At 35.1% G+C, this 71,141-nt stretch overlaps 2 protein-coding genes, 1 long non-coding RNA gene and 1 other non-coding gene across 7 annotated transcripts in view; 2 read left to right on the top strand and 2 right to left on the bottom strand.

The window, feature by feature from the left end:
- The first annotated feature begins 5,770 nt into the window (after positions 1–5,770).
- On the top strand, positions 5,771–5,859 carry Trnaf-gaa (transfer RNA phenylalanine (anticodon GAA)). The gene is given in 2 exon segments: positions 5,771–5,807; positions 5,825–5,859. It is a non-coding gene; the product is annotated as a tRNA-Phe (tRNA).
- A 9,043-nt stretch (positions 5,860–14,902) lies between these two features.
- Positions 14,903–49,769, bottom strand: LOC127861853 (uncharacterized). Of its 4 annotated transcripts, none has more exons than XM_052400568.1 (3): positions 48,474–49,769; positions 19,257–19,283; positions 14,903–16,707 (listed from the first exon to the last, which is right to left on the bottom strand). In XM_052400568.1, the coding sequence occupies exons 1-3, from the start codon at positions 49,406–49,408 to the stop codon at positions 16,074–16,076; spliced, it is 1,596 nt and encodes a 531-aa protein (XP_052256528.1). In that variant the 5' UTR covers positions 49,409–49,769; the 3' UTR covers positions 14,903–16,073. The 4 variants fall into 4 exon arrangements, with proteins under 4 accessions (XP_052256528.1, XP_052256526.1, XP_052256529.1 ...); XM_052400566.1 differs by lacking the exon at positions 48,474–49,769 and adding an exon at positions 25,295–26,940; XM_052400569.1 differs by lacking the exon at positions 19,257–19,283 and having other exon boundaries at positions 48,474–49,767.
- A 1,943-nt stretch (positions 49,770–51,712) lies between these two features.
- LOC127861861 (uncharacterized) lies at positions 51,713–53,929 on the bottom strand. Its single transcript, XR_008040325.1, has 3 exons — positions 53,053–53,929; positions 52,406–52,458; positions 51,713–51,913 (listed from the first exon to the last, which is right to left on the bottom strand). It is a non-coding gene; the product is annotated as an uncharacterized LOC127861861 (long non-coding RNA).
- Positions 53,930–62,930: 9,001 nt separating this feature from the next.
- Positions 62,931–71,141, top strand: part of LOC127861851 (uncharacterized) — a 19,513-nt gene continuing 11,302 nt past the window's right edge. The window contains exon 1 of the mRNA XM_052400556.1: positions 62,931–63,045. Coding sequence (XP_052256516.1) covers positions 63,044–63,045 — 2 coding nt within the window. The 5' untranslated portion in view covers positions 62,931–63,043. The remainder of the gene's footprint in view (positions 63,046–71,141) is intronic.

Here is a 71,141-nt window from a genome sequence, read left to right as displayed (position 1 = left end):
TACTCAAGGTAGCGACTGTCACGTCACCCACCGTACTCAAGGTCACGACTATCACGTCACACACCGTACTCAATGTAGCGACTATCACGTCACACACCGTACTCAAGGTAGCGACTGTCACGTCAACCACCGTACTCAAGGTAGAGACAGTCAAGTCAGCCACCATACTAAAGGAAGCGACTGTCACGTCACACACCGTACTCAAGGTAGCGACTGTCACGTCACCCATCGTACTCAATGTAGCGACTGTCACGTCACACACCGTACTCAAGGTAGCGACTGTCACGTCAACCACCGTACTCAAGGTAGAGACAGTCAAGTCAGCCACCATACTAAAGGAAGCGACTGTCACGTCACACACCGTACTCAAGGTAGCGACTGTCACGTCACCCATCGTACTCAATGTAGCGACTGTCACGTCACCCAACGTACTCAAGATAGCGTATGTCACGTCACTCACCGTACTCAAGGTAGCGTCTGTCACGTCACACGCCGTACTCAAGGTAGCGACTGTCACGTCACACACCGTACTCAAGGAAGCGACTATCACGTCACACACCGTACTCAAGGTAGCGACAGTCACGTCATACACCGTACTCAAGGTAGCGACTGTCACGTCACACACCGTACTCAATGTAGCGTCTGTCACGTCACCCACCGTACTCAAGGTAGCGACTGTCACGTCACCCACCGTACTAAAGGTAGCGACTGTCACGTCACCCAACGTACTCAAGGTAGCGACTGTCAAGTAAGCCACCTTACAAAAGGTACCGACTGTCACGTCACCCACCGTACTCAAGGTAGTGACTGTCACGTCACTCACCGTACTCAAGGTAACGACTGTCACGTCACCCACCGTACTCAAGGTAGCGACTGTCACGTCACACACCGTACTCAAGGTAGCGACTGTCACGTCACCCACCGTACTCAATGTAGCGACTGTCACGTCACACACCGTACTCATGGTAGCGACTATCACGTCACAAACCGAACTCAGGGTAGCGACAGTCACGTCAACCACCGTACTCAAGGTAGAGACTGTCACGTCAACCACCGTACACAAGGTAGCGACTATCACGTCACACACCGTACTCAAGGTAGACTGTCACGTCACACACCGTACTCAAGGTAGCGACTGTCACGTCACCCACCGTACTCAATGTAGCGACTGTCACGTCACCCACCGTACTCAAGGTAGCGACTGTCACGTCACCCACCGTACTCAAGGTCACGACTATCACGTCACACACCGTACTCAATGTAGCGACTATCACGTCACACACCGTACTCAAGGTAGCGACTGTCACGTCACCCACCGTACTCAAGGTAGAGACAGTCAAGTCAGCCACCATACTAAAGGAAGCGACTGTTACGTCACACACCGTACTCAAGGTAGCGACTGTCACGTCACCCATCGTACTCAATGTAGCGACTGTCACGTCACCCAACGTACTCAAGATAGCGTCTGTCACGTCACACACCGTACTCAAGGTAGCGACTGTCACGTCACCCACCGTACTAAAGGTAGCGTCTGTCACGTCACACACCGTACTCAATGTAGCGACTGTTACGTCACTCACCATTCTCAAGGTAACGACTGTCACGTCTCACACCGTACTCAAGGTAGCGACTGTCACGTCACCCACCGTACTCAATGTAGCGACTGTCACGTCACACACCGTACTCATGGTAGCGACTATCACGTCACAAACCGAACTCAGGGTAGCGACAGTCACGTCACCCACCGTACTCAAGGTAGAGACTGTCACGTCACCCACCGTACACAAGGTAGCGACTATCACGTCACACAGCGTACTCAAGGTAGAGACTGTCACGTCACACACCGTACTCAAGGTAGCGACTGTCACGTCACCCACCGTACTCAATGTAGCGACTGTCACGTCACACACCGTACTCAAGGTAGCGACTCTCACGTCACACACCGTACTCAATGTAGCGACTGTCACGTCACACACCGTACTCAATGTAGCGACTGTCACGTCACATACCGTACTCAATGTAGCGACTGTCACGTCACACACCGTACTCAAGGTAGCGACTATCACGTCACACACCGTACTCAATGTAGCGACTATCACGTCACACACCGTACTCAAGATAGCGACTGTCACGTCACCCACCGTACTCAAGGTAGAGACTGTCAAGTCAGCCACCGTACTAAAGGTAGCGACTGTCTCGTCACACACCGTACTAAAGGTAGCGACTGTCACGTCACCCACAGTCGGTGTGGCTATGATATTAATTAGTGAAACCATCATTTTGAATGATAAATAATCATATTATAACGAAAAATTAACTTTTCTGGAAAAAAAATATTCACTATCAAATATATATATAACAAGGTATCCAGTTCGAAATCTTCCGAAAACGGGGTGCATCGTTTTGAACAGCAATTACTTCATCAATTTTGCAGCGATTTTCACGATATTGGTCTTATTGAACGCAGAAATGAATTTCCTTTCTGGAAAAGTATATGCCTTGAAATATTTTTACAAATGCTGGGTCAACTATTCAGAAATAACGCGATACACAACTCGCATGACCCAATTGACACTGAATCTTTTATTCGTGTTTTGAACAGATGTATAAAATTGTCTTCATACCCAACACCTTGAGCAAGCCAAACATAACCAAATCAATAACTAAATAGTAATTCTCTGATATAACTAGCCCATGTCCTTCTACCTACATCATCTAACTCTTTTAACATTTTATAACACTGTTTAGGATATCTAGAATTTTCCATACGGGTGATTTTCAACCAGAACTTAATGCAATTTGGGATATATGTTATACATAAAGGAAGTCTACTATAATCTCCTAAAGCTAAGATATCAGGTGTGTTTTGTGGTAAATTACAATATTGTTTACAAAATCTTATTTGTACTTTTTTAATTTTATCTACATATGAATAGCCCCATATTTCGGATCCGTAACAAAGTATAGGTTTAATCATGGCATCAAAAACTTTAAAAATATCTACAGAACTTAAATGACCAAATTTACGTTGATATCGAAATATACAAGCAATTGATTTTATACTTTGCAATGCTAACATTTCTTGAGTTTTTGACCAGAGAAGTTTTGGCGTAAAATAAACACCAAGATATTTATAAAATGAGACAATATCAATATTTTCTCCACAATATGTCCATTTTTCAGTTTGTATAACAACACCGCCATTTCTAAATACGAGAATTTTTGTTTTATCAAGATTAATTTGCATATTAACTGATTTACAGAATTGTTCAATATAATTAATTTGCCTTTGCAGACGTATGATGGTATGAGAAACTGGAAACATCGTCAGCAAACATTAAAGCAATTTACTCATTTATATCATCAGAAACATATATACCATGATCACATTTTGAGTGCATGTATGTAACTAAGTCATTTATGAACATGGAAAAAAATATGGGACTGGCCATACAGCCCTGCCTCGTTCCAATATAACAAGGGAAAAATTCCGTCAATCTGTTATTAACCTTAACACGTGATTTTAACTTGCTATACATCGATTAAAGAATAACCAAAAATTTACCATTAACATTTTTTCTACAAATAGCATTCCACAAATTTTGATGTTGTATGCTATCGAATTCTTTTGCAAAATCTACAAAAATACAATAAAAACGACCTTTTTTCTTGGATAAATATTTTTGACAGAGCGCCATTAATGTAAAAATGTTATCTGATGTTGTATATTGTTTTCTAAACCCTGCCTGTGACTCATCTATAACACTAAAAGTATCACACCATATGGTCAATCTATTACTTAATATATGACAAAATATTTTACATTTAGTGTTTATAAGTGAGTTACCACGGTAATTATTAGGGTCGTTAATGGATCCTTTTTTGTGTAGTGGAGTAATTATACTCTCGCTCCAATGTTCTTTACCTGAAAGGTTAGCTCAGATGTCAATAGGAGCACTATCTCCCACACTATAAGATATTGTCAACGGTAGCAATATTTGTTTGAATCATGCCATTTTGTGAGGCATAAAAATTAAGCTAAATTCTTGTATTTTTTTCAATAAAATAGATATCAAGAATATGAGATAATAAAGTTTGGACATGTTGAAATGATACTCAAATATTATTTACCACCTTTAAATTTAAATGTAATGCATGACTTAGACAGTGAAAGAAAAACACCTGTGTGCCTAATTTCGATCAGGTGCCTAAGTTCGATCAGTTTTTTTATGACGTATTTTCGAATACCAGCACTTACATCACGCGCCAGCCTTCCTGCGAAAACTCATAACAAGTCGTAATTCCGTCAACCTCTCGTAAAAATGCGGTTTAAACAGGTCTTATGATTAACAAAGCTTAAATTATGGCAATTATCGATACCTCATTTTCCATGCATTTATCGCACTTATATTCTTTAAATCACCATTAAATTCATAAAACATCCATCAAAATACTGTTTTCTAAATTGCCAGGGACGCTGCAGTATTCAGGGGAGGTAAGACAATTCTCCGTAAATAAGCGCTTTGTTTACCTGGGGCTCATAAGGGGGCACTCATAAATTAGATCGACGCATTACATTTTAAGATAATAGACGTCCAATTAAGACGTTTATTGTTCAATTCAAGCTCTTTACTTCAGCGCAATTGCCACAAAAAACTGGCTTTTAGAAGGGGTGCGACATTCCTTTGTCCACATTGTGTTTAGGAAAAATATCGCATTATAATGTAAATATGTGGGGTAATAGATAATTTTTAACCGTTTACGACCGTTTTGTTTGTTTATATTTCATTATTTTGGCAGATTTGGATACAGTTTTGAATACTCTGTCTAAATACCATAGCAAGTTTTTAGTAATCGTTGTTGATGTCGAGCATGCGTAGAGACAAAGTTTAACGTGATCGAACTTAGGCACACAGAGCATATATCTAGCATGTCTAGTACAGTCGATCGGGTATTTCCGGATCTCGGGTAATTCCGAATCAACTCTATGATTTAATTAAAATATTAGTCTAAAAGATATTTCCATATCAATATAACTGTGATTTTTTGAAAATGTGATCAATTTCAAGCAATAACACAGTTTTGCTTCTTATTTCAACGGTGTTTTCATTGAAAATTACAATTTGGTAAGTATCACAGTCGTGTCATTTTACCGTCGCACCGTCTATCTATAACACGCGTCAACAATTAAAAGACGATTTAGAAGCACATTTCCTTGATAAATACTTGTACATTTGGTATGAATTTGTTTATTGGCGTCGCTCTGGAGTGCGGCGACTAGTATGTAATGCATTTTTTTCGCTTATGGAAGAAGAAGTTATTTTACGGATCAATGTATATATTTTTGTTTTAAGAATATCTTGCATAGTGGTGATTTTTTTGTAAATTAGTGTAAATAAGTACTGCATTTGTGCCTATTACATTTATTACAACATTTATTGCCAATAATGCAAAGCTAATTGTTTTAATTAATAACTGATCCACAACTGATCACAGGGGAAAGATCACAGGGACTGGGCAAATAAGCGAAACTTTCTGGTTTTGTTTAAAAACAAAACATAATTAAAATATATTTATTTTGTGTTTTTTCTAATTTGCTTATTTAGTGGAGAATCAATGTAGTACGATATTTGACGACCTATTGCGCAAGCAAGTTTATTGGAAGGCCTAGTGGTACGAAAACTTACTACAATGTATTAGTTTATTTATAGACATATATTAACGATCGCTATACACAACTTCACCTAATAGCAGTACATAAATGATGTTAGCCGGAATAGCTCAGTTGGGAGAGCGTTAGACTGAAGTTGCTTACGCAACAACCATCTAAAGGCCCCGGTTCAATCCCGGGTTCCGGCACGAACGGAACAGTTCGGCGGCTGACAATTTTTTTCAGTCAGATTAATAAATATAGTAAAGCTTTATTTTATGTAGACATTTTAAAATCCATTTTACTACAATTGGACATTTTTATTAAAATTAATAGATGCCGCGTGGTGACAAAGTTAATTAAATTTTTTTACATCACTTAAATATCTTATAAAAAATACACGTATTTTTATATTAACAAATAAATGCAAACAAAACATCTATTATCCATGTATTTTTATGGTTGTCTACCATAGGCCCTAAGTACTATCCCTACCACATATAGAGCGCGAAGCGCGACACGTATTATTGATTGTAACAATGAGTTGTGATAAAGGAAGCAGCCGCTTATCAAGGAGGAGCTGTGTCCCAGCAACCCGTTTCTCTAGAGTCAAGCACTCCTCTGAGTTTTTTTTTAAGAACCACATATAGAGCGCGAAGCGCGACACGTATTACTATCCAGGTGGTATGGGCCCTTTAGCATTATCCGACCATAACGTCCATAGTTATCTTCTTTAGAATTTGAGAAATTTTGAAATCGTTGTTTGAAGTCCAAAATTTTCATCCGATTGTTACCAAACTTGCACAGGTTTTTTATCAATGAGGATCCAACCCAAACTCTATATGAGCAGTATCGGACCATAGTTCCAGAATTATGTCTCTTTGAATTTAAAAATAAAAGTGAAAAACTGTTTGGTTAGGTGACTATGTCAACATTTTTCGTCCGATTCTTTCCAAACTTACAGTGTCTTCATATCAATGAGCATTTTTACCTCATTTAAAATAAGAAACATCGGGACAATAAATCCAGATTTTTTTTCTATTAAATTTGACAAAATAAACAATTTCCACTTGTTTAAAAGATTTCACAACTTTCGTCTGAATCTTTCCAAACTTGTTAAGTGTTTTTATATCAGTATTACTCGAACCCTATTGAAAATGGTGAATATCGGAGCAATTAATCTATTATGATCTTTTACTGAAATTCAAATTATTGTGAAATGCAGCTTCTTTATGCAATTTACATTTTTCATTCATTTTTTTTTCAAACTTGTACAGTGTTTTCATATCAATGAGTACCCTACCCCTATTGTAAATGAGCAGCGTAAGAATAATTTCAGAATCATCTCCCCTTGAAGTTGAGAAAAATATGAAATTACGCTTACAAGATGAAGCAGATTTTTTAAAACCTACACAGTTCTGTTCCATTAATGAAAACTGTACACGGATGCCAATAAAAAAAGGAAACCAATGTAAATAAAATGAACTATGAAATATTTGGGGGTTACAACACAAAATCATAGATAATGGTTATTTGGGGGTTATAACACAACATCATAAATAATGGTTATTTGGGGTTTATAATACAAAATTATAGATAATGGTTATACCAGTATCTTTTTCTATTTTGTTTAAAATAATCGGCCAATATATTAATATTTACAGTAGAAAAAAAATCGTTCCATGTAACTTCATTGAGTGTCTTTTACACTAAAATTCCTGACGCCCTTTGATGCTTTGCATCAAAACTTATCTTGTTTATTATTATTTTTAAATTTCTGCGAGTGATTTTAGTATATGTTTATGATTTATGGAAATAAAAGCATGGAAATTGCACCTCGTGTTCACGTCAGTTGCGGATCAGCTGATTGGGGAAAATCTCAAAACAGTATATTATTGTTTAAATACTGTGCTTGTATTATTGTAAAGCTCTTGCTACCACAAAAGTTTTTGTATATATATATATATATATATATATATATATATATATATATATATATATATATATATATATATATATATATATATATATATATATATGAAATGAAAAGTGCCTAGTTTCTCATAAATTTGATATAATGTTTCATTGGAATTATTTAATTATAATACTATTTTGTGACTTATTTGTCGAGAAATACATAGAATAAGATTGAATTTTGTTTATTCTGTCTGTCTTTCTGCCCTAAAACTTTAACCTTGCTCATAAAATGAAACTGTATGGGCCTGGTTCTCCAAACTTTACATGTTCTTGCATCTGATTGAGATCTATTATGCATACCAGTTATGAGGCTTTAGGTCTAAGTCACAAGGTCAAGGCTAACACATACAGTATAAAGCATTTGTTGAATGCATGTTTGTATGTTTATGTGTTTAGTAATAAGTTATAACATTTAAATGTATAATAGCGAAGTAATAAAAAACCAGCGGAGGGCTAAAAACTGTACTATAGAAAAAATATATGGATTAATTAATAATGGTAAGATGTTACTAGTGCTACAAGGGGAATGGTAATATTTTAAATATTTATCCTATTTTTAATGTGTATTTATGCTGTGATTTTGCATTTCAGATAATTGTCAAGTTTGACTGATGGGTTCTAAAAAGCATGGGTGCTCTGCAAAGTCATTGGCAAAGAGGCTGAAGCGGGTACTTTTATATATTTTTACATTATTGTGATCCTGTTATTGTTAAATGTTGTCATAATATGTTATTTACCAAAAATTTAACTTGATATCTAGTATTGTCTTCCATTTCTTTACCATTATTATCCCAGAGGTACTGGTGTATGTTGTGTGTTTTTTTGGATACTTTAATTACATTATTTTTACATTATTGTGATCCTATTATTGTTACATGTTATCATACTATGTTATTTACCAAAAAAGTAACTTGATATCTAGTATTGTTTTCCATTTCTTTAGCAAATTTATTCCAGAGGCGCTGGTTTATGTTATACTTTTTATGGATGCTTTTATATATTTTTACATTATTGTGATCCTATTATTAGCAAATGCGTTCCAGAGGTACTTGTTCAGTTGTCATTTTTATGCCCCCGGATCGAATGATCGGGGCATATTGTTTTTGGCCAGTCTGTCATTCTGTCCCAAAACTTTAACCTTAGTTAAAGTTTTTTGATAACTTTTGCAATATTTAAGATAGAAACTTGATACTTGGCATGCATGTGTATCTCATGGAGCTGCACATTTTGAGTGGTGAAAGGTCAAGGTCATCGTTCAAGGTCAAAGGTCAAAAAAGCTAATCCAAGGAAGTAATAAGCTTTAAAGGGAGATAATTATCTGTACCTGCCAAATGATAAAAAATCAAAGCGGCACAATAGGGGGCATTGTGTTCCTGACAAACACATCTCTTGTTATAAATACATTTATATAAAGATCTGTATTTGTTAGGTCCTTAGTTATAAAAATATTTTCTAGTCATACAAAAAATGTTCTAGTCATAAGCATATATGTCATATTTTCATACAGTTTGTACATTATTGTGATTCTATTGTTGTTAAATGTTATCATATTATGTTATTTCCCAAGAAGGTATCTTGAGTTTATCAATAAATTGCTTGTATTTAGTATTTGTGTTTGTTTTATATAACCAATAATACAGAGGACTCCATTTCAAATCAAAACATAAATACTTTCCAACAGCTTTATTCTCCTGGGTACAGACACACACCCTATAATGTTTTTAAATTGTCAGACAGTTATTAAACTGAAACAAACGAACCTATCTGATGTTTTATTTAATACATGCATCATTTGTTTTGACAGTCAAAAATAATTGTTGACAGTCAAAATAAGTTTTGAGATGATCCCTGACCTACATCTTCCAAATAGTCCGAGTGATCCGAAATCACCGCACTCGATTCAGAACTAGCCGACTTTATACAAGTGAATAAGTTCAAATTGGCATCAGAAATGTATTGGTAGGTATTAATAAATTAATATGGCCTGAAAGATGAAATATTTTGCCTCAACAATCAATGTATTTTGAAAGCAATTACTTTCTTTTAAAAATATTAACAGTTTAACACCATTATTTACGCTAGTGATCCGGAACTACCCGGCCGACTGTAATATGAAATGATTATGAAATCGAGTGTTTGACTGTGCAGGTTGTTGTTTGAAAAAGTTTGGTACCTGAGTACATGCCGAACCAATCGTGTGTTTGTTCCTCAATGGCAATCGTCCAATAAATAATAGCACTTACTTGTTTTGTCATCATTTTTAATAAAACATGTGAGTAGCGGTTGGTGTTGACACTTGCTATGTACACACAAAACGGTGACGTCATTCGTTACTTGGATAAATTTTGTGATGACGTCATCGAACGGGGAAGTCCCTGAATGAAGACAAATGTTTTACACGAAGAATGCTGATGCTTTATTCGAAATATAGTAACAATAAAAAGAGAGAAGAATTTTAAAATATTTAAAAGCCGTAAATTTGAATATTTTTTTCTATTTTATCATTATGATCAATCAGGAGACGCTGGTTATTTACTTCGAAAATTTCCAGTTTCGGATATTCCGGATATCAGGTTCGGTGCGCGCAGATACCAAACTTTTCAAAACAACAAATCTACAGTCCAATACACGTCATAATGTAATGCGAGATCTCGAGCCGCCTACGGCAGCTCAGCGAGCTCGCTATCAAGATAAGCCGATCTTTCGAATGCTGGTTTTAATTCTTAATATAAAATCATTGAACTAGATGATGTGATACTTATATTCCAGTTAGTGATATACTGGTCTCGTAATCTGTTTTTAAGTAACGGGATAAATTAATTAGAGTTCCCAGAGTCGGGGCAAACATCGTTAAAACCGGTTTGGAAATGTATCACTTGTGTCGGACACTGATTGAGAAAAACGCTCTAGGCCACGATGTCGCACAGGTTATTTGACGCGTTTATGACAAAACACAGGGTCGAGTGTGTACACAGTTATCTCGATACCGATTTTTCCTGCTTGATGGCCCGATTTGCACGCGTTTTGCACTCTCCGGAAAACTTGTAGAGGCAAACTTTTGTTTATGTCGTCGGATAAAATAATCGCCATGTGTCCTTGTCAATTTTAAGAAATGTTAATGGAGCATCAACATACTAACACAATATCGCGTAAAGAGAAAAATAATGCATTTAATGTCATCCGTACTTTCGTTTGACAACGTTTGATAATTTCCTTCAACGATATCTATTCATACGACAAACGAACACTAAACCCGATCTTAATAAAAAAGACGATTCCGCTCGATAATATATCGTATATATTTTTTATAAACAACTGGTAACAAGATGACCTGTTAATTCTTTTCAGCTCAATTGTCTTTGATATTTGTAAATTGTTTCGTGGTGTTATTAAACAAATTAGCAGAAAACGTTAATCAATCCACACTTATATTATGTCACTATTATTTATTGTGCTGTAACATTGTATTATGTTTATGCAATACAATTTTGGACTTCGACTTGGTTTGATAACACAGTTTGTTGACGGGATTTAGTAATCATCTCTTTACCAAAGCAATTAGCGGATTAGACGAATTAGTTCAACAAGGTGATCGATCGCATTTAATCGGGTGCCGTTTGTACGGGTATACAATTAAATCGGGTGCCGTTTGTCCGGGTATACAATTAAATCGGGTGCCGATTGTCCGGGTCGACACATTTACAGGGTGCCGACTGTCCGCGTATGCAAAAAACACTGGGTGCCGATTGTCCAGGTACCGTTTGTCCGGATACCTATTTTTGTGAGTATGTATGGTATTTGTACTTGTATTGTTATTTCACTTTCAAATACGCTGTTTTAATCTTAAAGAATGTCTGTATGCTAACATTGGAAATATATTGACGTCGTGGTTGCACAGGGGTGCATAATCAATCGTTATATGAAGACGTATAATCATTAGAAATCTGTTGAATTAACGCCGAACGGGTTATGCCACCTCAAACACAAACATCATGTTAGTCAATGTATGCGACCTAATATTGACAAACTAATATCCAGAAACCTAATGAGATTTCATAGAATGTAAGTTTATAAAAAAAAAAGCTTTTGTAATCACGATTGAAATTAATTAAAGCGAACAAATTATGGCAACGGTGATTGATATAAAGATAATAACAGGTGACTGACCGATTGGTGTGGTATTTATCAGACGAGGCCGGATTAAAAGAACCGCGCAGGCTGATTCGGAGCTACGTTGACCGCATAGAAGACCAATTTTTCATAATAATAAGTCTAAAGATGGTTAGTGATAAATCAGCTGTGAATTCACAGACGCCTTTGTGGGTATTAATTAAATGTGCGTTAAGAAAAAGTTAATTGTAGAGCCAGAAATTTATTAAATCAGCCGTAAATAAATAGACGCCTTCGTGGATAATAATTAAATAATTAACAGTACATAGTTAATAATTAGTTAACTAAGAAAAAGTTAATAGTGCACCCAGAAATTTATTTAAAATGTGTCATCTTATATCTATACGAAATATGAACTTGTACATAATGATCTCATCAAGGAAAACACATTTACATATTAGCGAATGCATACAAAATGGAACAGAAAAGATCATATACGAACGTATAAATCTCACATACTAAAAGCAACACATAAATCCATTACTCAGACATTAGTTAGAGTCGAAGTATACCATACTACAGCAGAAAGATGGCCCCAACTGTACTTCATGAATCTTCGAAAGGTGATGATCTTCGGAATCCGTATAGAAGCAACTCAAGGTTCTTTCAAAACCCCGTTGGAGAGATGACAAGACGGCACGCGGTCGAAAACGTTGCTTTTTATAATAGATTGGGCGCTGGAAACAACGTCGCCTCACTCTAGATTCTTCGTTATTCATGCCGACAACGGTTAAGGTAATTAACAACACGGACGTGTGCTACATGTATTAAACTTATAATGCTAGTTTGTTTTCAATGCGTTTCAGTAACGAAGAGTAAGTAAGTTAGGATTGCTATATGTGATATTTACGCTTTTGAAACAAAAATTCCACCGGTGATCCGAATTACAACCTTAATATAGATAATTATTATTAATCCATTAACCTGTTTTAGACAACGTGCTGGAGAATGGCTTATGTCTATTCATTACTGAACACAATGTTTTTTGCTTTTTACAGGAAATAATAAGAACAGATACGATATCGGATATTTTTCTGTGGCTTTTCATGACATATTAGCACGACACCGAAGAATTCTCCAGAGAAAATACCCACATGCTATGTCATTAGTATTAATTGAAAAACAAAAACAATCATGAATTAATGTAAGACTTAATATTATGGTTTAGATGCCTCGCGTTGTCACGTATACAGCGGTTTTGTACGTGTGAAAAAGGCTTACAAGCGAAGCGACGTGGAGACAGCTTGTGGACGAGCTGGCAGCGGTACGAGCAAAACTAATTCGATACCCTGCGGGGTGTTGGCGTTACCGGAAGTGGTTCATGGAAGAACAATTCAAGGCGCTACCTGGCATAATGGTTGTAGCAATTATTTCAACATAAAATGCAAATGATTAGATCACAATGATGCTGACGTGGACACAAAACCTCTACTACTATTTTTACTGCCGCTGAAGGAAATATAAGGCGTTCTCGTGGGGATAACATTTGGCGACTGTAAAGAACGAACAACAGCCGACTACTGCCGCTGCTCCCTCATGGATAACTTGCTTGCTCTATATGAGTCGCGTTCTGAAAAAACTGGACATAATATATGTGCGTAAAGTGTCGTCCCAGATTAGCCTGTGCAGTCCGCACAGGCTAATCAGGGACGACACTTTCCGCGCTATGACATTGTTCATTTAAATACAGTCTGTTCTTAGCAAAAATCCAATTTAGGCGGAAAGTGTAGTCCCTGATTAGCCTGTGCGCACTGCACAGGCTAATCTGGGACGACACTTTCCGCACAATCATTATGCCCAGTTTTCTCAGAACTTGCTCTATATTGTCAGCTGGGTCGCGAAGACTTCCCGTTCTAGACAGCATGTGGCATTTTATTGTTTTAACTTAGTGGTAAATGATTTCATTTAACCGGTAACAGTAAATGCATGACGGTTTTGTGCATTTGTTTGTACCAGAAAAAAAGAAAGCATGAATGAACTTATATTTAAATTGAAAACGAAATATTTTCCAGTACTTAAATGTGTGAACAAAATCATAAATGAATGTCAGCACAATAAAGGACATCACCAAACATTAACACAATAACTTCATTGGTATTAACTGCAATATCATTTAAAGTTTGAATTTATGATTATCGATATAACAAACATAAAATATATCCTTAATTAGTTCGGTAACAAATCAGTATGACAAGAAGTCACAATTACCGGTACAGCTCTATGATTCTCACTTCAGCGTCACATAGGCACACGAAAATGTAAATCATTATAGATTACAGTTGGAAAAGTCGGACGTTTTATACATATATCGAATAGGAAACAAATGTTCATGACGGAAAATGCAAAAAAAAAAATATAAAAAAAATAAAAATATCGTCAATAATGTTGGTTTTCTCACGGCAATTAATGAGATGTAATACATTCGAAAACTTATCATTCGATTGGCGATTATATGAAATAGTTTAATATGGAAAATATATAGGTGTAATAAAATGATTTTATTAATATGTATGAATTTATAATAAATAAATAAAAAATATATGCGTTTTATGAAAATAGTCTTTATATATGAAAACCCGAATCTTGTACGTCCACATGTTTCGTTATAAACGCCATATGTACCCAGTTAATAGCTGGCCATACATATATACGAAGTGAATCATCGACTTCAATGGAAACCCCCTCATTATATCACGAGGTTTTTTATCGATGACAAAATACCAATTGCTGAACAATCTGACACAGGACAAGAGCCGCTAGCCACAGCACATACAACGCTGCACATTTCATTTCAAAGACTGCGGACTGCACAGGCTAATCTGGGACGACACTTTACGCACATGCATTATGCCCAGTTTTCTCAGAACGCGACTCATATGGATCAATGTCTGGGTAATACGCATCCATTAGGACTGGTTGACATTATCATCCGCTCTAGGATAGGTGGATTTGTGTTCAACCAAATAGAGCTCTCTTTCGCTCAAGTGCAGCATTTGATATATACTTTTTAAGTTGTAAGTCAAATGTGTTTTTAATGAATATGAAGTCAGAAATTAATTTTAAAAAAACAGTACTGAAATAATAAGGAAATAAAAGGTCATAAAGTCATTGAAATAATACTGTATTCCAACTTACACATACACGAAACAAGTGAAAAAACAAAACAATTTTTATGTAACCTAATCACTTAAGCTACGATTAAACTATAAACATTTAACTAATAAATATGGTACAATAGTGTAATCCTATAATTGTTTTCTGGAAATCGGTGATACAAACAAATTGACCCAAATCCGCTGAGTTATGTATTGTGATTCAAATAAACGTGACATCAAATCTGTTGTCATATTGTGAATATTCAAAAACCGCAAGTGCATATAACAGTAAAAGATTGTTTGCATCGAATTACTAGTTGACTTCATAATAAGTTGTATTGAATGTTCAATTTTATTAATTAATTAAGGTGTTATACCGTAATTATTGCAGGAAAAATTAAAACATCAATTTATGTGCATAATTTTTCAGGTTTATCTTTTAAACCGTAGTGCTAAGGTTACTAAATGTCAATAAAGAAAATAACATATACAAGTCTAAGGCATATACTAATAACTTAATATCCTGATTTGCAGATGCAACGATGTTTGAAAACAATCAGTCTTTTTGATAAGAAATTCGTTTAAATATAGTTTGACATTTAATTTGTTATTTAATTTATCCAGTCAATTAATAAGTTAGGGCCATTAAACGCTCTAACTTCAAAGGACATGATTCAAAATGAAACAGCAATCACAGATGAAATTATTTTCTTGCTGTGTTCACGCTAAATATTATATGTAGTACAGCCATATATTATATCTATTACAACCACGGGTAAATCAAACAAGTTTGCAAAGGCATAAATTATCTTATCCACCGGTTGGCAAGCAATTCATCTTCTTGTGAGTTTAAATTTTAACAATTTTATCAAACTACATGTGATGTCACTTGAAGTGACTTATTAACATATTCTTACTGGTGATACTGCAAACACAGTATTTTCATCAATTTAAATATCACTTTCGAAGAAAGATGGCAATATATCGTCAAAACTGGGGTAAATACTACTTTATTGATGTATAACTGTACTTAATAACTTTTTAATTGTAAAAATTAAATTAGATTTGTTATAACTAGAACACATTCTCGTTCATGAATAAATGGCAACAAAACAGTGAGGCTTTCGTTCCAGACATATAAAACCTATGGCGACATGGGCATAATATAACCATTGTAATCCTCAGCACACGGGCATGTCAACAATGCCCTGTCGGAAACACGTGGATGCTAGCCAGTGTTTCAGTTCGGCCTCGCGAGATTTCTTCTCCGAACTCGGGCATATGAACGAAGGCAATACGGGTTCAGTCTGGATAAGTGAATGTTTTAAACATTCTTCATTTTGTTTAATATCACCATTTTGAATTATCTGGGAATGATTCGTTACTAGGTTTTCTTTAACCATGTCTGGACCTTCTTTAGCATTTAAATCTTGCAGTGATTTTTCAAACGCATTTTTCATTTCCTGCTTTGAGTCGGCCGCAAGAGCAGTTTGTTTATTACTATCAGCGGCATTCTTCGAAGATGTCTTTAAATTGGCAGCTGCTTTAGGGTCCGCTTTGACAACATTTGCAGCTGCCTTTGGGTCCGCTTTGACAACATTTGCAGTCTGGGTTTTTTGTTGACCCTGTGCGCTGACATTCTTGACAGTTGCGTTATTTTCAGTTTGTAACACATCTTCCTGAATCTCCAACTCGTCTCGTTCTGATTGGTCACTGGATACCGTGGCGTCATCGACCCAGCAGTGCGGACCTTTCAGGATCAATTTCACTTTAACTGGTTCCGGTTCCGGTTCTGGTTCAACTTGTTTGCCTCGTCTGTAAATGACATAATAATTATCATCATGGCATAATTAGTATATAATTATACAATTAATTAAAATACATGTATAACAAAACGTACAGATGTATAGTATTGTACTAAAATACGTGTAATGAAGGAACAAGACAGTCGATACACAAAAACAAATATTTATGAAATAAAGTTCGAACATACTATGATAGATGAACAAGAAGTATCATACAATACACATGGTAAATTAACAGGAAATAACAGGATTAGCACTGTACGTAGCATTTAAATCGTTCGAATGTAAAGGTTAATGTGGACAATCGAACATTAACCAATGCTTTGTCCGCAGCAAATAATAAAGCACAATTGGTATGTTACATGCGTCGAAACTTAAAAAAAAGTTATTTGTAGTCCAAAAACAATCTTTTAAATTATTTTTTTTTACAAATTAGTAGCTTATTCTTATAAACAAATATGTCCAACTAAAAAACACCAGTGTGTATAGAGTTCCAGTTAATTCATAGATCTCTAAACTTTAAAAGGCCATACTAAGTCTTTAATGCATGTGCGTGAATTGTCGTCCCAGATCAGCCTGTGCAGTCCGCACGAGCTTATTAGGGACGAACTTTCCGCTTAGCTGATTTTCTTGAAATTAAAAATTCAATAAAGGCGGAAAGTGTCGTTCAAAGAAAGTCTCTTGTTAGCAAAAATCAAGTTTAGGTGGAATGTGTCGTCCCTGATTAGCCTGTGCGAACTGCACAGGCTATTCTGGTACGATACTTTACGCACATGCATTAAACTCCCTTTTCTCAGGGCGCGGCTCATTTAAACAAATAAGATTTCTCTGCGTACAAATAAACATCAATTGTTCAAAGTTGTATTCTGGATTTAAAATTAGTGTGTATATATGGCAAACCAATACACAAATGTAATTTTAAAAAGTTTATACACAACCATTTAAATGATAACTTTAACAGATTGTCACAAAGTTCTAAGCGTTTTTTTTTCTAGGTGTAGTTTTATGCGAAAAAATTGCAAGCAGGCGAGAACTGTATTTAAAGACGAAACTATACTATATAGGGCGGCTAAAATGAACTAAGTTAGTATTTTTAAAACTGAGTAAAATCGATCTGGTTCCTCTCTCTGAATATGCAAACATCATGCACATTGTTGAAGCGACTACTTGAAATAGAGTCAACAATTGATTTGGATATCGAATTCAGATAGCTGAGTTCGAGTGGAAATAAATATCTAACTGAAATGGCTTCTGGGCAGATAAAAAAAAACGCAATTGAATAATGAAAGAAATAATCCTCGTTCTGGGAAAACCGGGTTTAATGCATTTCGTTAAGTGTCGTCCCTGATAAGCCTTTGCGGACTTCATGGGCTAACCTTGGACGACACTTTATACACACGCGTTAGACCCCGTTTTCCCACAGCAACAAATAACTTCAATTCGGTTACGGATATTCAAACTTTGCAACGACTTTAAAAAACAATATTGAGTTGCTTAGGTGAGTTAGTTCAGTTTAAAGCGTCTTTGCATAAAATAATAAATACATAAATACATTCTAAATCGCCGTAAATTCGTAACACAATGCCCAGTGGTTAAATATAGATCAGATGTGTAAGCGTAGACGTCTTCGTAAAAAATAATATAGTAGAATATATGTAAGATATTTTAATAACGCTACAGAAACCCAAAAATAATTTTAAGGAGGAAATTCGTGTAATATCCGCTAGTTTTTTTTAACCCATTTATGCATAGCGTCTAGAAAAAAGGCCTCGGCAAACAGCGTAGACCCAGATGAGACGCCGCATCATGCGGAATTTCTGTAAAAAATATTCTAAATATAAAAATTAATATATAGACATCCCTAATTTTGGTAATAAATTGAGCCAATTGTGAAGGATGGAGAGTCCACTAGGCATAAATGGGTTAAAATAACTATTGTACGTAAAAGGAAGACCATTAGTAACAACGGAACGTCACAGCTTCTATAAAATACCACACTAAGGTCGTACTGGTGTATTATGTGACAGAGTTCCCAGTTAGCGGGATCACATTATAAATACCAAAAAAATATAACTGAGGGGTAAAATGTGAGTGAATGAGAAATTTATAAATATTCTAAAAAGGAAGAAACCACTCGTGAAAGTCTGATTAAATAGTTCATAAAAGGCCACTATAATTGAGCCGCGTTCCCGGAGAACTAGGCTTAAAGCATATACGTAAAGTGTCGTCCCAGATTAGCCTGTGCAGTCCGCACAAGCTTATCAGGGACGACACTTTCCACTTAGCTGGATTTTCGCTAACAGGATACTTACTTTAAATTAAAAATCAAATAAAGACGGAAAGTGTCGTCCTTGATTAGACCGTAAGGATTGCACCATCTTGCTAATATAGAACGACACTTTATCCGCACATTCATTATGTCCAGTTTTTCGAGAGAGCGGCTAACTTATAACCATAAATATAATAGGCTATTCAAAGGGCTGTTGGTGTATGATATATTAATAATCGTAACACTAGGAAAACAAAACGTGAGTGTCTGATTACAAAGTTCACTCTTACTCCTCTACTTTCTCCTCCTGCTTAAATCTGCAAAATGGTAAAATATTCAATCTATTAAAATCAGCAAACTATAAGAAAAATAAGTTTTTACTGTATTTTAACCACTTTTAAAACAAATATGTTCAGTAAATCAAAATGTTCAACGGCAAACGTTATGCATCCGTTCGTGGGAGTCAGTTAGCCTTCGTTGCCCAAAACTGGTTGCATGCATGCAGTAGACCTTTTTAATGGTCTACTTTACAATAAATATTGGTCGACAGTGATCGTAGACAGATTCGCTCATGTTAAAAATCATATGAAATGCGGTACATGCACAATATAGGTGCAAAAAATACAATAGGACCGTGTCCTGTGAAAAGTGGGTTTAATGCATGTGCGTTAAGTTTCGTCCCAGATTAGCCTGTGCTGTCCGCACAGGCTAATCAGGGACGACACTTTCTGTCTAAACTATATTTTTGCTAAGAAGAGACTTTCTATAGCGAAAAAAAACATACAAGCGGAAAGTGTCGTCCCTGATTAGCCTGTGTGGACTTCGCACGCTAATCTTTGACGACACTATACGCACATACATTAAACCCCCTTTTCACAGAGCACGGTCTTATTCAACTTAGAAGGACTTACCTGACAATATTACAAATTCAAACCATCAACAGCACTTTACATCAGGGAGCAAAGTAACACTTCTTATTACGTAGACTTGTATCAAAAACAATTTGGTTTTTCAGTAATAATCATTTGAACTAAGGAAAATAACAATGCGTTACAATTGCAAAACGCATGAATAATTTGGAGTGTATCTGATGTTTTCGTTATATATCTTGGCAATACATTTATCTTTTATGTAAAGTATACATGCCGTGTAAAACAGTGCGGTTGCTATCTCGAGTCTATATTGGGTACACTTTTATATTCTTTTCTTCTTATTATTCTGGCGCTCATCAACATTATGTTGCCCTTATTGTATACCTTGTATACTTGGGTGTAAATAAAAAGTTGTTCTGTTCTGTTCTGTTAACAAGTCCCTTTAATATAACAAATTAAGTTTACATAACCAAACCTTTCTATATTTATCAGTTAATTACACAAATTGGAACATTGTGCTTGACAAAACTGTCAATTATATGATAAATATCTGGCAAATATTTAATAATTATTTTAATGGACACCAGGTGATCACGCATTTGTATAAGTTCCGTCGGTGAGTAATTCATAAAATTGTATTGAAAGTACGAGTAATTAAAGTAACATTACTATTCAAAATCAACGAAACTTTCGTACAATTGTTCGTAAAATAAACTTAACCAAAAAATCAGTTTTCCTTATGGCAATTGCCGAAATTTCAACGTCAGATGTGGTCTGGTAAAATAGATGTTTGTAGATAAAAAATGCTAGTTTTAATTAATGTTTGCATATCTATTCATACGACACATGAACATTTAAACTGTGTTCGTGTGTCGTATGAATAAATATATTCGCGGAAATTAATTGTGGTCACAAATAAATAAAAACGAGCATTTTGTATCTTCAAAAATCTATGTAATCATATCACATCTAGCGTTGAAATGTTGGCTATTGCTATAAGGAACACTGATTGTTAAGGTGTTAACTTTATTTTACGAGATACTTAAAGAATTTGTCGTTGATTTTGAGCGTTATACAGACTTTAAGTGAAAATTGAGTCGTTATTAAATTTAAGTTCAAATCTATCGGAGCTGAATAGAGTCTTAAGTAATGCTATGTCACGGTTTTTGTATGTCAAACATTGAGTATATTGATGTAATGAGAGAATAATTTATCTTTATCAATAAACTTGAAGGCTTGGGAAATCGTATCAACCAATGTTTGCGCGGTTATTATTTTATTGGCTATAGTATATCAATGATTGAGATCTTATATACTGCCGCAAGATTTTCATACACGATAAAATCTAGTACAAATAAGCGTATTGTAATTTTGTTATGCCAAGACAATTGGAAATACATGTTTTTGTTTTGTATATTTATATTGCTTGACTTTTTACGTATTATGTTGTATTTTTTGCACAGAAAATGACTACGTGCGCACAGAAACATGTTACTTAATAAGCAATTCGCACTTGACTTAAAACAAGTTTTTTTTACAAACAAAGTTAAAGTAATTGCAAGGAATGACATGTTTTCACTTATGGCGAAACTATGTTAATTACGCCACTTTTTATTCCATTGAACCAATTTTAGTATATATCTAATGCTTTTAATATTTGGCTTGAAGAATCAAACATATTGAGGCTAAGTGCGTAGAAACGCGCACGTGACTTGGTGGCCATTGATTGATCCGTTTTGTCGGTCCGCTTACGCTGCTAAATCGATAACTAAGTAGATGTGCGTCACGTTCTGGTAAAACTGGGACTAATGCATGTGCGTAATGTGCCGTCCCAAATTAGTCTGTGAAGTCCACACAGGCCAATCAGGGACGAAACTCTCCCCTTTTATGGACTTTTTTTCTTAAAGAAATTCTCTTCTAAACGCCAAACCAGTTTTAGAAAGTCGTCCGCACAGGCTAATCTGGATCGACACTTTACGCACATGTTTTCCCAGAATGAGGCTCATGTGTACCGATGCCTGATCGCGCAATGGCGCTGTTTGGTCAGGGGCTACCCTGTCCGCTACAATGACACTCATGGTTTCATAGCCTCCATAGCGGGCATGTTAACTATTGACCAGACTTCGCACATTTATTTATTTTTCTAATAAACTTATGAAGTTAACGTTCATTTTTATAAAACAATCTTTAAAAAAGCTGATTTTCTGGTTGAGTTGTAAGTTATTTTCATGCGATTTATCCTTCAATTTACGAAACACAATTACAAAAGAAGTGATGCGCATATAAATAGTCTACACCCTTTTCTTTTCGGTTTTTTTTTATCTTGTTTATTTATTTTGCAGATTTCTGTTGAACTGCATAGAAACCCATGCGAAAGACACAAAATCTTACCGGACACGAAGTCCGACAGTTTCGGGAATATTCTCAGCAAATTGTATCGGATTTGTCCGAGGTCCGACGTCTTTCGCATGTTGCTGCACAGGCTTATCGGGGATGGCACTTAACGTACGTGCATTAAGCCAAGATTTTTTTTCTAAGAACAAAGTTAAAATCTGTACAAATGTCTCAGGCAATAAATAACCCCATATGAATGATGTTTTTATTAATGCGTTGTTATTTAATAATAACCGTACACATGTGAATATTTAATGTACCAACGTAATTGAAATATTTTATTATTTAGTTTTACATTTTGACAGTCGTGATAAACTGAATGCCGATAAAGATCTTTAGAATTTAATGCAAATGCATGTTTCAGATCACCCCGATTTACAGACCCTGTCACGTTTCAATACAGCACGTCCTCTTTAATAAAAGATTCTTACAAATATATCATGTCTTTGAAAGATAATTTCTTTTGAATCTGTATACCGCAAGCAACAGTCAATGAATGCCTTGATAGCTATCCCGGATTGTAAATATAATATCTCCATAGACAGGTCGCTTGTAAGGGAGATAACGAAATATATGTATAAGCTTAATGAAGATGTTCCATAATCAAGTCTCCTCCATTCGACATACATAAATGCTGCTCCGACTGTTGTTGATTATATATTTTGTATACGAATATTATATTTATTAATCCAAATAAAATGTGATTTTATTTCATTAACCGAATGGTCAAACAAACTTGCTGGCAGACCAAAGAAGGGTACAACAGCCTAGTTGTCAGCCCAAACAAAAAATTACGACCGCCTAGTCAAACCGACACAAAGGTTACGAACGACTAGTTGCTAGCCTTAACTAAAGGTTATGACCGACTGGTTGCTAGCCGAAACTAAAGGTTACGATCGACTAGTTGCTAGCCCAAACTAAAGGTTACGATCGTCAAGTTAATAGCCAAAACTTAAGGCTACGACCGACTAGTTGCTAGCCCAAACCAAATGTTATGACCGACTAGTTTCGATCCGAAACCAAAGGTTAAGACCGACTAATTGATAGCCCAAACAAAAGGTTACGACTGACTAGTTGCTAGCACAAACTAAAAGTTACGACCGACTAGCTGCTAGCTTCAACTAAAGGCTACGACAACCTAGTCAGACCAAAACAGAGGTTACAACCGACTAGTTTTCAGACCAAACCCGATGTTTTGACGGACTAATTGTCATACCCAATCAGAGGTTACAACCGACTAGTTGTCAGACAAAACCAAAGGTTATAAACGACTAGTTTCAATCCAAACCGAAGGATTAAGCCCAAGTCTCACAATTGCCGGAAGATACCCGGTTCATCCCGTTTTGCTAAGGCCGGTCGACCGGCGAGAACCGGGATGATTCGTATTTTTTTAACTCGGTCACACTATTTCCAGGTGCCGCCCCGGTTGAAGCCGGTCAACAGCCCGAAAGAGTCCCGGTCAACCCGGGCTGGCTACGGTTGATCCCGGTGAAGCCCCGTCAGAGCCCCGGTTGTCGCCGGTTATGCCCCGGTTGATCCCGGGGAAAGCCGGCAGCGTCCCGGCAGAGCCCCGGTATACCGTAACGCCGCCGGCACTCACCGGGGCTATACCGGCATCAGACCCCGGCAGAGCTATGGCAACGCCCCGGTTTAATCCCGGTCGTCGCCGGTAATGCCCCTCGCGGAGTCCCGGCGAATGCCGGTGGCGTCCCGGCAGAGCGCCGGTTTACTTATGTACCGTAGCTATACCGGGACTCTGCCGGCATTCACCGGGGCTCCACCGGGACGTTGGCGTAGCTCTGCCGGGGTCTGTATGGGCCCCGGTGGAGCTACGATGCCGTCCCAGTTGTTCCCGTTGCCGTCCCGGTTGTTCCCGGTGCCACGCCGGTCGTTGTCGGTCCTTCCCGGTGACTCTCGGTTCATCCCGGAGGTATTAAACATTTTAATACTTTCCCGGTGGAGCCCTGGTTGTCCCCGGTTTATCCCGGTGGAGCCCCGGTTCATCCCGGTAGATGCAGGATCACGCACCGGGGCTCCGCCGGCATCATAGTGAGACTGGGCCTTAACAACCGTCTAGTTGTAAGACCGAACCAGAGGTTACAACCGACTTGTTTTAGACCAGACCAAAAGGTAACAGACGACTAGTTGTCACACCAAACCAGAGGGTACAACCGACTAGTTTTCTTACCAAACCAGTGATTTCAAACGAAACAAAGGTTACGACCGACTATATGAGAGACCAAACCAAAGACTACATCCGACTAGTTGCCAAACCAAATAATCGGTAATCAACGATTAGATACCAGACTAAACCAAAGATACTAGTAACAAGCTAATAGATGCATGAACACACCAAAGGTTAACAACCGACTAACTGCCAGACCGTTCTGTCAACTTGTTAGCCGACAAACACAGTAATCCAGGTAGACAAAAATGAAATCAATACACTTACTGACCAATCGACCAAACAAACTGCTATCATGTTCTAATCGATATAACCCATGATCTTACAAACGAAGAACTTATGTGAGATTAGTTCACACACAACGTTTAATCGCTGTAAGAACACTTCAATGGCACCAATAAACTGCTTGAATGCATTCATTATAACAATGTTTAACTACTGAGTTTAAATATTGTCCTTTTAAATGGTATTGCGTTGTTTGAAAACATCGATTATTGTACAAACATGCAGAATTTCGATGATCATACATGTATAATGTTTTCAAATAATAACACCAGTTTGGTACTGATAACTCTTACAAGCAGTGTTTGAATGTTTTTAACCCTTTGCATGCTGGGAAATTTGTCGTCTGCTAAAATGTCGTCTGCTAAATGTCTAAAATTAGCATTTTCTTCGATGTTTTTTTTTCAAAGAATACTATCCGAATTGAATACAGTTTGAATCCTGATGAGACGCCACGTTTTGTGGCGTCTCATCTGGATCCAAACAGTTTGCAAAGGCCTTTAAAATTCGGTTCACTGGAAGGGTTAATACATACATGGCTCACAATACCTCGATATCCGTTTAACCTTTAAAATCACAATAAAACTATGCGTACCTCACTGATAACTTGCAAGGCGGAGGGTCTGGCTTCTTCACTTCCGGTGGAGGCGGCGGGGGTGCTTCCGTTAACTCCTCGCTTTCGGACTCCGATGTCGTCTCGTCAAGAGAAACCAGTCTCAACTGACAGGGTGTATTAGCTGGAAGGAGACCTCTCCTTTGAACGAGAGAACCCGGGCGCGATGAATGATCTAAAGGTTTGAAATCTGGACCAATGGAGAGACTTCTCTCGTCAAAGTCATCAAAAGGGTCCCTTGTTGTGTCGTCATCATTATCTGTGTACATAGAGAGCATGGACGTCAGGTTTGATCTCCCATTTAGGTCAGAGTAATATTTTTCGTTTATGTCATCTAACGGTACAAATATGACTTCACTTCCAGCGACGAGAGAATTACTGAGTATCGAATCAGACCTAGAATTATTTACACCATTTACACTTTGAAGTCTAAAACTTTGATTTTTATCGTGTAGTGTTGATCGTATACTTAGACAGGAGCTAGATCGGTCGTGATGAAAGCGAGTTTCCGGTTCCGGGACAGTTCGTATACGAATTGCGTTCAGGGTACGCCGTCGGCAGCGGTTAAGGGCGCTCTCGTCCGCTGTTGGACCATTACACCAGACATCCGGTCGATGAGAAGCTTCCAATTTTGATCGAGAGTTTAACCTCATATTCCTTTCTTCATTAACCCTATGTCGACTTGTTAATTCTCTTTGAGTCGGTTTTGTTTTCATCTGGTTTGCGTTCTTGACGGAAAATTCGAACATTTGTTTGCTATAATCACGTAGTGAACCACTGTCATTCCTCACGTTGTTGATTCTTTGTCTAGCGTCCCTTTTCTCAGCCCGAAACCCCAGGGCGGACCTCACTGCGTCCTCTCGCCCGTGGGGCATGGGAAAGTTGTCGAGGGTCCGGTTTTCGAACGCTGGGGCAAACTTTTTGTATTTAATGTTTCTGTTGCTCGTTTGCCTCCCTGAGAGCGCTATCTTCCTTAAATCCTTGGTAGTGACGAAATAATCCTTAGAGTTCATCCTTGACAAATGAAGACTCTGCAAATGCTCCGCTTCAAAGTCGCTACAGTTCCTTTCATAGTAAATGTTCCACTGTCGTTTAACCAAATCGACCTACAACTTCGTTATGAGGCTTTATAATGAATTTGAATAGCGTATTAAAAGTTTAATTTCCATTCCAGCGCCGCTCTGTAAACTAACGACACACATTAATTTAACCGGCAGAGAACGTAGTGCGCTAATATGTAATTTGGTTTAAATCTAAAATCTGTATCGAGCTGAAATGTTTAATATCGACTGCGTATGGTAGCTACCCTAACAAACCTTCTGTTATTCGCGAGTACTTCGGAAGAATCGACAATGGTCAACTATTGAACCTTAATGTGTTTATCACAATGTATTGAGCATTTACGAATTTTGAGGAACAAACAAGCCAACGTTACAAGCACTTGATCATGTTTACATCATTCGTCTAATGTTTCATATTGTATTACATTTTGTAACAATATATTACCGAACAAAAGATATTTATCTATTTTCTGTTTTCTTATACTTCAGCAAAACATGAACATATTTAATAATCATGATAAAACGTTGGGTCCGTTTACAAAGAATTCGCGTATTGATGATTTTCAACGGATAGATTGTGTGAGCGTGCCTTCCTTGAGATAAAGACACATAATTGAATGAAGGTTAAAACATGACTTTATTTGATATCGTTTGTTAGTAAACACCGTTAGTTACGTAATGATTTGGAATCACTAGGGTGAAAACCATTAGTTATTTATTACCCAACTTATCAATTTATTCTAAAAAATGCACCGACTGGTATAAAACAAATGTGCCAATATACTTATAATTGAATCGCATAATACGTGAATGTGTTACTTGTTAAACCCATTTATGCCTAGTGGACTCTCCCATCCTTCTAAATTGGATCAATTTATTTCCAAAAAAGGGATGTCTAGTATTTTTATTTCTATATTTAGAATATTTCTTTCAGAATTTCTTTAAGCGAACAGCGCAGACCCAGATGAGACGCCGCATCATGCGGCGTCTCATCTGGGTCCTCGCTGTTTGCCAATTCCTTTTTTCTAGACGCTAGGCATAAATGGGTTAAAGATTTTAGCCGTGCAATTCACGCTGACACAATATTGGTTTTAGTTCGTGTGTTGTGAACGATGTAATCTGTGCGAGTCTGAAATAACTATAATTATGTATGTTTTATTAAATTATATTGCATTTGTCACATGTATTTTCAAACATTAAAGGTTTTGGTTAAACAAGTGTTTGGTTTCGATTGTCTTCAGTTTTCATAAGGATTTAATGATATGGTCGTTATATTTTTTTTTACTTTTTCAGGTAATAATCTTCATATTAAACTATCAATAATAATAACAAACATGTCCCTTTAAATTTTGATGATTTCATATACGTTTTGTTGTACAAATACAGCCTACTATGGATTCATTGGTCATTTAATGACAATTAACATTTATACCGACAATGACTTGTATAAATAATAGCAAATACGGTCAATGCATTCTGGCCTGAAACACACGTCGGATTTCCTGTCATCTCCATAGTGGATGCTAATGGTATCGGTAACCTGTAGTGATCTTACCAAAACTTGTAATTAACCGAACAGCGCGTTTGCTAGAGACAGTTCCGTTATTCTTTGATTTGCCTCTGTGCTGGTGTTTTTCAGGCGTAGATGTTTAACACAGGATAAAACTTTAATGACCTGTTTCAACAGCCAATAAATGTTGAAGAAATTTCCGGTCAGTAAGCCGGAATGAAAAACTGAAATGTTTGCATTGGTTTAAAAACACCAACCTGAAGAAAGTAGTAAACGTTTTACCTTACTTAAAAAGTGTTAAATCATGACATGAAAAACTTGTTGACTATCTTTGTTATGAAGTATAGCGTTCATGAAGTACGCCGTTTCGGAAAATTCCCAATACTTGTAGACATGTTAATACGACACATTGACACATTTTTTTGCAATCGTGATACTTTCGACTATCTCCAGAATTCTCAGAATAAATAATCGTCTCCTGATCCAGAGTTTTTTTTGTTTCAGCAACTTGTACGAGTGTACGTGTCGGTATCGATCGAAATGTAAATATCACAGCCTAATTTGGTTGTATTGTTAGGGCGCATAAATTATGTTAATGTCTTCTTAAACACGTATTATATGTAACATATTCATTTGCAAATTTATATAAAGTGCATTGATAAAACACATTTGTTTTGGTGTATTGTAATCGTATGAACTTAACATCGAGATATTGAGTGAGTATTATTATTTATTTTCATTTTTATCTGTTGACAACGTTTGGTATCGTATATGAAATATGTAAACTAAAAGTAATTTACAAAAATCGAACCAACTCATCCACAATATTATCTCTTAATCATGGCTATATGCGTGCATTCCGTGTAAATGTATTAACGGACGTGATAATTTCTGTTCCAGGATTAATATTGATAATACAAGCCCATTCTTCATTATATACCGGTAAGTTAGTATTTTCTTAGGAGCAACATTGACATGTTTTTTTTTAAGAATGAATAAATTGTACTTTAAAAAAAGTATATATATTATCAGTGTAACTAGAGGAATAAACAGTATGTTACCATCAGAAACAGCTGAGTAAAGATAACCTTTATCACGACAGACCAGCTCTATTGATCGTAACTTGTCCGTGCTCGACCTTGATAATACTCGGAAAGGAGATAATGTTACCATAGGGGTTGAATATAGATTAGCAAATATGAGTAATTAAACTGCTCAAAGCAAATATTATGTGTATTTCATACGCCAACTTGACAAATAATCGAAAATCAAAAAATCTATTCAGTTTGAACTATTAAGAAACATTTTTATATATTTCCTCGTATGACCAAGATTGGGTTTCTTAAATCAAACGGTATATTATTTCGTTTTCAGCGGAAAAACAGAAGACCTTCAAAGTCGGAATGTACGTAGCATGAACGAAATGTGTAAATGTATAAACAATACCAAAAAACAACAGATAAATAATTGAGGAACAGGTACCTTGTCAGGATATAAATTATAGTCATGTCTTACAGCGACATCAAATGGACCAAAATCCTAACACAAAATTGACATATGTTAACAACACAAGTACTTTGTTCATTGTACATTATAATTGTATTAAAGGGGCCTTTTTACGTTTCGGTGAATTGACAAATTTGAAAAAAAATGTTTTAAATATATGCAACTTTTTGTTGTAGCTATAATATTTGTGAGGAAACAGTAATATTTACCATGCTCTTAAATATCCATTAAATGCATCTTTTGACGATTTAAAAGCCTGAAAATTATAAAGTGTTGCAATGCGAAACGATTTAATAATTTGGACTGGAGAGCTTTATAGTTTTCTTTATATTTTGTGACACTATGAAATTTGCTTATATATAGTATAAAATTAATAACTGATTGTTTGAGCGCTGAATGCCGAGTGGTCAAAGCGATAGTCATTAACCCCTATGTAAGTGGTTCAAGTCCAGTTGAGGGCTACTTTTTTTTTATTCTTGTTTTTACAAGAGCTTTTTAGATCCAATGTTTACATTTATCAAAATAAAGCATTAAATGACAAACTTCAATACATGCAAAATCTGTGACAAGGCCCCTTTAAACACAATGCAATTCAGCACTAAGGTTACTTTTCTATCGCGCATTAAGATATAGATATAAGATAAACAACTTACATTTAAAAATGAATATGACATGCATGTGAAATTCAATAGTTTAGTTTCGACAACTTACATTTTAAACTGTATATGACATGCATGTGAAATTCGATAGTTTCGTAAAATGTTTAAAAATATAAATGCATGGATGGTATATTAATTGGACAACACTTTCCGCCTAAATGTAATTTACTCTACGCAGAAATTCCGTATAGCGAAAAAAAAACACTATAAAAATACCATACACGTGGAAAGTGTCGTCTCTTATTTGCCTGTGAGGACTTCACAGGCAAATCTTGAATGTCACTACGGAAATGCTTTAAGCCCCGTTTTCCCAGAGTTAGGCCCATTTGCAGCATACCAACACATACCAACACATACCAACACATACCAACACATACCAACACATACCAACACATACCAACACACCTTTTAATTGATATGTGATAATAAAAGGATGATCAATATCCTGATAAAGGCCATTTTTGTAAAACTTAAAGTATAATTTTGGAAGTCACGGTCTTCATTATCTACATGGAAAATATGTATTTTTTTATTTACATTTTATAATTGACATATTTAATAACAACAACTGCCATAGATGAGATTCACATGGTCAATAATCTATACAGTACACATGCTTGACACACAGACACTGCACCGCTCGTTTATGTTACAAGTTTTCTTAAGTAGCGTCCGTCCGTCCGTCAATATGTTTGTCAGTATGTCTGTTGGTCACAAAAGAGGGACATCAAGCTGTTTAAGAAAATGAATTTATATTGGGTTTATTACTAGTACTTTACAATTTGATTTATAACTAAAGTGCATTCTGCTTTATAGTGGTTTTAATATACATGTAGTATGTACCCTATGTTATAAAAAACCTTTGAAATTCATTTATTACTCCTAGTATGTTCCAAAACTTCGTGCCCTACATATAACCACGTTTGCTCGGACCAATCAGAATAGAAACAAAAAGATCTTTAATTTTATGTTTATAATTAGAAAATGATCATTTTTTAAGTAAATCGTATGAACCGTGGCAATCTCATCTAGCCGTTTAGAGAAGGTTATCTTTAATATTTGATAATCTAATGTTGTCTTGTATATATGTATTTTCTTGAGCTGGGCAAGCAAGTTGTCACTTTTCATATTTTAATTCGGGTGTCTCCCGATCATTTCTCGGAATTTAAAATGTCTAATATTTACTCACAACATTTGAATTTGTGAGTTACAATCGCCAAAATATGTGTGTGACAAAATGGCTTAGGTATGTAAATGAATAAATAAGTTGACTTGGGTTAAAACTTGGCATATTCTCTTTACCTGTGTTTGTTGAAACCACTTTTCGTAATATTAACGTACCGGTAGTTGGCGGATAAAAGCAAATAAACGAAGGCCAACTGCGTACACAGGCGCACGTGACTAAAACGTTATTTTTTAATTCCGTCAGTTCATTCGCTTACAATACCACTTGACCGCTGTTTACTGGCTTCAAAGAAGATTAGCAACATTTTCAAAACAATAGTAAGTGGTCAAACCAAGAGACCCAACCAAATACGAGTGGTAATATTGGATTACAAAACTTATTTTCTTTCGATATGGGTAACCTTTAACTTTCACGTGCGCAGAAGGTGGCACGTGAGGTCAAGACTAGTTTTGTCAATCCGCAAACAATGCCCCCATCACTGTGTACTTTGAAACACAGCCCGATACTCAGTTCATTTATGTCATGGGTTCAAAAAGTTGATTTGCAAAATCGAACTAGACACGTGTTCCACAAATATTGCTGTCACGTGTTATCCAAAATATAAATGGTGTGCGGTATGTATTTCGCTGTAATGCGATGCATTTGGGTACTTTCCTGTAATAAATGTCGAGATTAAAGTAACTCTTATGTTAATAATTCTGTAATAGTATTAAATTAATCAAGGTAAAATTCTCAAGTAAGGAATGAAGACATTCAGTCGATGGTATTGTCAAAAATGTCTTGTTGGTCAGTGCACAAGAACTTATGCAGGGTTTACTAGTGCATTTATGATTACCATATAACACTTTCAGATACATAATTACCCACTTATTTTGCAAAAACGAATTCCTTCATCGAAAACCGCGAGGACCCATATCCATGCCGTAGATTTCTTTTAGAACTCATTTAAAGTATTATATAAAAGCTGTTTCCAAGCACAATTATGGAAATATTAAAGACGATGCTATTCTTACTCTTTCCGGGAATTCAACAAAAAACTCTTTATTATTACGAACAATACATTTCTTCGCGGCTACACGCAAGGCATGTTCATGTTAATTGAAGAACCCACTTTCAGCAATAAATACTTTCTGTACGCCACACATCATTTGTTCTATATGTCCAACATTAAAATACTGTACCGATTTATCTACATGTATTCAAACGGCAACCATATGTCCACAAAAAACCCAGCTTTTGTATTGGGGGTTTATTATTTGCAAACTTAACCAGTAATTTTACACAGACCTTATGATAAAACGTCTTACGCGCTCAAAATCAACATTATTACGAGCAATTTCATTGAAAGTGACTTGGGACAACCGTTTGACAGCACTTAGAAGGCGGTATGTTGTGTCTTTATCATGACACTTCTAATTGTTACAAAACCTCCAAAATGATCCGAAACGCAAATTCTCAATTCAATTTCAGTCAATTCAATTCAATGTCTTATTAAAGTCTCATTCGCAATACATATACAATTAAAATACATATAAAAGCACAGTTACATGTATGCGACCAATCATAAAATGATTTATAAGAGACTATATAATTATATACTTATATACATTAACAATTTTTGACTATCAAATCAATTCCACATGGTTAAAACTTACTTCTATTAAAAAAAGTTATTGTAGCTAAGACTATGTGGTATTATTCACACTTGTCAATATTGTTCATTCATTAAAATACCATTTGCTTTTTAAAACCTAGACTAGTCTATAAACTATTTTACAATTGTACAGCATAAAACTTAATAATATACAATTCACTGTGAATATAAATTTTCCTTCTTTCTTTGAGAATACTAAAGTAGGATTTGGCTGACATATAAAGCAACCTCTCATCTGCAAATGTGTATTTTAGTTTCTCAGTATCTGATATATTGTGACTATTTGAAGTTTTAATTAAATTGTCCATTAGACTTTTCCTGATATTCACATATAAAGGACAACGAAAAAGTACATGTATCTCATCCTCCACTATGTTTTTTCAATGGAAACATGTTCGATTACCCAATTCAATATTTTCGTATCGACCAGTTTCTAATCTAAGCGGTGCCACACCGCATCGAAACTTAGCTAATGCACTTCTATACAAAAATGGTATGCTGTCTTTAACATAGACTTCTGTTCCAAAGTATGTTTTAAATAATCTATACAGTCTCAATTTATTATGGCCAACACCTCTAGTTCCAGTATTACTATTGACTGCACTTCTCCATTTGACAATTTCTTTTTCAAATATCCTAGATTTTTCGTCATTTACAATATATTTAATATTGTTAATAGGTATACTAATTTCTGAAAACTATATCATGCTTATAATTTATCGTGATAGTGTAAACACAATGTTTGTACACCTAAGCAAAGCTTTCATCCCTCAATGTGAATAATGTGCTGTCAAGGGGGATTGTTCTACAATGCATAGACGCACGTCACATACTGTGCTTAAGTAAATATTATACACCCTGTAATTACCAGTACTATTGTTGTGTCGTGTATAATTGTAGCTTATATGGCATTTAAAAATCGCATGCCAAACATAATTAGATATCATGCGAAGTATAATATTACAGCATTTTGTTAGTGTCATTACACTGTATATACGATACGTATGATTATTTACTTTTATACAGAAGATTACCTTTATGTGAAAGTTATGCATACTTACCAACCAACTGACCCTGCTAGGTCTCAATTTAAATAGACGAGAGCTTAAAACGAGATTTATATTATGCTATGTTTATCGTCAAATTATTTCATTTCTTATTTTGTTGCTTCAACTATATTGTGTATGTATCACATTCATAGAAAAATGGTGCATTTTAAAAGATGTTAAGCACGACAAACGTCGACAGACCATTGGCTGTTTGTCTGATAGGTACTTAAATTGTGATTTCAGATACGATAACTTTTGAGTAAGACTATAGTTTATGTTCTGTTGAAACTAGTTTTCGTAATATTAATATGATATATTTTGCGGTTACAAGCAAATATATTAAGGTAAACTGAGTAGAAAAGCGCGCCTGACTATAACTTACTATAGTTATGACTATTACATTTTTGGAACAGTTTGTTCATCCGCTTAGTTTACCACTTGACCGTTGAGTAACTGATTTATAAGTAGATTATTGTAATGACCTGCGTGGAAACATTCACGTGTCTTCGGGGTCAATGTGAGACTATTTTTTTTCATCCGCAAACACACACTTCATGTTTATATATATCATGTGTTAGTAACCGTTGCAAGATTTGTTAAACATAAAGATGTCACGTTTTATCTAACATCGTGAGTTGCATGTATTGCACTGTATTGTATAGGCAATTGGTCTCTTGTCATTAACCCTTTGCATGCTGGGATATTTGTCGTCTGCGAAAATGTCGTCTGCTGAATTTCTAAAATTAGCATTTTCTTCATTTTTTCAAAGAATACTATCAGAATAGCAAACAGTTTGGATCCTGATGAGACGCCACGTTCTGTGGCGTCTCATCTGGATCCAAACTGTTTGCAAAGGCCTTCAAAATTCGGTTCCAGCACTGAAAGATTTAAAAGGCGATCTATAGTTACTAAAATTGAATAAAGTAAGCAATCTTGATTTAGAAATTAAATCATTCAATTGTTTGTCTGGTAAAATATATCTTTTTGGAGAGAGCTTGAGAACTTACGAAGTACATTTATGTACTACAATAAAGCGGCTTCAAGTGCAGATGTATCAATGGATTTTACAATAACGACTCATCCATTCATGGAAGACAATGGGGACCCACATCTGAGAAGATTTTCATTTGAATTCATTTAAAGTATAATTTCATTAAAATTCATTTAAAGTATCATATAAGAGCTCTTTCCTCGCACAATTATCGATCAATATGGGGTCAAAATGTAAAACATGATGCTGTTGTGATAACTCCCTGGATTTCAACGAATAACTCTTAATGTGGAATGTTGTGTTTGTACCATGAAACATCTTTTATTATACAAATTGCAAAATGATCTTGCTTTCAGATACTGATTTCTTAAAAATATTACATATATAAATATATTGTACTTATTCTTTTTCGTAATATTGTTAACACAGAATTTACAAAGCAAAGCTTGCATTCCTGAAAGGTTGCTCATGTCTTGTCCATTTGTTGTTCAAATAACACATGCTTCACATTTAGTCACTATGTAAAATTTAATTCGTATGTCTGCAATGTTACAATGCACACTTTCTGTACAAAATAATGCGACGTAAAAATAAGTTAAATGGTATTTTTCTCGCTTCAGATGATACCACTCATATGTAAATTCTTTGCTGTCTTAAATAACAATCATGAAGCAAATGCAACAAAAGTTGTCAAAAATAAATTATTAATGGCCGTCTGCGAGATGATGCTGATGGTAATTAATTCTAGTAGATGATTGTGCACTGAAGTGTACTTATACAATATTCGACATTAAGAGTAACAACTAATCAGAGGCTTTGAATAAATCTGCAACAAACGACGCTTTATTCAAAACACACAACCCATGGAAGGGGGTGGCGAAATATTGGTGAAAATACTTTCGTCGTAACGAAACGAGAATGTCAACAATTTCCTGTCGAAAACACGTGGTTGCTAGCCAGTGTTTGAGTTCTACTTCTCGAGATTTCTTCTTCGAACAATGACATATGAATGGAGGCAATCCTGGTTAACTTTAAACAATCGATCGTTCTAAACCTTCATCGTTTTTTAATATCACCGCTTTGAATGATCTGATAATTATTTGCAAAATATTATTTCACCATATCTCCACATTCATTAACATTTGCGATTTTTATTGGTTTTTCAAATACATTTTAATATCTTGTTTCGACTTTTTCTCAAGAGCAGTGTGTTTATTCACGGCATTGTCAATCATCAAGTGCCTTTGCGTCCGCTTTGACTACAATTGAGGTCTGTAGCTTCGGTTTAACATGTGCGTTGACATTTTTTACACTCGCGTTATTTTCTGCTAATAACACATCGTCCTGAATCGCCAAATGTTCTCGTTCTGAATTGTCAATGGACACTTTGGAGTCGTTTACAAATTTGCAACCTACAGGTGCACGTTGGATCTGCAACTTATTTAATGAAACGGATATAAAGTTGAAAGTTGCAATTATTTGCAAATGTGCAACTGCAACTGCTCTGCAACCAAAGATGAAACGGCTCCCTTGACGTCATCGACTTGGTAGTGCGGGCCTTTTAAGACCAGTTTCACGTAAACTACTTCTGGTTCCGTATCTGGTTCCACTGTTTTGTCTCGTTATGTCGTATCAGTGCGAAAAGGTCAATGAAATTTAAAACACACTATTTGTCCTAGAAACAAAAACAATGCCCAACAAATTATCCCACATTATATTTTATATTAGTTGCTGACACTTTAATAGTTTATTATCATAAAGGTCATGATAAGCAATAAATATATTCACGTTTGAGCTAGTAAAGGTAAATCTCTAAATGTTTGAGGGGTATACTTATTCAAATTCAATAACATTTGCATTATTTTAAAGTAATATAGTTGTTGCAATACAATTAATTATCGGTCGATAAACAAATACACAATTATAATATCAAATCATTATAAGCAAAAGTGTCAGTGACACTATGCAGGTTTTACAAACTGTTCAACGTGACCACCCTTCAATGAGATTTTGATATCAAATCACCGACATCCCGACAACGGAGACAAGTTTGTACTTATCATATAATGTGTTAAAATTATAATTTTAAACCTATTAATTTTAGCAAGATTGCATCGAAAGCTTAAGGCTTATTTGAAACGCTATCGAGTCCGTTTCGAGAGATTCAAACCAGTACTTATTGTTTTTTTTGGAGATTTAAATAACGCTCAAATTGTGGGGTTCGAATCCTTGACATCCCGGACGCTAGGCGCACACCGTACCCACTACGCCTCGGCGATATTATTACGAAATTATCATTCCTAACTATATATCATTGTAAAATGTTGACCAAATAAAAATAGATTAAACCATATGCTTATTCATTTGTATTTTGTGATTTATTACGATGGAATTGTTCTTTAAATCCTGCTTGTTTTTTTAACACAAAATACTACCAAGTTTGCATGTTCATTCTAGATTTTTACTCGCTTGATATGGGAGAAATACATATTAAATAGTGGTTTGGTTGTTATCTTTAAGATGTCAATATTCTAAACAGAACGGTTACACTGAGTTAAGTAAGTTTGATTTAAAACCGAATTAAAGTGATCTTGCTCCACTCTCTCTGAGTATGCAAACATCATGCACAATTTTGAAGCGACCACTTGAAGTTAAGTCAACAAATTGAGTTTAATATCGAGTTCTGATAGCTTTCTTCAAGTGGCAATAAATTTGATACCTAACTGCATTGGTTTATGTTTAGATGTATTCCAAACTTTGGAACGACTTAGGACAGAAATATGCACATTATAATTCAATATAGGTGTGATGTGTATTTGGATAAAACTCTGAACACACTCATGTAAACTACGTATATTATTAATGGCCAATAGTAATCCCACTGGTTAATTGGAAATAAGATGTATATACATACACGTTTTCGTGAGAAATTATCTAAAAGACAGTTAAAGAAATATTGAAGGTGAAAGGAAGACATTAACACACGAGTACACAGGTGTTGTCGGATCTGGTGGTAAAAAAAATAAACGCCATAAATATAGCTAGTTATTTAATGTGTTATACATTAGTTCATGATTAATAAATGATCGTGATAAAAGGAAACTCTTACTCTTCCAATATCTCATCCATCTTAAATCTGCAAAATTGCATAATATATGTATTTATTTTCTGGCTGCCTCCCTTAAATCCATGGCAAATGAGTCCGGTGAAATTATGGTGTTCGATTTTAATTTTGGATAATGAACTGTTTCCTCATATAAAACGTTTGCATTTGTCCACTCTAGTCTAAAATTAAGGTTAAGATAAGTAAACGACAACATTCAGAAATCACTATAAAATTGTCCGTCTGACGCACAGGTGTTAGCGTGTGGCTATGATATTAATTAGTGAAAACATCATTTTGAATGATAAATAATCATATTATAACGAAAAATTAAATAATATGAAAAAAAATTCACTATCAAATATATATATAACAAGGTATGCAACTCAAAATCACCCCAAAACGGGGTGCATCGCTTTGAACAGCCATATCTTCATCAATTGTGCAGCGATTTTCACGATCTCGGTCTTATTCAACGCAGAAATGAATTTCCTTTCTGGAAATGTACATGTCTTGCAATATGTTTACAAATTCTGGGTCAACTTTTAACAAATAACACGATACACAACTCGCATGACCCAGTTGACAATTATTATGCAGTCTTTATGAATGAAATCTCCAGTTGTAAAGACACACTTCCGCATTGGACCAATTAAATCACTCGTGTGTTTAAAATGTCAGTTAGTTGAAATGTATGTAAACAAAGGTTTTAAACGGCGCTGGACAGTTAGTCTTGATGCATAATGTAACGACAAGAACGGTAATAATGTTTTTTTATACGTTTTATTGAATTATGGTATCGAGGTACATGAACTTTGTAGGGAAGATGCCCTTTACTCCGTGAAGATTTCAGTCTTAAAGACTGCATGATCATTGTCAACTGGGTCACGCGAGTTGTGTATCGTGTTATTTCTTAAAAGTTGACCCAGCATTTGTAGAAAATATTGCAAGACATATACATTTCCAGAAAGGAAATTCATTTCTGCGTTGAATAAGACCGAGATCGTGAAAATCGCTGCACAATTGATGAAGATATGACTGTTCAAAGCGATGCACCCCGTTTTGGGGTGATTTTGAGTTGCATACCTTGTTGTATATATATTTGATAGTGATTTTTTTTTTCAGAAAAGTTAATGTTTTGTTATAGTATGATTATTTATCATTCACAATGATGTTTTCACTAATTAAAATCATAGCAACACGCTAACCACCTGTGGTCTGACGAACAGCCAATGTGTTTTGTCGTGAACAAAATCTTTTACAAATGCGTCAGTTTTTCATGAATGCGATTCATACACAATTACATTATAAATAATATGTGCCTATAAGCATATCATTATCTTCAAATCCTGTTCAGCCTTTTGCAAAAAAAAATGAAACCTAGCAGAATATTTTGGTTGGTACGCACTACGCATGCCACATACATGTAAGATCCGGAATAAAATTAAATAATCAATTGTATTGTATATAGATTTGCATTGGCGTTTATTAAAGCTGTTATATGATACTTGGCATGAAATATGATGATGTTTACTATATCTGCTTAATGTGCAATAAAAACTACACCATACAAGACACATGTGAGATACTGTTATTACAGGGTATATAATATTTACTAAAGCATAGTATGCGATGTGCGTCTGAGCATTGTACTTAAGTAAACAGTTCTACTAAATAGCACCTCAATCTCATACAACGAAAGACACACAGTGAAAGATTATATACGGCTATTTGGTGATGTGACATATCGACTGTTATATATAGTCTGCAATCTGACCTGTCAGGGCGTGATGACTCTATTAAATATTTAAATTATGGTATTATGACCGTATCAATTTACAAGTGACGACCATATTTAAATTGTCTATTATACAGACACTCATGACTTTTTACAAAATTCTTCTAAGCATGGGGTTGAGTTATACATAGACTTTTATTGAAAACTGCGAATAATTTAGTGGAAGCTGAAGCATAATTAAAATTAAATCAAATGTGGCCCATTCATACCGACCACTGGCAAAATTAGTCTTAAGAAATGATGCCGGCATGTGTGTCAAACACTAAAGAATATTTGTTTAATATGTGCATTATTTATATTTATCAATTAATCTATAGCCTTTTGAAAACGCATAACTTAATGTGTGCACGTTTTGGTACGATATTGCATGGTTGGACCGCGATATAGTCAAAGTCAAGCCCGATCGGAGACCTGAAGTCCTATATAAGGTCTGACAATTAGCGTCTTAAAAAGCTTTAATACAAAGTTATTTAGAATAGTTCATGCTTTTTATATAAATTCATTAACAATTTTATTTATATATTAAGGTGACACGATGTAAACGTTCATATGACAATGTGTTCATTGAAGCATGTGTTGGAAACAAGCGCCAGACATGTGAAGGGAAAAAATGGTCAAAACAATTAAATAAATGTCTTGACTAAAGTTGAAACCTGGCATAACGCGTCACTCTCTGTTCTGTTGATACCAGTTTATTTAAAAAGTTGTCGGATAAAAGCAAACATATTAAGGTCAACTGTGTAGATAGGCGCACGTGACTACAACTAAAACTGATTTTCAGATCCGATTGTTCAATGCCTTACAATGCCACTTGACCGTTGTTTAACGGGTTTCAAATTATATTAGTGCCATTGTTCGATACATACTGTGTGTACCCATTTCTTGATCACATATTTTTCCGCTATATGATAAACACGTGTACAACGAAGTCAGTGACATTTTCGTGTTTTACTAGTATTACTTCTTATATATTAGTATATATAATTAAATATGTTGGAATAAAATTAGTAATTAGTCAGGAATTTATTATGTCAGTCATTACAGATATAAAATGCATGCTGGAATGTTTTCAACTTTGGTAACACGCATTTGAACTAGATGTATGTGATAAACTGGTCTGTTTATTTGTTTAGGTCGCAGTGACGTAGCGGATATGGTGTCCGCCTAGCGATCGGGAGGTCACGGGTTGATCCCCACTGTGGGAGCGTTCTTTAGATTTCCCCCATAGACACCAAATACTGGTTCTAGTCCCAGAAAACGTATTCAAGAGCGTTTCAAATAAGCCTTAGGCTTTCTTGGCAATCGAGCTAAAACAAAAAGGTTTAAATTAAACTGGTTTGTTTCATTTGTCGGCATTACTCCCATCGGTACATTGATTAGATGTCATGAAGACACGGGCCAAGCCAACACATTGATGGCCACTAACCATTGAATACTAGTACTTGTTAGACATGTCAACAAAACAGGTACATTGCTGTGATGAGAGTTGCAGTAAATGAAACGTCGCAAAATATACTTGTGTTCGTTTTGTGTTAGTGTGCGTCTCTCTTATACAGTTTTAACGAAGTTAAGACATTCACTCGACAAAAGAACTTGTGCGACCACATCGAGGTTTGAAGTACGCATTATTTCATCCATTTTACATGTACTATTAATCAAGGACTTTATGACCTACTGTAAAATCAGAAAATGTTCTTAAGAATTCGTTTGAAGTTTCAGGCATTCTTACAAAAGTTCGTCCACCAATACATTAATTCATTTGGGTCAACCACATCATATCGACGCTTGCTTCACAATACTTTCAATAAGTTTTCAAACAATGTTCTACCTGGTAGTGTAAAGATTATAGATTCGTCCATAGTTACTTCACATAAAATACGTTTGCGTGTGTGAGAGTTTTTAAGGTCGATTTATTTCCGTGGGATACGATAAAAAGCAGATATTTGCTCCAAGAAGGACAATGAGCCGCGCTCTGAGAAACAGGGCTTGATGAATTTGAGAAACTTTAAAGTTTTTTAACGAAGGCTATTATTTGAGAAAGTCATGCTGAGGCGGACTACACAGGCTAATCGGGGACGGCACTTTACATGCAAGTATTAAGCCCAGTTTTCTCAGAGCGCGGTTCAGACCTTATCGAAAATGTATACAGCAGTCAGGTCCCTATATAGCTGAATAGTATTTAAGGTAACACTCACAATGTGTGTGCCGTGCTCTGTAAAAATGGTGTTTAATGCATGTGCGTAAAGTGTCGTCCGAGATTAGCATGTGCAGTGCGCACAGGCTAATCAGGGACGATACTTTCTGCTTATATGCTATGTTTCGTTTTAAGAAAGTATCTTCTTAGCCAAAATTAAGTGTAGGCGGAAAGTGTCGTCCCTGATTAGCCTGTGCCGACTGCACATGCTAATCTGGGACGACACTTTACGCAAGTGCATTAAACCCCCTTTCACAGAGTAAGACCCATATACATGAGCGAGGATACAATTCAGACCAATATCAACGAACAGTATGTTGCCTAAGGTAAAACTATATTCAAATGTGCAACAAATACAGTCGTCGATGTTAACATTTTAAAATGCGTTTTACTTTAATTACTACGGTAAATTAATCGCTCATGCATCAATATACCAAAGGTTTCTTTAGATTGATCTTTTATTAGACAACCGTGATTAAGTTAACGGAGTACCGACCAGGACCATTCCGTATAAAAGGCAAATTTTTGTTACAATGCCCTGATTTAGAGATTAGCATTCAGTGTGTCATTTTTGAAAAGAGATTCTTACAAATAAATCACGTGTTTCGCAAAAAGGGTTATTGAGCGCATTGACAGCAATCAACGGCCATTAATATATTTCAACATAAAAGTCGCGACGTTAAAGGAAGATAACGAGCTACCTGATCTATGGGATTAATTCAAATTTCATTTAGTGGAATCTACGGTGGCACTAAGGTGAGATCACCGCTCCCAAAAAAAGTCGGGAAAACACAAGTTATGTTTTCCCGTTGCCAAAAAAAATTAACTCGGGGAAACACAAAATAAGTCTGTTTTCAGTAGTTTTTTTTTTTTGGCGACGGGAAAACAAAAGTTCTGTTTTCACGTCTTTTTTTTTTGGAGCGGAAAACACAAGTTCTGTTTTCCCGTCTCTTTTTTTGAGACTTGAAAACACAATCGCTATATTGTGCGCACAAGATAATCGGCCAATCAAAGACGCAGATTATATGGAGGGAACATTTGAAAACGTCCTAAAGGCAAGTTCTGATATAACAAAACATACTACTACTACTACTACTACTACTACTACTACTACTACTACTACTACTACTACTACTACTTCTACTACTACTACTACTACTACTACTGCTACAACTAATACTGCTGCTGCTGTTGTTGCTGCTGCTGTTACTACTACTACAACTACTACTACTACCTCTACTACAACAACTACTACTACTACTACTTCTACTACTACTACTACTACTACTACTACTACTACTTCTACTACTACTACTACTACTACTACTACTACTACTTCTACTACTACTACTACTACTACTACTACTATTACTACTACTACTGCTACTGCTGTTGTTGCTGATTCTGCTGCTGCTACTACTACTACTACTACTACTACTACTACTACTACTACTACTACTACTACTACTACTACTACTACTACTACTACTTTTACTACTACTACTACTACTGCTGCTGCTGTTGTTGCTGCTACTACTACTACTACTACTTTTACTACTACTTCTACTACTACTACTACTACTATCGCTACTGCTACTGCTGTTACTGCTCCTCCTCCTCTTCCTACTACTTCTGCTACTGCTACTGCTACTACTACTACTACTACTACTACTACAGCTACTACTACTACTACTACTACTACTACTACTACCACTACTACTACTACTACTACTAATACAACTACTATTACTACTACTACTACTGCTGCTGCTGTTGTTGCTGCTTCTGCTGCTGCTACTACTACTACTATTACTACTACTACTACTACTACTACTACAACTACTACTATTAATACTACAACTACTACTATCGCTACTGCTACTGCTGTTACTGCTCCTCCTCCTCCTCCTACTACTACTGCTACTGCTACTGCTGCTGTAGTAGTAGTAGTAGTAGAAGTAGTAGAAGTAGTAGTAGTAGTAGTAGTAGTAGTAGTAGTAGTAGTAGTAGTAGTAGTAGTAGTAGAAGTAGTAGTAGTAGTAGTAGTAGTAGTAGTAGTAGTAATAGTAGTAGTAGTATGTTTTGTTATATCAGAACTTGCCTTTAGGACGTTTTCAAATGTTCCCTCCATATAATCCGCGTCTTTGATTGGCCAATTATCTTGTGCGCACAATTTAGCGATTGTGTTTTCAAGTCTCAAAAAAAAGAGACGGGAAAACAGAACATGTGTTTTCCGCTCCAAAAAAAAAAAAGACGTGAAAACAGAACTTTTGTTTTCCCGTCGTAAAAAAAAAATAACTCCTGAAAACAGACTTATTTTGTGTTTCCCCGAGTTAATTTTTTTTTTGGCGACGGGAAAACATAACTTGTGTTTTCCCGATTTTTTTTTTTTGAGCGGTGATGTCACCTTAGTGCCACCGTAGGAATCTGAAACGTTATTAAAGTTTAATCGAATGTGACCCATTCAAATCGATCACAGCGAAATACAGTCTGAAGAAATGGTGTCGATGTGTGTGTGCGTAAGACACTGAAGTATATTGATGTAATGGGTGCATAATTGATCGTTATCAATATATCTAAAGACTTGGGAAATTGCCTCAATTAACGTGCGCTCGCTTTTTACGCTAGTATATGGTTGAAGTATATTATTTTATTGAAATCTAATATAAGTACTGCAATATTTCCTGTTCGATCTGAGTATATTAATTTGTACAAGTGGCGTATTATAATGCTGTATTACAGAGACATCTAGAAATGGAAGTTTTATAATAAATTCATATTTATTGTTTTTATTTATACATTATGTTGACATTATATATGAGTCCATTGAAGCATGTGTTTGGCCATGTGTTTAAAATAACATTAGTAACTACAGTTAATACATACTTGAATGTATTCAGCTTGGGTAGGTAGTGTTTGAACAAAATGATGTAATGGTCTATTTTATTAATAGACATACATCCATGTATATATTGATAAGATGTTATGAAGACTTGGACAAAGCCAACAAATTGATGGCCTCTAACAATTAAATACTACATTTAGTACTTGTCGACATGCAAACAAAACCAGTGAATTGCTTTGATGCGAGTTGCAGTAAATGTAACGTTGCAAAATAAACTTGGCGGTATGTAATAAAACATTAAAGACACATCTGTTCGTTTTGTGTGCGTGCGGACTCTCTTATACAATTTTAACAAAGTTAAGATTTTCACTTGACGATAGAACTTGTGCTACCACATTGAGGCTCCAGGGTACCGTTTTACGAAGCTACTTACGCAATTCGTAGACTTACGCACACATTATTTTTAATTCAGTCTAGTTCCTTCAAAATATTGCTACATTAAAATTTGGTATGTTTGAAATGAAATTCATAATATAATGTTACATTCTAAGTAAAAATTCGTTTCCTCAATCTGAAATAAATGAAATTCAAATATTTTAAAATATGTGCGTAAGTCTAAGACTTGCGTAAGATGCTTAGTAAAACGGTACCCAGGTGCACATTATCCCATCCATTTCACATAAAATATTCATCAGTCATCAAAGACTTTATTAGCCACTATACAATCAGAAAATCTACTAAGTATCAGGCATTTTTTAAAAGTTAATTACTAAAACGTCAAATCTTAGTTAACATAGATTCGTTAAAAGTTACATTCAAATAATACGTTTGATGTGTGACAGCATGTAAACAGAGATGCAAGGTCGATGCATGTCCGTGCAAAGCTTATTTTATCAAAACTTAATACAGCAGTCATCATCCTATATGCTCGATTACTACTTAAAGGGATCTTTTCACGCTTTGGTAAATTGACAAAATTGAAAAAAGTTGTTTCAGATTTGCAAATTTTCGTTTAAGTTATGATATTTGTGAGGAAACAGTAATACTGAACATTTACCATGGTCTAATATAGCCATAATATGCATCTTTTGACGATTTTAAAACCTAAAAATTATAAAGCGTTGCAACGCGAAACGATTGAATAATTCGGAGAGTTCTGTTTTTGTCGTTAAATTTTGTGAAACTACGAAGATTGCTTATATAAGGTATAAAATACTTTCAGTTTGTGTACTTGGCGGAATAGCTCAGTAGGCTAAAGCGTTTTTACTTCAGGACTCTGGCAGGACTCCAGGGGTCACTGGTTCGAAACCTGCTCCGGGCAATGTTCTTTTCCTTTTTTTGATTTTATTCTTGATTTTTTACTGAAGCTTTTACGATCCAATGTTTATATTTATCAATATAAAGCATTTAATGAATAAGTTAAAAAATGCCAAAATCTGTGAAAAGGCCCCTTTAAGGTAACGTTCACAAAACATGAGCGAGGATACAACAAAGATCTGTGAAGGCAGAAAATGATATGCATCTCAGTGCAACAAAGTAATTCATTTGATGTTTTTTCAATTTTTTACGGCGTTTTAATTTCATAACTACTTACGGAGATTTAATCTGTCAAACATATATTTATCTCACGTTTGAACAATAATTGCTTCATGTTGGTCAAATCAGTTGTGATTAAGTTAACTTATACTGACCGAGGTGATTAAGTATAAAAGGAAAATGCATTTAACAAGCCCTGATTTAGAAATCAATCCTTGTGTGCATTTAATTTGCCCTAAGAGATTCGTTCAAATATATCAAGTATTTTAGAAGATCGTGTATTTTGTAACTGTATACCGCAAGCAAAACTTATTGAACGCGTTACCAGCAATCAACGACCATAACAAGCTACATGATCTATGCGATTAATGCATATGCACCTTGATCACTCTTCGTCCATAAAGGCATACTTGAATTCCTAACTAGATATCGATAAGATCAAATTATATTTCTATACGGATATTTAATTTCATTCGTCGAACAAAATATTCATCAGACAACTACATTGTGATAACAGACCAGTTGCAATACCAAAACATGGTTTACAGCCAACTCGTTTCCATACCAAAACAGCGGACTAGTTTTTAAACCAAAACATGGGTAACAACGTAATGGTTGCCATACAAAAATTGGTTACAACCGACTGTAATCTATAACAAAACATGGGTTACAACGGACTTGTCATACAAAAACATGCGTTACAACTGACGAGTTGCCTAACCGAAAACAGCGGGATGCAATCGACAAGTTGCCGCACCGGACTAAACCAAATGAGTCATGTTCTGATAAAACTGGGCATAATGTATGTGCGTAAAGTGTCGTCCCAGATTAGCATGTGCAGTCCGAACAGGCTAATCAGGGACGACACTTTCCGCCTAAATTGGATTTTTGCTACGAAGAGACTTCATTTAAACGAAAAATGTCATAAAAGCGGAAAGTGTCGTCAATGATAAGCCTGTGCGGACTGCACATGCTAATCTGGGACGACACTTTACGCACATGTATTATGCTCAGTTTTCTCAGAACGCGACTCATATACATGTACATGTACTAGTAACCGAGTGTTGTCAAGAACAGACCAAAGGTTAAAGCGGACTAATTGCCAGACCAGAGAAAAGCTACAAACCGACTTATTGTAATGCAAGACAAACGATAATAACCGATCACCAGTAGTTGGTTAACCAGATCAAAGGTAAAAATGCACTCATGCGGAACCAAACAAAAGGTTATAACCGAAAGTTGCCAGACAAAACCCAAGGCAACAACAGACAGGTTTGCAGACCAAAGCTAACAACAGACCCGTTGTCAGAAACGATAGCGGGGATAGTATTATCGACCAAACGTTGTCTACGAGTATCAATCGACCTGCCGACAAAACACAGGATAACCAATCGACAGAGAAATTAATTGACTAACTGACCAGTCGACCAACTAGCCTATTGACAGTTTCTAGTCGATCTAGCCACATGATCTTACATACGGAGAAATTATGTGAGATAATTTCACACGTAACGTTTATCGGCTTTAGCATACATTTCAATGACACTGAAAACCCTCTTGGATGCATGCGCTATAACAATATTTAACCCATTTATGCATAGTGGATTCCCCCATCCTTCTAAATTGGATCAATTTATTTCCAAAAATTAGGGATGTCTAGTATATTTATTTCTATATTTAGAATATTTCTTACCGAAATTCCTTTATGCAAACAGCGTAGACCCGGATGAGACGCCGCATTATGCGGCGTCTCATCTGGGTCTACGCTGTTTGCCAAGGCTTTTTTTCTAGACGCTAGGCATATATGGGTTAACTATTAAGTTTAAAGATACTCCTATTTAAGTGTTTGGTGCTGTTTGATTAAATTTATCGAATGTACAGAAGTTCAATGATTATATAGGGTTGGTTGCTTATATTATTACACAACTTTCATTATTGACAATACAATTTTGATACCATCAATCCAACGATTATACAATTATTGTCTATGTATTGCGTACATTAAAACAATTCCCTCCTCACCATAGACGTAATGTCTATTCACTGAACTCACAATAATACAATCGTACCTTGCTGATAACTTGCCAGACGGAGGGTGTGGTTTCTTGACTTCCGGTGGTGGCGGCGAGGTTACATCCGATTCCTCCTCGCTGTCGGACTCCGATGTCGTCAGCTCGTCAAGAGAAACCAGTCGAAGCTGACAGGGCGTATTTGGAGGAAGAAGGCCTCTGCTTTGCACGAGAGAACTCGGGTTCGATGACTTATCGAAGGTTGATAGGCTTCTGTAGTCAAAGTCATTAAAATGCTCTCGCGTTGTGACGTCGTCGGTGTCGGTATATACCGAAAGTATTGACTTCACGTTTGACCTCCCATTGACATTTAAATTATAGTTTTCGTTCATGTTATCTAACGGGACAAAAATGACGTCACTGTCTGCCACTGAAACGTTACTGATTACCGAATCAGATCTAGCATTGCTGACACTATTGACACTTTGAACTCTGAAACATCTATTCTTATCTTGAATCGTTGATCGTATACTAAGACTTGAGCTAGACCGGTCGTGATGAAAGCGAGTTTCCGGATTCGGGACCTGTCTGATACGGATTGCGTTCAGGGTACGCTGTCGGCAGCGGTAAAGGGTGCCATCGTCCGCCGTTGGGCCATTGCATCGGATATCATGCCGATGAGACATTTCCGATTTCGATCGAGAGTGTAACATCATTTCCGTTTCTTTATTGAATATATGTCGACTTGTAAATGCTTTCGTAGTCGGTTTTGTGATTATCTGGTTTGCGTTATTGACGGAAAATTCGAACATTTGTTTGCTATAATCTCGTAGTGAACCACTGTCATTCCTGGTTGTATTTATACTTTGTCTAGCGTCCCGTTTCTTTGTCCGGAACCCCAGGACGGTCATCGCGGCGTTATCTCGCCCGTGAGGCATGGCGGTGATTTCCAGGCTCCGGTTTTCGAACGGTGGGGCAAACTTCCGGTACTTCATGCATCCAATATTGGTCTTTCTCCGTCTTTCTCCGGAAACGCTATTTTCCTTAAATCCTTTGTAATGACGAATTATTTTTTTGAGTTAATCATCGACAAAGGAATACTGTAAATATTCGCTAATAGTTCCTATCATTATAAATGTTCCACAGTCCGTTTACAAAACTCGGCAAACAGCTACGTTAAGATGATTTACAGTGAATTTTAATAGAGTAGTGCAAGTTTAACTTCTTTTTCAGCGCCACTCCGTTTACTAACGACACACATTAGTTTATTTGGCACAGAACATTATGAGCTAATATACGTACTTTGAGTTATATAGAAATTCCGTTTCGAGCTGAAATGCTTAATATCGAAAGCGTATGGTATCTACAATCCTGCTGTTAACCGCGAGCGCTTGAAAAGAATCGACAAATGTCAGCTATTGAACGTTAATGTCTTTAGAACAATGTCTTTAACATTCGCGCGTTTTGATAAAAAAATTAGTCGAAGTTACGCGTACTGCTGGATCAGGTATACAACATTTGTTTTAAGTTTCAAATTGTATTGCATTTCGTATCACAATACGATTTGACAAAAGCTATTTAGCTATTTAACGTTATGAGTCTCATATTTCCATTTAATTACCTCTATTAATTATTCTGTTTTATAATAATTTAGCGAAACTTGACCTTGAAAAATAATTATATCATTATAACACATATTCAGCACATAAAAAAATCTCCGTAATGATCAATTTAAACGGATAGACTGTGTATTCGAGTTATTGAGTATATACATTTATGTTCATATAGTATATTATTTAATCCTTTTAAAAGTTTTTTTTGTGTTTTAAGATGTTCCCTTTTATTACGTAAGCCATGCAAACAAAAGCGCCACGTTATCGATACGATTTCAGGTTTTGTAAACAATTTACCGGGTAAACGTTTAAATTTAAATATAATTGTATGTATCTTTATTCATTTTTTTGCGCTTGTCAGATTAGTTTTCATAAATAATCTTTTTGATAATTTTTTTTTCGATAGCCTTCAGTCGTTATAAAGGTTTCATGACTTTATCGTTCAATTTTGACGTGTTTCATTGATGTTGTATGTGTAAACTTTAAGTTGAACTCATCGGATACCCACGTTCGACCGATTCCGCTACTCTCGATTTATCGAAGTTAGATAACCGATGCAGATGGTGTGGGGAGATTCAAGGCTATATATGCCTTACACCGAGGAGCGAGACATTTGCAGTTGTAGCATGAGAGAAATGAAAATGATTGACAGTGAACTGTAGTTCTCACATATTGTTTGCATCGTTTTTGTATCAAAATAAATCCGTTTTAAACCGTACACTTATGTGTTGTTCGTATTTATTTCGAGTAGTAGTGTCGGTCTACAACATTTTCGTTAGCTAACAGTTAGTGCACACATTCATAGTTTTGCTTATCGTATAATAGGGAAACGAGTAAAATATAGCTTAATAACCGAACACAATCAAAATTTCTTTTCAAACGTTTTTATTGAAACACGTACACTGATACAAATTATACAACGCATGTGTCTATCAACAGTCTTGTCCCACCATTCGCAAAAACTGGCAATGCGGTGAATGTTTACGATGCTCCAAAAAAGCAGCGTCTGTAGATTTCCAATGGTACAACACAATGCGACACCGAAAACATTTGCAACGATCGTGCTGTCCCAAGTAATACAGCCCGCATGAAACAAGCTGATATTTATTAGGCTGTATTTGAGGGAGACCAAGGCTCAAACGTCTTTAGTCTGTCAATATAGTTGTCCATGAACATACTTGTTTGATACGTGCACAAAGCTTCGGTTTCATCCATGATATGATATGCTTTATATTTCAAATTTTATTGGTTATTTCAACATCTTTCTACATTTCATATCTCAAAAATACTCTTGGTCAAATGATACGAGTTTTGCTCTTTTAGCTGTTGAGCTCAACAAAATGCCATTAATTGTTTTAAGTCGGTTTGTGGGATCTTGGTGTGTCCAGCATAAATCATATTTTGAATTGGTCAGCAGAATCTCAATATCGACATAGTACACAATGTCTGTATTTGTCGCGTTCCAACATTGATCTCTCGTTTAAAATGTAAACTTAACATCTGGATAAAGATCCATTATGTAGACAGCTTTGTTCCACTGTTCAATATTTAAACGCAAAATATGTCGAAAAAAGCCCAAATCTTTGAGTTCAATGGCTAGCATTGTTTTGTGTGATGTGATGTACTGTACAGAGTCAATTTTCAAGTTACTACCTATATAACATTTTCTACAAAACAAACTATGTGAACGTTTCAACAAGTTTATTTAATATTTTGACTATCTTAAATTGACAGGCACGCAGCGAAAGGTCCAGCATCTGTGCATTCGGTTAATTTGTCGCTGCCTTACTTTGCCCACGCGGAGATAGAAAGGAGGATGTTTCCCCACCGCAATGTCAGCATCCCAGTCTTCCGATTTTGGAGTGACCACCCCGATGCTGACATTTTCTCAAACAGAAAAGGCAAAAGTTAATTTAAACAAGAAATGTGTTTGTCAGAAACACTATGTCCCCTTCTGCGCCGCTTTTTTTTTACCTTTGACCTTGAAGGATGACCTTGACCTTTCACCACTCAAAATGTGCGGCTCCATGAGATACACATTCATGCCAAATATCAAGTTGCTATCTTCAATATTGCAAAAAGTATTCATAAAATTAGCGATTTTGGCCACATATATTTGACCTCTGACCTTGAAGGATGACCTTGACCTTTCACCACTCAAAATGTGCAGCTCCATGAGATACATATGCATGCCAAACATCAAGTTGCTATCTTCAATATTGCAAAAGTTATTGCAAATGTTAAAGTTGGCGCAAACCAACCAACCAACCGGCAGGGCAAAAACAATATGTCCCCCACTATAGTGGGTGGGGGACATAAAAAAAACGCTGACTATAAAAACTGCTATGAAACACACACAATCTAATCAACACAACTTACTTTACATCTCAGACAGGCTTATCTCCCAAGTCCCAGTCCTCAGTGTTTGGAACCTGAAATTTAGTTGCTTGTACAGACATGTTGTTGCTTTGGCGTTTATATCAAGAAAGATTTGAATCAACAGTCATGTAGCGCCTTTTATATCAAGCGTCTGTTTGAGAACCACTAGCTCAAAGCACTTGTGTTCGTTAACAGAATGTTTGTTGGCAGTATTGTATTCACAAGAAACGAAGTTGTACTTTGTTTGCACCAAACTCACCATAAATACCGGGTATATATAGAAGTTAAAATAACAGCAGGTCTGCCATAGCATTATATGGTTTATAGAAAATTATTCATGGAATCATAGAGCTACTTCTAAATCATTTCAAACTTATGACACAAATTACTATTTATAAAACTATTAACGTTAATTTATTTAATGCCAAGAAACAATTATTTGTAAATGTTGTATTTTGACCATGGCATTTTCAATTTTACCCCTTAACTTTCTAAACATGGGATCACATTTAAATACTTATTTCAAATTCTACATAAACCCATGATGTGCTATTATGAGAGTTCCCATAGAGCCTCTTTTACATTTCCTGGTAATTAAATTTTAAGGTATCGGTTGTTAAAATTGGAATGTTTGATTGGAAAACTACCGAAATATTTGCACAACATCGTCTGATCCTGTCACATCTCTGCGGTTAATCAGGTTACATAACTGGTACATGGAGCCGGTGTCCATAGAGCTGCTTGCCTTGTAGAAGAGCTGATAGCTGGAGTTGAAAAAGAATACAAGGCAGGTTTCTTCTAACAATCCTTAAGCCATTCTTTAGTTAGAATTGGGAGTTAGTTCACCCTAAAACTAATATGCATGTATCAACGAATAACAATAACAAGGGCTGTTTGTAAAACATGCATGCCCCCCATATGGGCTGTCAGTTGTAGTGGCAGCCATTGTGTGAATACGTTTTTTGTCAGTGACCTTGACCTTCGACCTAGTGACCTGAAAATCAACAGGGGTCATCTGCCATTCATGATCAATGTACCTATGAAGTTTCATGATCCTAGGCCTCATTATTCTTGAGTTATCATCAGGAAACCATTTTACTGTTTCGAGTCACTGTGACCTTGACCTTTGACTTAGTGACCTGAAAATCAATAGGGGTCATCTCAGAGTCATGATCAATGTACCTATGAAGTTTCATGATCCTAGGCATAAGCCTTCTTGAGTTATCATCCGGAAACCATTGTACTATTTCTGGTCACCGTGACCTTGACCTAGTGACCTCAAAATCAATAGGGGTCATCTGCGAGTCATGATCAATGTACCTATGAAGTTTCATTATCCTAGGCCTAAGCGTTCTTGAGTTATCATCCGGAAACCATCTGGTGGACGGACGGACATACGGACGGACCGACATGAGCAAAACAATATACCCCCTCTTCTTCGAAGGGGGGCATAATAATAAGTGACAATTTTGACTAACCGAATTTAATAGTTGGTCAGTGTGTTGGGCAATATGTATGCCTTAATGTTTTTAATCAAAACCCCGTTTGCTTGATCGTAAATGGTATATATTGTATTGTTTTTAACACAAATTTTATGTATACATACATATATTTGCAGTGAAAAATGCAGGGTGACCACAAAATCATTATGGGTGACCTGCTTTTACAAGCTGGTGGCCCTAGGGCGAGTTGCTTTTAGCAAAATTTTTACACCCGTTTATGCATGAATTCAGCATTTCCGCTGATGAAGACCGTGAGGTCAAAAGCTTCGGCATAAAAAAACAGCGTTTTTGTTTAAATAATACAAGGCTTATAGAGACTTTGTTATATATATATATATATATATATATATATATATATATATATATATATATATATATATATATATATATATATATATATATATATATATATATATATATATATATATATCGGCCGCCCTCCTATGATCGCTTCTAAATTAAGCTATCCGTTCCACTGTCACTGGTTCGGCTACACACATAGGTCATCGGCTTTATATCGTAAAACTTTATTAATATTTTCTCTCTGACGGGCGTTGCTTGTTTGATTTAGTTTTTAGCAGTCATATAAATAACCAATCTATGTATTATGGATCTTTTACACCCAATATTGCTGTTTCTTCCTGTAATTGCACTATGATGATCTGAAATTTTAACTATATGATGCTATATTCTTCAATCTCTTTGTAAAAAGAAGGGATATAGTTGACACTTGTTCGTAATTTCATTTCATCGTTCCTCAAAAAGTTGTTACTCTGTTGCTCTGGTCTCCTACCTACCATTGAGTAATTAAATGATAATTAAATTGAATGCGTTTTAATTCCCTTGTATTATTGTTTAATTTGAGTTGCAATGTTATCTGGTTAAATTTTATTAACACTTATATGTATCAATAATATTGCTGGACCAAGTGTGAGATTGAGCGCTCTAAAACCGGTTTAAAACTTCAAATGCTTTAAACTGACCATTCCAAGGCGGTGACCCCAGCTTTATTCTTCTTGGTGTGCATGTTGTTTCGTATTGTGCTGGTTCGTACTGTTTGGGCAATTGGTCACTTGCCTTAAATAATGGACAAACAAAGTGTATATAATAAGAATGCAGTACTTCTTCAGCAGCTGGAGTTTCACTTATATATATTTGAACGTTTTAACATAAAAACAACATTAAATATTTTATTTATTTAACATAAATAGAACTTTCAAACTAGGTCACATTAAGAATAAGTATGTAATATGTAAAAGCGGCTTTTCTGGGCCTGGTTATTGTACAAGTAGCACGTGTAACTTAGTATTGTTTATATTATAATTTGTTTAATATCGCCCATATTTAAGACAGTATTATGCAAAACTAACTTCTAGTTATGACATATAGTGTATGGTTATTTAACAAAAGTGCTTTGCATTAAAACGCGGACTTAAAACTACTTATGAACTCTAAACAGGCGTGCTAGTTCATAGACCGGAAACACACTATTGTTTCGGACCTTTAAACCTTGAAAAAGGGCACTGTACATTCTAGGTTAAATAAAACGCTGAACAAACTGCTATGACTAAATCGGATGAATGCTCACGCGCACGTGCATTTAAACAGCACTTAACAATTATAACTTGGTAGGCTGACAGCATCCTGATCACTTAATTTGCATTCAACTAACTGTGCAATTACGTGTGTCTGTTCATAATGTATTTATAGTTATAAGAAACTGAAAATGATGGGTTTCGTGGAACGAAGACCGAAGAAAGCCAAGATACCATAGAATGAACGATGTGATGAAACTATGAGTGAAGTGGGGGTTGTCGGTTGACGATAACAGGCCCGTAGCCAGGGTTTTGAAAAGGGGGGTGCGAATTTGTCCATCAACGGCGTTTTACCCGACACTAGTATGCACTCGCATACTTTGTTTACATATGCACCAACACATTTATAGAAAGTAAAATAAATAATAAGAAAGATTTTTTTATCTGAATTTGGGGAAAGTGTCTGGACTTTTTGAGGGGAAGAAAATCGCGCGAAACGCCGGATTTGGGGGGAAAAATTGCGTAAAACGCCGGGTTTGCGTGAAAATAACGACAGTTTTAAATAATCAATTTAACATAGTTTACTGTTTGTAAAACAAATTCAAGGCAACAGACAATTTAGTTATGCAATATTTTTCTATTTGTCTATTTTCTACACTGGATCAGGTTAACTTAGATTTATAAATTAAAAGGTTAAAAAAATAATTATTTTTTTTTTTTGGGGGGGGGGGGGTAAATAAAATCTAGGAGAAAATTAACCAGCTGAGGGAAAAAAATCCGAGGGAAAAGGCCGTTTTTCGGCGGGTCACAAAGAAGGAAAAAAACAGAAGAACGATATAAAATATCATTATTAATTGGAATCTTGATAAAATTAGTGTATTTTACCATTACATATTTTGCCATTCATAAGTCAAGCAAATTAAAAGAAATATTTGAATGTTTTCAAAACAATTGTTTGTCTGCTACTATGAATAGTTCCAGAGGTATAGCATTGCTCAAAACGTGCTAACAGTGTACAACAAACACTGTTTACCAAAACTGGGTCATCTCTCATTTGCATCAATGCCAGGGTGCAGGATCACGTGACTTTGTTAATGAAAGTCAACACACCGGTAAGTGCTGCTTTTTTCCAAATAACTTTGTAAAACAATTTTTCTTAAGAATTTCAACTAGTGCATAAAATATAGATTTTTAAGCTGCGTATGTCAATGTGAAATTCATCAGAATTTATTGATAAAATATGCATGTGTTCTTTTTTCGAATTTTTTATTTAAACTGCACAAATATCGTTCACGCAAATTGAATTTTTGTCACCGATTTCAGACGTATTCTCAAGGATCGGCACAAACTGCAAGAAACTGTCTTTTATGCACTATGATTATTCAAATATATTTCAATAACTTGACATATTTGTAAAAATAAAGTTCTGAACTGTGTGTTTACATTCTGTCAAGCCCGTGTGTAAATACCTGAAAACCAGGCTGATTCTGCAACCTGAATACTAAACAGAAAAAAATGGTATAACTGATTACTTTTACTTTTGTCAACTATTTTTAACAAATTAGTTATCTGTTTTTTAAACAAATTTCAGAAACATATAAAACTTAAGGCTTCATAAAGACTCTATAACCACAAACTACTGGCCCTTTGGTCTCAAAGTCCTTTACAGTGTATACCAGGACATTGAAACAAGGACGTTTTCCCCGTTATGCTCAAGAACCGTCACAATTAATGAACATTAAACATTAACGTCCATCAGATCAAATGTTATAACGGTTTAAATTCATTATAACAGCATAGATTTTTTTACATGTTGCTGTCAAAACTTCTATTGATTTCAGCAATTCTGCGGTTAAAAATTGTAAATAAAAATCACGGTCTATCTTGGACATGACTTCATAGAAAAATTCAATTATATACATGTGTATGGTGACTTGTCGATAGCCTATTGAATTCAACATTTTTGTAACGCTTAAATACGAAGACTCACTGGATTCAGGGAAAAGATAAATAACGTCGACTAAAGTTGGTCGCAACTTATAGTACACATTTTTTTACTTGTCGAAAAACATTGCATGCGAACGCACCCAACGCACTCCCCACCCCCTCCCCCGGTTGTATGGTTTATAATAAACACAAATTATATGTTTACAATATAGTAATAGTACAAATAATGTTTTACAGTGTGATTCTCGTCGAACAAAACAATACCGAACAAACTACATACTATTATATAAAGCAAAATCACATTGTTAACTCTACATATAACACATAATTGTTTTATGTTATGGAACCAAGTGCCGTTTACTTACGAAATGATAAATGTTTTGCATCAGTTCATGAACGATGTAAATCGATAACTATACCGAGAGTGTTTCTTCAAATTAACGCAAGCAGCCAAATTACTGGATTTGGAAAAACACACAAAACAAAACGCAATGCTTGATAACTCTTCCACCGGTCGTGTTGGCTGTTCCAATCGATAAGATGACTGATTTAAAATTCATAACAACATAGTAATAAGTATATTATGCCTGCGCATTTCACTTTGGTTTGGAGGCTGGAAAACGTATACAGTACAACAAACGTGCCGAATGTGTCATTTTCAGTGAATGGCTATTCACATTTACTAGCCTCTGTCTTACAAGCAAGAGTTATTTTCCGGTGAATAATAACTTCCCGTCGTCTACTCATCAAACTGATCTATTGTCGAGCAGTTGTACTGGCTTCGGGGAAACGTGCACTTCTTTCGTGTGCGTTATTTTATATTATTGTGTGTACACATACCACCATCATTTGCCTGTTCAGCTGACAAAGTTACTGACCGGGTTTTAAATTATGATGAATAACATGGAGACGTACATACATGTCGTGTGCGTTCTTAATTTTTAGTAAATGGGTATGTATATTTAATGACCCTTTTCGGGAAAATACAATCAATCCTCCGGTAGCAACCTGGCCCTTATTGGCCGTTTTTTTATAATGTATGGCTTCAGATGGCACTTACAAAGACTTGCAATAATGCCTTTAAACGAGTATTCACCTATAATGACCCCTTTTTAAAATGAATAAAAAGATATTTTCCTGTACCGACCTGTGCACGCAGATATATTTTATAAAGATTTCATGTGTCCTTCTTTGTGCGCTTACGTTGTTGCGGGCCGAGGTTTTAGTTAAGTTGGGTGTCAGGTGGACGTATATAAATTTCATGTGTGTTATGTCATTTACATCGGATGACCCCCTTCTGACAAAAAAAGCTTATCGCTCGGTAGGAAACGTGTACATGACGAACATCCATCGGTTGTCTGTCAGATCAATCTGGTTATGAGAGGTGTTATGATGTGGGCTTGAGTCAGGTTGAGATGTACTTAGCCTTGATATCGTCGACATGTAAGCTATTAATAGTGTGAAGACCAACTCTTTCATTGAACGAAACTTTTTAACTTTGTAGTTTTTCTTATAAGTTAACAATGAACATTTTTTCATTCTTCTGATGCTTAGAATTTATTGATTCATTTTTCATTACGATATTTTATAAGTCCGTAAATTAAGACAGTACAGTTTGGAAAATTAATTTGTCCAACAGGAATGTCATAGACTATTAAATTGACAAACTGGAATTGATCGTTTACACAGAGGCATCGAAACATCGAAATACATTGTATATTGATACCAATTCTATATGCATTCATGTGTACGTCGTGCCATAGAGCTTGGTAAGCGAAATATGACATTTTCATGTATTATTATAGCATATGCCTAAAATAAAAAATACAAATACTTTCCATTACATCGTGTTGGGAGTGTTTTAAACTGCGTCGCAATAATAAGTATACATGTTCAATCGGCCAAAGTCAATCTTTTAACCAGAAAGGCTGTATCACAAAATTAAAAAAAAATCTTCAAGTGCATAGACACACGATGGTATTGTTTAGCTAAGCACATGCTTCGGGCATCGCTTACTTGCAATTGAAGGTATACCATTATGGATAGACCAGCCGTTTTAAATCTTCCGTATTAATGAGAACACTCACATCTCTCATGAAAGGGTTGAAGTGTGCAGGCACGTCGCTTCATTGAACCACTTTAACATAATATATACAAATGCGCTTACAACCCCGGATGTGACGTCACACAAAATAATAATATAGATTATAAAACCATATATGGTATACGAGCGATCCACGGCCGGTTGTAGCACATCTATTGTTATATTCTATAAATATGATTTAGGCGATGGGCACAAGCTTTGAAAACTCAATATGTATACATATTATAAAGTAGTCGCCCATGTGTGAGTCACAGCGGTATTGTTTCCCACAATGCAATTTTCAGTCAGGTTATGGCTGCCATGTTGGAACTTCTGGCATAAGTTGAGACCTTTAACACTGTAAATGGCTCTTTAATTATTAAATGTCTGAACAGTGTTGTGTCTATCAAGGCTACTCTCGTATTCATAAAAATGCCAATGCTTAAATCGGTTATTAACATGTTATTCCTATTTTTATCCAGTAAAAGTGTATGCGCGAATTGAACTTTGTTTTGAATTTGAATATATTGTGAGCTTACACTTGTTATCATTCGTCATTGATTATTTAAGTGAATCGTTGCATACATATGTTATGAAATCTCGAGTTATTTTCATTAGAAGTTTGCACTTAGTCAAAGATCACAACGAAATAGATTCACTTTATCGGTTAGCATACTTGAGGTTTTTGGTGTCTTAAGGTCACACAATGCCCCTGCTTAATTTGTTTGGCATCTCATGATCAAAGAAAACCCGTGCTTGATTTGTTTGGTCACACAATCAGGTGCTTGAGTTGTTTGGTGTCTAAAGGTCACACAGTCGCGTTCTTTAGTTGTTTGGTGTCTCAAGGTCAAACAATACCCGTGCTTGATTTGTTTGGTATCTAAAGGTCACACAGTCACGTGCTTGATTTGTTTGGTGTCTCAAGGTCACAAAGTAACATGTGTAGATTGGTTGATAAAGCTGATATGTAAAATGAGGGTTGATTTTGAATAACAAGTGTAAATGAATTGCGCAAGCCTATTTCAATTATTGAACTTTTAATATTAATTAGTTTGTTTAATTATATTTTATCAAAATACTCTAGCATTTCGTCTTCGCCCTGTGGACGTATACAGAAATGATACGTCTTTCCCCAGTGATATGTAAATCCAAGCATGCGATAGCGATATCATTAAAACGAAATTTAGAAGTAGCTTAATTGGTTACATTACACATTAAAGTTTAAACAAACGAATTCCGATTCCAATTACAGTCTATGAAATACAAGCAGACATTTTCACTTTAAAAATATGTACAGTACTCTTAAGTATAGGAAACAACATGTTAGTTTCTGATTAAAACTTAAGCGTCATCATTATCACTTTGCGAATCCGGTTTTCACAATGAAGAGTCAAGGACACTTCGAAGTAATCGAAATATCAACAATACTCCGAAGTAAACAATCACGAGAACGATGGTTTACCGAACATATATATTTTCCAAAACTGCGCATGCCCAGTGGTGTGTGTAGTTAATGTCAGATTGAAAGTGGTTTTGGTCGCAATTAATCCGCCTCTAGATACAGCCATCTGTTGACTTTACACAACAATGTTTGCAATTTCTGTGATCAAACCATCGAACTGACGTTGCTGTATTAACATCACATAGAAACATGCAATATATGTATATGTCAAGTCTGCAAATGTTGAACCTGTTAACTTGTTTTGTTCGTTAGCACGAACGTTTGGTTGAACTAAAATAGTAAAATTTAAAACTGAAACTGTGAAATGTGAAAGAAAATTGCAAATATTATGTTCACTAATTTAAAATGAATTAAAATCAATTTAAAAAACTTGCAGGCAATCTTGTTTCCCCAATGTCGACATGTTCACATGCGTAATGTACATTATGTACGTTTAACTCATGAGGCGTACAATGAAGGTAGGTAACCTCATTAATTGTATGGTCTCGTTCTTACAACAAGCTGTCTAAGAGGCCATTACACTTTGTCTGGACTTGCCCACAGAGGATAAGAATAGGCTCAGGCAGTTCTACTAGACGGTTACTTAACTGGCTAACACATGATTGGTTTCGGCTGAGACAGCTATGCATACAATGAATGGTCACCGGACTGGTGCAAACATGGTAAGCATATGCGAAGGGTTTTCACTAGAAAGGTACTGACATGAGATAACCGTTTATTAAGTATCTTGTACAAGTTATAATAGCTTCGTTTCAAATAAAAACCTTTTATTCGAATAATGTTTTGCGGGTGGAGCGGACATTACACAGATGGCTTTTACAAGTGCAAATACAATGCGAGATGTTTTGGTGTGCTCATACCATTTTTTGTTATAGTTAGTTATAATGTTCGATGTAGTATGTAAGTCTTAAAACATTTCACCAATAATACTTTTGACGGGTTTATTAGATATAATTAGCTAAGTCAATATTTTACATAGACATTATCTGTAAAATGATTATTTCTCAGTAAAAAATGCACTCATATCTAATAAACCCATTAAAAGTATAATGTTGCTTGTAGTAATGCAAACCGACTCAGATTTGCTATAAAACGGATATAAACACTTGTAACGCGTTCAATGAATACGAATACACTCGCTATTATTATCTGATAGCTTTGTATGTACGAGGGCTGTCCCAATATCGTTAAATAAGTGCACAGCTCTGTTATTTTGCGCATTATTGTGTCAAATGTTAACATATCAACCATTTAGCTTTCTAAATTTAAGAACATAAATAAGAAAATTGAAACTATGTCCCATCACGAATTACTATTTTATATGTATACGCAGCTGTCCCGGGCTGGCGCACTATACATGTAGAACATGTAATATAGTATAGTTTAAATTAAAATTTGTTTAATTCCCCTGATAATTATAACGGTATAATATAAAACTAACATCCGAGTAAAATAAAGAGTAAAGTTAATTTACAAAACGGCTTTGTACTTAAAGCGCGGACTGAAAAAAATAAAATATTTTTATAAGTAAGCACTGGATTATGTACACATTAACAATGGTGATCTCAGCAAAATGGGACGGCAGATAACAGTACTTGTCATTGAAACTTACTACTATGTTACTATGAATACAAGGAATATAAATATATTTCAAAGCGGAAAGGGTACCTCAACATGATAAATAGATGTACGGGCTGAAAAACAGATACTCACATCTAAAAGCACATAAACTATTAATGAAGTGATTGTGAGCATCAATGGCTTTCAGCGATTGGTAATCGGAAACTCGCTTCTTCTTTGTATCTTCGAAAATTGACGATACATGTTAAATGAATATACTTAAGTAAAGTTCAAACAAAGAGTGTGACACCTCCAATGTTATTTAATTCACAGCCATATGTCTTACTATGTAGCAATAATCTACGATTTTAATTGACAGCCCTTGTTACACCACAGGCGGAAATTTAAGTTACCACAGATTTACGTCCTATATACAGTTGAACAGTCCTTCCTTCTATTCACTTTAAACCAATTTGAACATATTACACAGCCGTGAGTGCGTATTATTGCCGTCGAGAAAAATTCGGTAGTGCGGGAGGTCGGACTAATATGTGAGTTTGTTTTACTCGTTTAATAATATATATATAAAAAATGGAACAATTATTGAGAATACATTTAGTCATTACCAATAGTCGGAAATTAACATGTTTAATGTATTGTATATCGGTGTGTAATTTATGGCTCATAGGTTCGCAATCTTCAAACTAATTTCTTGTTAACGTGCATAGAGTTTCGTTTGCAGTTGAGGTGCAGTCAAGTTGCCATAAACGGATCTTTATAAAATAGCGGATCACGTTGATGTTAAAGAATGCGTATCGCGATTAATAGTAATCTGTGTTCACTGATACTTTGCAGACAGCATATTCAAGGCATTTTCTTTATAACGCTATTTTTTTCGGAATTTTAGTTTTGTTTTGCTTTTAAGATGTTGCACCACCGTAAATGGATTGAATAATTAGGGCAATAGCGGATCAAGTGTGACCTGTTATATACATGAGCTGTCTCAAACGTTTTAAAAGCCATCCAATTTTGTTACTGACATTTAAATTACGTTTTAAAGCTGTAAGGGAATTGTTTAATCTTATTTTATGGAGATTTTTTTTTTAAATAAACGCTTACTATGTATGATACATATACACATAATTATAATTAAAATATACTGTTCATTCATAGATTAAAAATGCACAGCAGTCAATAGATAAAAAATGTTTGTAGTATGTGTATCGTATTTCTTCCACCTGTTCAAAGGGATTAAATTGAAACTTCAAATATGTAATTACCATATAAGGAGGGAAACTCCAACTGCTGGAGCCATACTGCATTCTCAATATAAACAATTAGTTGGTCCTTTATTTAAGGCAAGCAACCAATTGCCAAAACAGTACGAAACAGCTCAACACGAAACAACATACACACATAGAAGAATAAAGCTAGGGTCATCGCCTTGGAAAGGTCAATGCAAAGAATTGGGGGTTAAAACCGGTTTGAGAGCGCTCAACCTCACACTTGGCTCAGCAATATACATGATAAATATAAGTGTAAATAAAATTTAACCCCATAGCATTGCAACTCAAATTAAACAATAATAAAAGGGAATTAAAACACATTCAATTTAATTACCATTTAATTACTCAATGGTAGAAAAGAGACCAGAGCAACATAGTAACAACTTTTTGAGGAACGATGAAATGAAAGTACGAACGAGTGTCAACTATATCCCTTCTTTTTAGAAAAAGCTTTAAGAATATAACATCATAAAGTTAATATTTCAGATCATCATCGTGCGAATACAGAAAGAAGCAGCAATAATGGGTGTAAAAGATCTATATAACATAGCTTGGTTGTTTGTATGACTGCTAAAAAATAAATCAAACAAGAAACGCCCGTAAGAGAGAAAATATTAATAAAGTTTAACGATATGAACCCGATGACCTATGCATGTAGCCCAAAACAGAAAAGTGGATCGGATGACGTAATTTAGAAGCGATTACACAATGACGTACAAAAAATCCAATATAATTAAAGGGGCAGTAGTGTAAACTAAAATATAAAAAATATTAAAGGGGCAGTACTGTAAAATCGAATTATCAATAAAACCACCATGTTTATTGAATATTTTAGAATAAAACAAATAGAATGGTCATTCCATTAGTAATTCCAAATTTTTAGAGAAGAACGATATACTGAATCGATAACAAACAAGCATGTGTTTTTTTAAGTACGTCAATATCATATCATTTTGATAAAAATGAGTAAATTAAATTGAAAAGTTTAATATAAACATTTTCTTTAAGATATTTTAATTTGCGAACACGCTCCAAAACATCTTCTTAAAATGGGTGGGAAATTCTATAAGTTAAATACCATGTTACAGAAACATTATATTTTGAAATTAAATCACCATACTTTGAGTGAAATTTAGCGAATTTACGTCGTAGGTTATGATACAAAAACCTTGTTTTAGCAATTTCTTTGTTAATATACGATTGCGATCATTATAATCTTTAAAACATGAGCATGCTCTGGCGTAACGTACCGACTTCGAAATGTAAATACCATAGGGATGTTACCATGTAGGAACGGAAAATTCACAATTTCAAAGTTAAAGTCGTCCCGTTTGTCGTATAAACTTGTCTTAATCATATTATTATTAACAGTAAGATGTAAGTCTAAATACACAGCATCTGTATTGGATTGACACGATTTATTTACGACTAGTTCGTTTGGGTAGATTTTGTGAATATTTTGTTTAAAGTATGGGTTGTCTAAATTAAGTACGTCATCAATGTACATGTACCTACTAGTTATGTTTAACCGTTGATTCAAATCTAGTTGTTAGTTTTCGATAATTCTAACATAACCGCTTTCATTACAATATAAAAAAGATCAGCTATAAGTTGCGCACAATTAGTACCCATAATTTGTTTAAATATGTTACCATTAAATTCAACAAACACGTTATCCAGAAGAAAAGTAAGTGCTGCACAAAAGTCAAGACAAGTCCAAATGGTGTATCTATCTAATATATTATAAGTAAAAACAAAACTGTTTTAGTGTTTAAAGCAAGATAAGAACACTTCTCTCTTGCAAGTGTTTTTTCAATCACAGAAACAAGTTTAGATTTTATTAAAGTGTAAGGAAGCGTTGTATATAGTGTAGAAAAATCATATGTGCTTACTTGTGACAACTAATATTTTTTTAATTTTTAATTTTATCAATAACTTATAAGGAGCTTTTTATTGACCAAAAAAAATGTTTATATTACTATTTTCACAGACCTTATTACAATATTTAGCACTATGATATCTAATAGCACTCAATGCGGATGTTAGATACACTGATAATTGCTTGGTGGTACAAGACACTGAATTAGCGATATAACGACTTGTATATGGCGTTTTATGTAATTTAGGTATCCAGTTTGGTGATGGCAATTTCTTGTCAGTAATATTTAATGTTACATTTAGATTTTTGCACACAGTAATATGGTCGGCAATAATTTCAATATTTCACAATTGTATAATCGTTTAAACATAAAACACTCGTCATATTATTATAAAATTATTAGCAGCCTTATCTGCAGGAACTATGACGAATTAAGATTGTAAGTCGTTAAGCAATTTACAGAGACTTTGTTTATTAAATCAAGGTGAATGTGGTAAGGCCAAAGGATTTGTATTATAACAATATATCTTATTCATGGCCATAAATAATACTTTGGTTTTCCATTCAGTGAGTGCAGTTATTTCTGCCTTTTCCTTCCTGCACCATTTTGTACAATATTCATGTAAAGATGTATCGATTTTCTTAATGCAGTTATCAAAATCGATAGGAATAGGAAGTATATACTTAGGGCCTCTGCGCAGTAAATTTCGTAGGCTTTTATTTTGAATGAAATTAAGATCACCAGTAATAACATGTCCAACTTTCATATTCCAGGCACATTGTCTGGCTGCTTTGTTTAGAATATTTGGCTTTGGGCTCTATGTATGCGATTGTTAAAGAACAGCATTGTCTAGGCGTCCCACCATGGCCTGCCCCACATTAGACATTGTCATACATCGCTTATATGTTGTTTTTGATGATGCAGAACACACTTTTGTCAGTTTAACCGAAGCATGATCCGATATGTTTGAGGGCAAAACCATGCAATTATCAATTCTTAGATAAGTTTCATTCCTTGTGTCACTCTTTGTATGCTATAAAGTCTCACGTATGTGTAACATATACATAACATAAGTACTAATATAATTGTCCTTCATTTTTCGATATTCTAAGATATTTACACCTAGCTATGGTGTGAACTATTTTTCGTAGATAATTACATGTACACTTGAAACCTTTGGCAATGAAATTTACCAACACAAACATTTAATTAGACAAAGACCGTAATGCAAACCTTTTAAGCACCAGTATCAACAATATGTGTGAACCTGTGTCTTTCAAAGAGCCTACTAACTGTGCAGCATTTTCAATAAGTCATAAGTCTTTTATCACTTAACGCTTTCAGTTTTCTGTTCAACTGAGTCATTTAGGTTTAGTCATTAAAACATGCAGCGTTTTAAATAAGTCATTACTCTTTAAAAAATGTATTATTTAAATCAATGTTAATTTTCAAAATCAGTCCTTCAATAATTTAAATTGTAACGTTTACATGTTTCAAGCAGTCATCATTTTTATATAATTATATTATCAATGCTTTTTTACGAAGTGATGCTATTTTACATTTATATTTTTGTATTATTTTACGTTCTGGTGTTCAGTTGTTTTAGTTTTGTTTTGCTTGCTTATAGTTTACTGTTGTCTATGGTGATTTATTCTTAATTAATTGCGGTCCAGTTGATTAAAAATACATATATTAAACTGGATGAACATCTTGTTGATTTTTACAATAAAGGATCTCAATGGAGTGTACGTTTTGTTTGTGTTTCATATTAAATATTGATGATTAAAGATTATTAGAAATTATCATGTTTTATAAGATATCCATATTTGTTGGATCTATTTAAAATTTTAAACAAATAATTTACAGTGAAACACTATATATTTCTCTAAATTAGCTAGCCTGTGAATAAACCCACTTATGTGCTGCTACAATTAAGCTGACCCTTTGATAATCCCTTCAAAATCACATAACATAGCAATTGTTATTAATAAAATGAAACTACCATCGTTTGTTGAAATGGGCCTGGTTTAAATGGTTAGTGGGTTTTTCCAGTATAGTGCATACTTTGCCATGTCAATTTCCACGGCTTGCAATTTGTAAAATATTATATAAAACACAACATAATCACAGTGCATAAGCATATCAACTGTATTCAATGTTATAATCACAGTATATGGGTACACATTTTATGTTTTGACAGTTCGAACAGCGTTTGAGATGCCCTGAGTGGTTTTGATAACCTGGTCCGCTTTGGCTACAACCGATCCGTTAATGCATAAATTCCGCTGTGAACAAATGTGAATTAAAAATATATTGTCTGCATTTTAAAACAGAATTTTTGCTTCAACAGTAAGCAAAAGTTATATTTTATTAAACTGGTGTAATAGAAGTACCAAAACATGCATTGCTTTTCACCAGCCCAACTTTATTACGCTACTGATCCGGTAATAGTAACTCGACTGTATATCATGTCCGAAACACAATTCGATAGTTCGGGTATTGTTTTGTTCTTTGCTGATATGCAGGCATTAATTTTTGATACAGGTCAGTGTAGTTGAAATGTTTATTGGTCGTTAAATGCCTGCACATAAAGTGTCGTGTTACAAATCATAGGTCAGGCGTCGAGTTAATGTATACTTGTTTTAGCTTACTGTATTGATTATGCATATTTTAGCAATTTGAACAAGACGTATATTGATCAAGTAATTACTTTACACACGCCTCAGTATAAAGGGTTTTATTGACAGAAGGATACTCTATCGCGGATATGTCATCGTTGTTTAAGTGAATGTAGATTTTAAGAAATGCATACATTTAAGGAAATAAATGAAATTACTTTGTATCAGAAAATCGCTTATTGTTAAATCTTGTGTACATAGAAAAACGAATGTTTCGAGAGTTTCTTTCCTGCGGATGTATCCGGTGTTTTAATATTCTTGTCTATTGAAACACTAGCTAAAATGAAGAGATTTGTAAATCTTAACAACCCTCTTAACTTTTGAATGTTGAAGATAATATTTATTTCCGATTGGCTTGTTTTCTGTGTTCATCCTGTAAGTAAACGCCATTTTAAAACAGTTTGTCACAAATGTTAATATATTGATGAAAGTGCTGTCAATATTGAAGCCAAATGCCCTCAAATTTGTGTTGGTAACAAAAGTTGTGATCTGGGCCTTTACAACTCTGGAAAAACAGGCATGTTGTTTTTATCAATGAAAATGAAAAATGTTACGAATTACAATATTTATTCCGTAATATTATATTAAGAGTAGTGTATATGTTCTATGAAGACCTCACAGTGTTTTCATTAGTTAATTGTTTCGAAGATTTGCTTCAATTTAAATCGGGGACTGCTCCAACATATGAAACATAATATTTAAAAATATATTCAATTATTCAATTTGATAAATATGCCCCACATATGCACAAAAGGCACAAACTATTCAACAAATTGGCTCGCGAATTGTGGATCTTCTACGGGGCATGTCTCGTAAATACAGTCCTTGCCGAGTTATGTTGCGCATGAGAAATGGACTATACATCCAATAAACAAAGTACAATTATTCTCTAAATACAGATTAAAACGTTGATGTTCTTGTATTCTGCACTGACTTTCAATGTAGTATTTCAATGTCCTGCACGCATTCTATGTATGTGTTTCAAAATTGTATTTTAAAATAGTTTGATACTAAGTGAATTATGGTCTACGCGAAATTTTAACTCAGTGCAATACTAATGCAAATCCTAACGTGAAAGTTATTTAAGGGTCACCGTATGTGTTCTGTTTCGTTGTTTTTACATTTGCAAGATAACAGTAATACTGAACATTTACCATATTCTAAAATAATGATTATATGCATTTTTTAACGATTTGAAAGATTGAAAATTATAAAGCGTAACGAATGCGAAACGTTGAATAATTTGGAGAGATCTGTTGTTATCGTTATATATTTTGTGACATTACAAGGATTGCTTACATAGCACAAATTCGCCACTCTCTGTATGGGCACAGATGGCCGAGTAATTTAAGTATTAGACTCTTACTCCAAGGTTCGATCCCAGTTGAGGATTTTTTTTCTTTCTTTAATTATGGTCTTGTTTTGTATTGCAGCCATTTAGTTCCAATGCCTATATTTATCAATGTAATGCTTAACATGACAAACTTCAATACATGCCAAAATCTTTGAGAAGGTCCCTTTAAATATCACCAGTGTTGGGTTATATATTTAATAGCATTCTAATGAAGCTTAGCACTACAACTTCTTACAATGATGTTACTCTAAGCACTACATATACGTGAAAGTGAGGGCTGTCTGCGTCTATTTTATGACTAACCATTGTGTATATTAATTAGCTATAGCCTGTTTCTAAGTAACTTAATCATGGTGCATCTCCCTCTAATAATAAGAAATACAATTTGAAGATGCAAACAACTCTTGAACACTTTGTCAAATATATTATTAAAATATATATGTAATAATCAAATAAACATATTGCTTCGATTAATGATAGCATAAGTATACATAGGCTAAGCAAAATAAAGTATTAACATAAATAAACATTCACGACAAAATGTAACCAAACATTCTAAAAGTAAGTTCATTCATCAGCAAAAACTTTGCATAGTGAAAACAATCAAGTTTATGAGCACTACCGCTCTTCAAGAAGATAATGTTTATTTGGAAACTCATTCAATGCACGCCTGCTATTGTTTAACACCAACAAATCTCAAGAGAACACAGTGTTGTCTTCATTAAATAAGTTTCAAGGAATTACTGTTACTGTTTAATACCGATGAATGTAAAGATAGCATATTGTTATCTACATTCAAGTATATTTTGTTCTCATGAATTGGATTTGTATTTGGTGAACCTGATTGCTGTTTATCCGGTGTATCTTGTTTTAATGAGTTCCCGCGTTCGTAAGGGATGTTTTAAGGCAAACTAATGAATGCCAAATTTCTCATTTGTTTCCATAAGTACCTGTCGAATTCTGCCGTATATACCCTCATCAGGTGTCTGGATGTTGTAATATCTGTAATTATGTTTAGAAAAACCTTTGCTGGTTGCAATTTTTTACCAACTTGATGCAGAACAAACTGATTTTATGTCATTGGTATCTCTTGTTTTGATGACCGAACAAAATAATGTTTCTGCTTAGATTTTGCCATGCTGATTTTGTGTGTTTCAAATGATGTGTTACATCCCTTGTTATCAGTTTCTCTCTTCAAAGGAATGGCATATTGTGTGCGTCGATTTCTGCAACAATTGTGCAGGCGATAATCCTATATCCTGCCATGGGGTATTTATGTAGACTATTATTGCAATGTCTTGATCAGACTTTGCTTCTTTTGCCTTGAATACAATACGCTTAGCTGTTTGTTCAATGACCTCAGTCAAACCATTTGACTGTGCTCTAATGGAAGAAGTATTGTTGCATGTTTAATCCACTTTAAGCAAAGTTAAGAGGCTCTTATGATGT

Source organism: Dreissena polymorpha, chromosome 16, assembly GCF_020536995.1.
Source record: "Dreissena polymorpha isolate Duluth1 chromosome 16, UMN_Dpol_1.0, whole genome shotgun sequence".
Lineage (NCBI taxonomy): Eukaryota > Metazoa > Mollusca > Bivalvia > Myida > Dreissenidae > Dreissena > Dreissena polymorpha.
The sequence above is the reverse complement of the archived record's forward strand: the minus strand, read 5'-3'. Positions and strand labels throughout refer to the sequence as shown.

Coding starts and splice junctions, on each gene's coding strand:
- LOC127861853 (XM_052400566.1), bottom strand. CDS start 26,325: ATGAACTCTAAGGATTATTTCGTCACTACCAAGGATTTAAGGAAGATA. Junction 19,284..25,294: donor CCTTGCAAGTTATCAGTGAG/GTACGCATAGTT, acceptor ACCATTTTGCAG/ATTTAAGCAGGAGGAGAAAG. Junction 16,708..19,256: donor CAGGAGGAGAAAGTAGAGGA/GTAAGAGTGAAC, acceptor TGTCATTTACAG/ACGAGGCAAACAAGTTGAAC.